This window comes from Cibotium barometz, chromosome 24 (genome assembly GCF_041138505.1).
Source record: "Cibotium barometz isolate CiBa-2024 chromosome 24, ASM4113850v1, whole genome shotgun sequence".
In the NCBI taxonomy this organism is placed as follows: Eukaryota; Viridiplantae; Streptophyta; class Polypodiopsida; order Cyatheales; family Cibotiaceae; genus Cibotium; species Cibotium barometz.
This window is the reverse complement of record NC_141069.1, coordinates 46,239,091-46,311,179: the sequence shown is the minus strand read 5'-3', so window position 1 is coordinate 46,311,179 and position 72,089 is coordinate 46,239,091. Positions and strand designations below refer to the sequence as shown.

The 72,089-nt window shown below is 40.6% G+C and overlaps 1 protein-coding gene across 9 annotated transcripts; it reads right to left on the bottom strand.

Moving 5' to 3' along the window:
* Nucleotides 1-25,112: 25,112 nt before the first annotated feature.
* LOC147625368 (uncharacterized) lies at nt 25,113-42,876 on the bottom strand. Of its 9 annotated transcripts, none has more exons than XM_086818704.1 (13): nt 41,087-42,829; nt 40,767-40,883; nt 30,045-30,332; nt 29,698-29,889; nt 29,254-29,457; nt 28,962-29,126; nt 28,720-28,872; nt 27,322-27,522; nt 26,630-27,184; nt 26,307-26,531; nt 26,048-26,109; nt 25,880-25,930; nt 25,113-25,790 (listed from the first exon to the last, which is right to left on the bottom strand). In XM_086818704.1, exons 1-13 carry the CDS (start codon nt 42,048-42,050, stop codon nt 25,770-25,772), a joined length of 3,198 nt encoding a protein of 1,065 aa, XP_086674830.1. In that variant the 5' UTR covers nt 42,051-42,829; the 3' UTR covers nt 25,113-25,769. The 9 variants fall into 9 exon arrangements, with proteins under 9 accessions (XP_086674830.1, XP_086674825.1, XP_086674822.1 ...); XM_086818703.1 differs by having other exon boundaries at nt 25,643-25,790; nt 26,307-26,549; XM_086818699.1 differs by having other exon boundaries at nt 25,113-25,930; nt 41,087-42,876.
* Between the last annotated feature and the right edge of the window lie 29,213 nt (nt 42,877-72,089).

Genomic DNA, 72,089 nt, shown 5'->3' with positions numbered 1-72,089 from the left:
CCACACACTGCACTCCAAGTAAGCTCCTAAGCTTGTGGAGCTTCTTTGTGCCCAATGACTTCGTGAAGATGTCAGCCACCTGATCCTCTATGCTACCAAATCTATATCACCTGGTTGTTCTAGCATGGTATATTGGATTACTAGCCAACTGTATGCTATTCATGTTGTCACAATAAATGGCAACTGCCCTATCCATGAGCTCACCCATATCACCAAGTAGGTTCTGAATCTAAGCTACTTCACAAGCTGCCCCATAGCAGTACCCCTGTACTCTGCCTCTGTACTCAACAAGGCAACTTTTGGCTGCTTCTTAATGCTCCAACTCATAGAAGCATTCCCAAATGAGAACATAAAACCACTATTAGATCTCCTATCTGCAACACTACCAACCCAATCAGCATCTGTGTACCCATGTAGTTGTATCTCTATACCAGCCTCATAGAAAAGTCCATAATCAACTATGGACTTTATATACTTGAGAATCCATCCAACCGTATCCAAGTGTGGCTTCCTAGGGTTCTTCATAAACTGACTCACAAGTCCAACAACATAGCTCAAGTCTGGCCTGGTAATGGTCATGTAGATCAAGCTACCTACTATGTGCCTGTACGTAGTGGGGTCTTCCAAAATCTCACCTGTATCTGTGGAAAGCTTTGTGTTTTTCTCCAATCACACTAAAATAGACTTACAGCCTATCATACCATACCTAGACAACATGGTAGCGCCATATTTCCTCTGCAACAATAACAAAATGCCATAAGGTGATCTCACCACCTCTATGCCCAAAAAATATCGCAGTGAGCCATATTTATTTGAAACCACTATTTGTACCCACATATTTGTAAATTCACCCTTTCACACACTAGTTTGTACTTTTTCAAAAAAAATCACATTCTTGCACACCCTCTAGATCACTGCTTAGCACCTTCCCTAAAAATCACTTCTTAAAAAATGTTAAAAACCTCACACATTACATGCACTAGTTCATTTACCTTATCCATTCACTTTTTTATTTTTAAAAAGGGCTTGAGAGTAGATACACAACCTATCATAATATATTTCAAACCACTACCGCATTTTTATCATCTTCATGGGAGCACCTCAAGTGTCATTTTGAGGATTTTTAAAAAGGGCTTGAGAGTAGATACACAACCTATCATAATATATTTCAAACCACTACCGCATTTTTATCATCTTCATGGGAGCACCTTGTCATTTATCCAAGGCAATTCTTCTTCACCATTTCTTGGACCCCATCTTGCATTTATTTAATTATATGAGCATTGTTTACATTTAAAAACTATAGCCTATTCCAAATGTAAAAATTCCTATTATTACTTTCTTATATATATATCTTGGTCATATGTAAGGCATGTGGGATTTTTTTTAGATTTCACCATATAAGATGAGTAATAAGCCTAGTAGAATATGTTTGGCAATCCAAATCAAGGAGGGTGGGGATAATGGTTTAAATTATTTTGAATTGGGATAGTATTATAATCCACAAAGAGGGCCCAAAGACTTGGCATTTATTAGAATTTTCCACATGTGCACAAGTCTTACATCACCAAAGGAGAGGGAGTGAGCATTATACCTAAATAATTCAAGATTCCATTTGATATTATATACATATATATATACCTTTTCTTCCCAAGATGGCTTGGCAAAAAAAGTCTTGGAGACATGGGAGACCCACCAAAAGGACTTTTTTCAGGGTATACATTTTTAAATTCGATTTTTGACCATCTTCCAATCAAAATTTGGGGATGAGACTTTTTGGTTCATACTATGTATAAAACCAAAAGTCAAATTTACAGAGCACGTGGCAAACTTCAATTTTGGTTTTGGAAGCTCCTCAATCCGAGCTACACAGAAAACGTTACACCTAAAACAGTGGACTGTAAAAATTCAGACAGTTTACTCAAATCTCTTCCTCACTCATTCTCTTACCCACAATTACATTCACCACTAATGATTTTACCCCAAACCTATTTAAAATAGCCTTTGAAAATCTTGGCTCAAAAGAAAATTGTAATCATATCTTTTGAATTCTTCTCCACCATCTTGGACCTAGTAACAGATGTTGAGACCTAGTCCAATTACAACCTGTGAGACCCCCACCCCCTCCGCGGTGCCCCCCCTCCGAGCGCGTTGGCAGCGAAAGCAGCGTCAACCTCTCGCACGGGGTGTAGGGATCCACACTCAAGGCCTCGTCCATGGATGTCCAGACAAGAGACTAGCCCGGTGGTTCCTTCGAAACCGAACCCGGAGAAACTTCCCTCGCCTCGAAGGCATGGGCGATTCTACGAGGAAAATCATCTAACGAGAGAATTGATCTAACGAGTCAAAGTCTTAACTAACCAAACTGATGTGATCGAACCCGAAAGTCACATGGCCAAATCAAGGAAGAGACATGCACTTGGTCCATAGAATCATCGCTTTTTCCCCCCTTTAGTGGGGCACAACCGCACCGTCGCTGATTCCCTCCCATAGAACAAGGGTCTTCCTAAGACTTATTCTAACTAACGTAATTTAATCGTAGCTATTTGTATCGTAGGAATCCCCCAATCCAGCCTAACCCCAACCGGCCCATGGGTTAGCCAACCACCCAACCACCCATGGGTTAGCACCCATGGGTTAGCCAACCACCCAACCACTGTATTGGTGGAATTCCTTCATAAACATTTGGTTATGTTTTGCTCCGATACCAAAAAAAAGAGTTCCCAGACCCCCTAGCCGGGGCTTCAAGCAAAATTTAAAGTAGTCCATACCACTTACACACCCAATATAAATTTGCCATTTTAACAAATTCGGCTATCTTTAAAACAATCTTTCAATGAAATCATAGTATTACTGATCATAATCCTCCAAAATATTAAGTCTGTTGTTTTACAAAGATTTATCATCTAGACTCTCCGTTGAAGACCAGCTGGTCAACCAACCAGATCTAATATCAAAATTCAGTTCACAAAAGTAATTCCTTCCAAATTATTCATGTCTTCCTCGACATATGCATGGGTGTCCTAGCAACCGTGCAAGCCTGTGGCATCCCCTAGTCAGAACCCTCTAGGATCCTACTTAGGTGTCCTAGCACTTCACTCAGGGACTGCTTCGTCGGTCCTCGCCCATTGTACCGGAAGCGCACCATTTTAACCATGCGAGGTTGGTTAAGACCTCGGCAGGCTTTGCCACAAGCGACGTCCCTCGATGACTCCCCGCCAACTGCTGTTGCTCGAGTCTCCTTAGTTAATCACATACCAAATGCTTCCGCCAGCATTCTGGCATAAAACAGTCCTTTAAAAGAAAACAGAGGTTCTATGCAAGTAGAATTTCCGGTTCGAGTTTGGTTTCACAAAACCCTTTCCCCGTAATCTAGATTCTCTTAATGAGAATCATTAATCTCTCATCTCAGGGTAATCTACCCATCATTTGACTGAACTTCCAACTTGATTCTTGGTGATTTCAGTTAAAGAAAAACTATGCTAATTCAACCGTAGTCTATTCTTTGTGTCAAGATTTGGAATTGGTCACGAGGTTTTTGCTTGATTTAGATTCGAGAGATGGCAAGTAGTTTACTGGCCGCCATTCTCACAGTCGTGGTCTTACCAAAATTATTCGGTTTACTTCTAACTTTGATTCCTAAGGATTTTCTTCAGATAAAAATCTACTGAACTTCTAACCGTAAGAAAAATTCTAACTCTATGAATTTCAATCCTTCCTAACCACAATAGATTAAGAAATAGTTCTATACGAGAATATCACGAATTAAAATACTCTTCTTCCACTATTCCAATTTTGGGTATATAACAATTTGTTGATTTATCCACATAAAAATATCTAAGAATATTATTCCCACCAATTTAATCATTAATATACCCTAATTTTCTAGGTGGATTTATGGTGAAAATTCCTCTTTTGTCATCAAAATTAATTTAAACCTTTTTTATTTAAAATACCATGAAAATTTCTCTTTTTAATTAAATACAAATAGCCATATTTTTTAATATGCCAAAAATTTCTCTTTTTGCATTTAAATGATTGAATTTTGAATATCATGGGAATTCCTCTTTTATCATTTAAAAATTCTTATGCATAAAATAAATTTATCAAAAATTTCTTTTTTTAAATTAAATAAAAATATCCATTATTTTGAATATGCCAAAAATTCCTCTTTTGCATTTAAATGATTGAATTTCGAATGTCATGGGAATTTATCTTTTATCATTTAAAATTTCTTATGCATAATATAAATTTATCAAAAATTTCTCTTTTTAAATTAAATAAAAATATCCATTATTTTGAATATGCCCAAAATTTTACTTTTTGCATTTAAATAATTATGCATAAATACAGAAAGTATTCTTTCATGAATATGGTCAAAATCATTCTTTTTATTTAAAATTTATAAACCTACAATATGGTAGGAGTTCCTCTTTTAGTATTATGCATAAAAATAAGATATGTATTTTTTTCTTAAAAATTTGCCATAGCTTTGCTACTATTACTGATAATTTTTAAATTTCCTAAAAGAATAAAAGCTTGTAATGAAAATATGATAGAAGTTGATTCTTTCTTTAGTAGTAAAGCACCCAACCACCAAGAGGAGAAGAGCAACTTCAAGAGTTGTTGAAGAGAGAGAGAGAGAGAAGCTCCAAGCTCCCCACAAGAAGAGAAAAATTAAGGGATAATAGAAAATATGATTATTTTAATATAATACTAGCATGGTATAGCTCAAAGATGAGAATACAAAGGAATGAGAGTCTATTTATAGGTGAGGGAGGCCTCTAACCAAGTCCTACTGGGTTCTAGAGTTTTCTAGCTTCAGTTTGACTTAATTTGGATAAGATTTGGACCAGTTTGGCTCCCTTTTGATCCAGTTTGGTCTAGAAGAGGAGAGAGAAAAATATCCCATTTTTTGGAATAAAAAACTCAAGTAATCATCATGAAGAAAAAGGTGCCTCCTTAAGGTGGCATTCTTGTTGAAATATACAAGTGAATAGGGTGTGTGCGGGAACAAGCCCTTGGCAAGAGGCTGTAAAAGAGAATCTGTAGTAAATGTGAGAGAACCTGTGAAAAGGTGAGAAGTATCTACTGGGAGAGAATAAAGGGTAGCATGAGGAGATTTAGGAGGTGTGGAGATATTCTGGGGGAGAGGTGGGAGAATCAAGCAAAAGAGGTAGAGTGAATCAAGGAGAAATCAGTGGGATTGGATGATTGGATGTAAACTCTATAAATTGAGGCATTGGCCTAATGAGAATTTGCTGGTTTTTGATTATCCATGCCTACATTAAGCTATCAATTGATTACTCACTAATCATGTCTTAATTATCATCTAATATCTTTATTAATGATGTTGATTCTAGCATTTAATCCACCATAACTCATCACATTGCTACAAATTTAACATGGTATCAGAGCCTAGCCTAGAATCCATCAAGTTTAGGAGCCCATTATCTTGCTAATCACTTGGCTAGCTAGGATTAGTATAGATACTTAGATTTTTTAATCTCTTTTTCAAGTAGCCTATGTACCCCCAGCTGGTGGAGGAGCTCCCTCTCCCTCGAGGCTCAACATTAGCTCAAAAGCTTCAAGTCATAGCTAGCCATACTCCCAAGGCATTCAAACAAATCGCCAAACCGCCGTGTATAGCTATCGTTTTTTGCTAATTTGCAAGCGCTAATTTTTTAAGGAGAATCTGAGATTTTTGCTACTCCATTTGCAATGGGTCTAATTCCTCTTGGCCCTAGGGGTTTTCAAGGGTTCTCTGGTGAAGAGACAGATTTGAATTTGATCAAGTCTACAGTGAGATCCAAACTCTTCATCAAATCTGCAGGTGACTTTGGTAAATCAAAGATTAAGCATTTAATGTTTGGTCAAATCTTGTGTTTCTTGGCTTAATCCTCTACTAGACTAATTGCTATTGATGGCCTTGAAAGGATTTGAGCTCATCTAAACTCTAAGACCTCAGATCTGGACTCCCCGCATACTTTGTTTTCTACACACAAAACAGAGTATTAATTTGCTAATCAATACTAATCACTATATTTTGGTGCAATTTAGGCTTCAAATCAACCATTAGGTATCTGATACAGATCCCTATAACTTTAGATTGCAATTCAAAGATGATTTGATACTCCAACCATTCTGTACAAATTTGTTACCCTTGGTTTAATGTAATTTCTAGTGATTTTATGCTAATAAATCTGTTGTTGTAATCATCTCCTAAACACCAGATTGAGTTGTAAAAGGGTAGACACGGCCATGAAATCTTGAAATTGGATCAAGGGGTAAGACCCCCTTCACTGTCATCATGAGTATGGCACAAGAGATAGCCAAATTTAATGTGGGGAGCGGTTTTACACATGGAAGATAAAAACCATGTATCTGCTCATGAGGAAAAATCTGTGGGGGCTAGTTTAGGGAAGAGATGAATGCCCAGAGGTGAGAGGGGAAAATGAGTGGAAGAGTAGGGATGAGAAAGCATTAGGACTTATCGCACTCAGTTTAAATGATGAAATCATTCATCACATCACAGGGATACAATGGACAAAAGATGCATGGGATGAAAATAAATTATTTGGCACACAAGCAAAAAATTTAAAGATAAATCTGTTAATGCAATTCTACAAATTGGATATGAAGGAAAGTGAACCTTTAATCACACACTTGAACAGATATAAAAGCATTAAGCAAAACTGGCAGCTATTGGCAAAAGGTAGAAGATGATGAGGCACTAGCAGTGCTTCTAAAGAGTGTGGACAAAGGTGAATATTGTAGCAACATTAAAGAATGTACCTAAATTGAAGCTACACGAGATAGAGGGAGCTCTACTAGAGCAAGAGACCAGAGGCAAAGAGAAGAAATGGCTGGACTCAACAGCAGCACAGCAGCAGGTGAAGAAAAAGCATTCTTCACTCGAGGAGGATTCTCTCGAGGATGAGGACGAGGAAGAGGTAGAGTAGGAGGAAGGACCTTCACTTGCCATAACTGTGGAAAGCCAGGACACATGGCAAGAGACTGCTACACCAGTGGAGAAGGAACGACATCGGCAAACTTCATGGAGGCTCCTAATAAGGAAGTGGAGTCAAATCATCTTTTTTGAGATAGAGAGAGAGAGAGAGAGAGAGAGAGAGAGAGAGAGAGAGAGAAACCCCACAACCCAATGTAACCTGCCATGTGGTAGATGTATGTGTGAGCACTTTAGTCAAGGTCATGGGCACTTGTAGTAGCCTTGGACACATAGAGAGAGAGAGTGTCAAGGACTATGAGTTTAGGGACTTGAGGCACTGGTCACGGACTATCAAGTAAGTGGAAAACTTGGTATAGGGTCCAGGTGTGCTAGGAGTATTAACTTGAGGGGAGGTGTTGAAATATACAAGTGAATAGGGTGTGTGCGGGAACAAGCCCTTGGCAAGAGGCTATAAAAGAGAATCTATAAATGTGAGAGAACCTATGAAAAGGTGAGAAGTATCTACTGGGAGAGAATAAAGGGTAGCATGAGGAGATTTAGGAGGTGTGGAGATATTCTGGGAGAGGTGGAGAGAATCAAGCAAAAGAGGTGGAGTGAATCAAGGAGAAATCAGTGGGATTGGATGCTTGGATGTAAACTCTATAAATTGAGGCATTCGCCTAATGAGAATTTGTTGGTTTTTTATTATCCATGCCTACATTAAGCTATCAGTCACACCTTAATTATCATCTAATCTCTTTGTTAATGATATTGATTCTAGCATTTGATCCACCATAGCTCATCACATTGCTGTAAATTTAACAATTCTCTCCTTATTGAGGTGTCAAAAATGTATCATTTCTTCTAAATATCTCATTTTTTACTAATATCTCTTAATTTTTAACTAATAAACCTTGTACTCAATCAACTCTTCATCTTATGTGAGCATTTACTCATTTTTGGGTATTTTCTTTTATTCTTTGGATTTATCTCATCCCAACACTTGGATTAATCCTATTGGCCTGTGGGAACCTTAATTGGACCATAATTCAAAAATTTCTAAAAATCTGGATCCTTAGGCTAAGGCCTTTAATACATATTTTTAATTGATTCCTAATGCACATTGGAGAATTTATTTTTAACTTTTGTTTCAGGGAATTATATTTTAGATATTAGGAGAATTTTTATATCCAAAAATATCTCAATATTGAATTATCTCTCTCTAGAATTTTTCTTCTCTCTAGGCAAAAACAAGGAAAAATAATATTTTCTTGCATTCTGAAATAGGAAATGATTACAGGGGATTGAGGTAAAATCTTATTCATTATTTAGGCTGAGGAGGAATCTTACATCCTCTCCCACTTGAAAAACGCGATATGTCATCTCGCAAAGTGGGGGTAATCTTTTACCAACTCTTCTTCTTTCTCCCAGGTGGTGTCTTCTAAAGGGAAGAACTTCCACTTGACTAAAAACTCTCTGAGGACTCTACTCCTGAGAACCTTCTCCTAAGCATGAAGGATTTCTTCAGGTTGGAGTACCATCTGGCCTTGAGTTGGAGAAATCAATCGTTCATCAAGTACGTGACTCGGGCTGGGTACATATTTTTTGGCTGGGTACATATTTTTTAAGCAAACTGACATGGAATACATTATGTACCTTGAGATGGGGAGATAGAAGAAGTTTATAAGCTAGATCGCCTACTTTCTTTATAACAGCATACGATCCACAGTATCTGGGAGAGAGGAATCTTACACAACCTCTTTATCGAACCATTTTCACACCACTTAAATCCTTGCTAAGTGAGCCCCTCTCCACCTATAAAAGGGTCCATCTATCACCATCAAAGAACACATTTTCTCTTAGTCATCAAGCTCATGCTAGCCTCTTCTTTTCCCATCACCCATACCTTCACCAAAGTCTTTAGTTTTCCTCTCTATGCTCACCGCATCATGTGGCTCTTTCCAACATCACCCTAGGTGTGTGAAATCCATGTGTGATTAAGCCACTCTCTCTCTCTCCATGTACTTTGAGAGCTAATAAGTAATCTTTGGTCTATTCCATATGTTTCAAGCCTCAGTTTCCATTAATGGGTTGTGTATTTTATGACATGGATGCTTCCTTTTTTTTTGTTCTTCCATTGAGTTGGTTTAGGATCAAGAGCTCTCTTCCATTGAGTTAGTTTAGGATCAACAGCTCTCTTCTTTTTTGTCTTTGTGAGTGTATTTCTTCTAGGAGGTGATAGAGGCCACCTTTCAAGAAAATCACCCTCAACAATTCACCCAAATCCTTCATCTCAAACTTTTGCTTCTCAAAAGCTTCCTGACATCATGTATGTCAACATCACTATCACCTATGATAATCAAGTCATCCACATAGATAACTAATAGCATGATCCCTCCATTTGTCTTTTTCACATAAAGTAAAAAATCTACATTGGATATCTGAAATCCAATGGTAACAAGATACTCCCCGATCTTGTTTGACGATTCTCTAGGTGCCTGCTTCAAGGCATACAAGGCTTTGCGTAACCTGCACACAAAATCTAGGTGTACAGCACTCTCATAACTTGGTGCTGGATCATGTATACTTCTTCTTGCAAATCACCATGCAAGAAGGCATTCTTTACATCCATCTGATATAAATACCAACTCTTTATAGCCATAGCAATGGCAACTCTCACGGTTGCCATTCTTGCAACCGGGCTGAATGTCTCTCCATAGTCAATGCCATAAATCTGCGCATAGTCTTTGGCCATCAATCTTGCCTTATTCCTTCTCATTGAACCATCAGCGTTATGCTTGACTTTATACACCCACTTATATCTAATTACCTTCTTTTCCTGAGGCAAAGTCACTAACTCTCATGTTGCATTTGAATCCAATGTTGCCATCTCCTCATTCATGGCATCTTCACATTTCTTATTTCCAAGTGCCTGCTCAAAACAAGTGGGCTCCAATTCCTATATTTCTTTAACCATGTAAGCATGATGATGGGTTGTATATTCATCATATCTTAACCTGTCAATAGGGTACCTAACCCTCGTAGACCTACATACACCTGGATCATTGCCATGTGTCCTCAAAACAACCCTCATTCTCCTTACACTAGGAGTAACCACATATGGAATTCCAAGCTCCTCATCAAGGCTCCTCTCAAAGCTGCTAGAGTCACCATCCACATATGAGTGACATGCTGACAAATCAGGCACAAAAGGTTAATCTATCTTTTCCTTCCCTTTGCGTGTTACATGTGTTCCTACATCTGTCCTCAACCTGCCTTACCATGGGCTAACATTGGACCCACTGCTAGAGGACTCTCTAGGTCCACTAAGCACCTATGATTGCTGCTCTACATGTGGTGCAACATCAGCACTTCTTACATCTGCATCTTATGTTGCCTTCATTTCTGGTGCATACCAGCTACTCATCTTGTCAAATACAACATCTCTACTTACTCGCATCTCATGAGTGGTAGGGTTATAACATCTACAACCTTTCTACTCCATAGCATAACCAATAAAGATTCATTTCTCTACCTTTGGATCCAACTTTGTTCTCACTTCATCATCACGAACATGCACATATGCAATACACCCAAACACTTTCAAGTGAGACAAATCTCCTCTAATGCCTGTAAAATTTTGTTCGTGTCATACCATGAATAACTTTAGTAGGTGTCCTATTCCATAATGTACACATTAGTTACTACTACTTCTACCCAAAAATAATGTGGCATATTCTTTTTAGCCATCAAGGCACATGCCACTTCTACAATGTACCTATTTTTTATTTTCGCAACACCATTCTGTTGTAGAGTGCATGTAAATTATCTCTTGATTCCCTGCTTCCTTAATAAATCATTGAACTCGTTGGAGAAATATTCTACCCCACCATCTGATCTTAGGCATTTTATTTGCATGCCTTTTTCCTTCTTGACCAAGGCTTTCAATCTCTGAAAGTGAGCAACCAGCTCACTTTTCTCCTTCATCAAGTAACTTTTCTAGTGTGGTCATCAATGAATGTAACATAATACCTACAACCCGCAATGGTTGTAGTCTTGGTCGATCCCCGTACATCTTAATGTATGACATAATGGCCTTGCATCATTGACATGCTTTTCATGTGGGAAAGCATGGTTGGCCTGCTTACCAAGCTAGCATCCTTCACATACTTTGTGCATACCATCAACCTTAAACTTTGGCAAAACCTGCAATAATATTTTCGGCCTACATTGTCTTCAGTGAACAGTGTTTTGATAGGTTCAATTCCTACTACATCGAAAAGAATGCAATGGATGGATGCCTGGGCATTGAGAGGGAAGGACGCTTCCAAAGGCCCTGTACATTCACACGCCCAATGCGCTTGTCCCATATATCAAAATCTACAATGATACATGTTCCATGCGTAAACATGGCTTCTTTTACTTCAGGCATGTTCATATCCAAAGTAAACATCCTACCATTTCTATTACCCTTTGCAACCACCAAGAGACACTGATTTTTAAAGTCTTCCATAAAACATCTTTGAGGATTATACCTCACTTGCAAACCCTGCTCAACCATATGTCCGACACAAACCAGGTTCTTTATAATATTTGGAACATGAAGTACATCTACCAAGTACTTTATTTTTCCATCCTGCATAGATAATGGCACTTTACCAAGATGTGCAATGGGATGTGCACTATCATCACCTATTTCTACATAACCTGGTTTTTCCATTTTCTACATGTCTCTAAACCACTCAGCATAACTGGTCATATGCTTAGAGGCGCCAGAATTTGCATACCATGTATCTTGAGATCCTAATAGATCTCCTATTATGGAACTCAACATGTGTTGTATCACAAACAACTACTCACTTCTGTCATCACGTCCATGTTTACTAGACATTACATAGTTGCCTTACTGCAACTTTCCACTTTTAATGTCATTCTACTTTTTATAGCAGTCCTTTGCAATGTGCCCTAGTTTACCACAATAATAGCACTCTATGCTATTTTCATATTGATTTCTTTGCCAACCACCTTGGCCTCATTGGCTCCCCTTGCCTCTAGACTGGCCTCTTCTACCTATGTATGATTGCTGTTGTGCGAATCATTGGACTATTGTTGTCAAGAATTTTGATTTCCTTGTTGGTCCACCACCTTGGCCTCAACCACTACCTCTAACTCTACCTCTACCTGAAGTAGAGTAAAAGGCTTGTTTCGATGTGTTCTTCCTTTTGTGAAGAAAAGAGTCCTAACTTAGTGACTTTTCTTCTATTATCAGCATAAACACCAAGTCCCAAAAGTTAGGAATATTCTCCCTGACTACAATGGAGGTCTTGAATGGTTTGTACTCTTTGCCAAGTGCATTCAAACAACTCACCAAATCATCATCTTCCACCGATACATTCATAGAGCAAAGGGATTCAACAATGCCCTTGATCTTTAAAGCATACTCATTGATAGACATTTTTTTCTTTTCCACAATAATGCAGCTCTTCCTTTAGCTCTAATTTCCTTGCCTTTGTGTTGGTCTAGAACATCTGCACCAGAGTCTGCCACACGTTCCCTCCCACAGAACAAGGGTCTTCTAAGATTTAATCTAACTAACGTAACTTAATCGTAATTGTTTGTTGTATCGCAGGAATCCCCCGATCAACCTAGTGTAGGAATAATGTGGCAAGGAGATTCTAGTTTGGTTATCATTGTTGGAGAACAGGATGAACCCTAATCAAAGAAGGTCCTATGGGATAGATCTGTCTCATCCTCCCTTCTCTCATGACACCTCTTAATGTTGTTGTTCTCGCTACTTGGTTCAAGAATATCTATTTTTGTTATTTCATAATTTTTTTACTATTACTCACAAATCATCACAATGCGATAGTGCTCCTTCAGCATGGGAGAAACGACCTACTTACATTGTGGTGATTTATATAGAACTGCTCTTTTTCTAAGCTTTCTTTGTTTATTTCATCCACTAATGGCTTTTATGAGGTGGTTTCAGATGGTCCAAACAAAAAAGATTGCTAGGAGGGCAACCGATGATCCCAGTCTAGGAAAGAAGATGGGTTCATCCTCAAAGCCCTCCAAATTGCAACAGGAAAGCTCTAGACAAATAAGGCTTTACCAGTACATTGCCATGATGAAGGAGCTTACACAGGGAATGAAATGTATGCAGTAATGCATCACCAAGCTGTCTTTCCAAAGAAGTGTTCATGGCATTTGCGAGAGTAGTATGAACTCCAGTTTCAGTGTGATAGGCCTCAGCCCTCTCCTGCCTTCAAGCAGCAGAGGATTTTATGATTATGTTTTTCCAAGATAGCTACATCATCATGGCGGCACATGCATAAGGTGTGACTGTCATGGACAAAGACATGCACTTGCTTCGACGAGTGCGCTATAGATCGACCATCTCTTGTGTCCAATCCCTGTTCTTGATTCATAAATGAGAAATATTCTAGAGATTCATCCCCTCACAAGAGAGAGGGATGGAGTGCGAGTAGAGAAGTGGTCCATGATCGCGACACTCATTTTGGCTTGAAAGTGAGTGGTAAACTTGCAGAGAGAAAACAAGCGGCTGAACAACAATCCCAGCAAGCAGCTGTTGAACAGGCAGTTGAATAACTCAAAGAATTACATCGTGGGGCTCTAAGACAACAATTTCTAAATGGCCTTGATGCATGGAACACACAGGCGCTACGATTTCTCGGCCCCAATTTTGAAATTCGTTTATATGTTGTATAAGCAACCATAGTTTTTGCATTTTCTCCACATGATGTAACAATTTTACAAAACTATCAAACGGGAGGTCACAAACTCGAGCATGATGCCTATTCTTTCATGAGTGTTTCTTATTTTATTTAGGGGCATTTATTTGTACAATCATGTTTCCCATTCCTTCGTGAGTGAAAGATTGCTATGTTTCTTTTCTTGTATAATGATTGTAGGAAATCTGCCATTTCCAATGCAGTCGTGTGCTTCTGCTAGACCCATTGTTGTTGACACGCCTGCATGATCCAATTGTCACATTTTTTAATATCCTGAATTGGTTCCCTACTCACATGGATCCCCTTGACATGGTTTTGTTGGCTTACCATGAAATGTAAGTACCAATATAATTTTTACACATGGTAAATTCATTAATTATCTTTTTTTAAGCCTTTAAGGTTTTTACAGAAGCCATTAGAGCTTGGTCTTTTTTGGCCTTCACGCCAGAGTCTGTTACACTTAGCCAACTTGACAGCAGGCTACCATGGATATGTCTAACTATAAGTGTTTCTATTAAAAATATTGGCAACTCGAACCTGTTAAAACTTTTAAATATGGAATATTTAATGAGATTATTTTAAGAAAATGTTGAATTAATGGGAGGCTTTGACTCACTGGACAATTTTTTTGATATACAAATAAGTAGAGTAGAAGTTCCAATACAACCTGACTACCACTCTTGTAGATGGAGGGTCTTCCTAAATGTGAAATTGCCTACAAAGGACTTTTTAGCTACAAGACAATGTAGGCTCTAGTAAATTAGTATTTGTTTTCTTATATATTATACATTAAACGCTTATCCCACTTTATATTGTTCCTGTAGAGTCCATTGTTGGGAGCCTATTTAAGTTTAAATGTTAGGCAGTTTTGAGCAGAGGCAATTGATTGCCTTGTTATAAACTACATTGCAGCACGAGGTCCCGGGAATCCCATTCCTCCAAATCCACCACTAGCATAACAATCTAAAGTGGCCCACCAAACTCCTACAGAATATCCCACCCAATCCTCCCAATCTCCTCAGAAAAACCCACCCAAACTCCCACCTCCCAGTCTACCACAACCCCCTCTGAAGATTTTTAAAATGTTCTTAGTAATCTTCAGTTATTTATGAAACCTTGTTGTAGATCATTTTTTAAATATACAAAGATGAGTGAGTTTTTGATATAGATATGAGTTAGTTTTTGTATGAGTTAGTTTTTGTATGATTTTTCAACTTCATAAATGTGATGTTGGAACATTGATTTAAAAAGCATTAAGAATTTGATCAAGATGGGAATTGGTCACAATTTTATAAACAAATTATGAAAGATAGTAGAAAAACAATTTTAAATATACAAAGATGAGTTAGTTTTTGTATGATTTTTCAACTTCATAAATGTGTTGTTGGAACATTGATTTAAAAATCATTAAGAATTTGATCAAGATGGGAATTGGTCACAATTTTATAAACAAATTATGAAAGATAGTAGAAAAACTATAATTTCTTGCGACATTTTAGCTTGGGGACACTAGAACGAGTCAAAAACATTTTTTTGTGCATATTGGGGGGGTGGTTCTATTGAAGCAGATTTTGGATCATCACTGCACTTTTGCTTCTTCATGTCTTGTTTCTTCACATCTCAGGAATTTCAATTTGGTCTTCATTAGGGGGTGTTAAAGCCAATCTAATGGCATAATGTGCGACAACCTCCTATGAAAAATCCACTCCAACATACACTTTGGTCGGTCACTCAAGAACCTGCCCATCCTTGGCTTCTCAATTCCTCAACTTGTTTCCCATTCTTCACTTCATCACACCCATCTAAATCCATGCCACCTTTATTAAACTCCATGCACTTTTGAGAGCTCCCTTGGTACAAGTCCTCTTCCCTTGGAAAGCCATCATCTTGGTCCTTGTTGTTGCCCTTATGGGAGGAGGAGGAGGAGGGATCCTAAAAGTCCGCGACCAGTGCCTCAAGTCCCTAAACTCCATAGTCCTTGACACACTCTCTCTCTATGTGTCCAAGGATACTATAAGTGCCCACGACCTTGACTAAAGTGCTCACACATACATCTACCACGTGGCCTACATCATCGATGGCTCAGAGGTGGTTTTACTTTGTTGGGGCAGGTTACACTGGGTTGTGGGGTCTCTCTCTCTCTCTCTCTCTCTCAGAGATTTTCACATGGCTCCTCACTCTTTGGAGCCTCACATCTTCTCTTGTCTTCAGTCTTCTTATCGTGGCAGCTTCTCTCCACGCGTCCATGTCTTCTTTCAGTCTTCTTGTGGGGCAGCTTCTCTTCTCGTGTCCATGTCTTCCTTTAGATCTTCTTGGTGTGGATCTTCCTCTTGGAAAGAGATATTCTTCTTCTTCCATGGCTGGGGCCATGAGCTCGTCTGTCGAGTCTTTTTGCTCCATGTGAGCAACATGTTTCAATGTTTTGCTGACAGTTTCTTTGGCGTTTGATGTTCATCTTGTGTCATTATGCAATGCAAACCCAAATTTATGCGGGAGGTCTTACCTCTTGCCTTATTCTGGACAAGGGTCGTGTCTGTTCCCATTTTTACACTGATGCAATGTGTCCAATACATAATGCGTATAGCATTCATTCTCATGCACATTCCAAATGCAACTCTGGCTGTGAATAATCTTGAATTTGAGTGAGATTTATAGGCATTAACCAAGGGTTAAATGCAAAATGATGATTATCACAAATTTATCAGCACAATTTTCTAATTTGTACGGGATGGTTGGAGTATCAAACCAACTCCGAATTGAAATCTGAAGTTATAGGGATCTGTATCAGATACCTAATGGTTAATTTGAACCCTCAATTGCACCAAAATACAGTGATTAGCATTGATTAATCATTGATTAGCAAATTAATGCTCTGTTTTATGTGCAAAAAACAGAGTATGCGGGGAGTCCAGATCTAGTGCCTTAGACTTCAAATGAGCTCAAATGATTTCAAAGGCATCAATAGCAATGAGTCTAGTAGAGGATTAAGCCAAGAAACACAAGATTTGACCAAATATTGAAAGCTTAATCTCTGTTTTACCAAAGTCACCTGCAGATTTGATGAAGAGCTTGGATCTCACTGTAGACTTGATGAAACTGAATTCTGTCTTCACCAGCTTGTAGAGCATGCTTGAAAACCCCCGGGGCTAAGAGGAATTAGAGCATTTTGATTTGATGAAGTGGGAATTAGTGATTTGCTACAAAATAACGTAGCCTGCTAAAACAGCGATTTCTCCCAGCTCTGTTGACGATTTGCGGTTCTTTCTTGATGAGCTTAAAGAGCACTGAGATAGCTATCATGTGCTAGAAGGGTTTGGCCTAATTTTATGTGTGCAAGGAGAGGGAGCTCCTCCACTGGCTGGGGGTATAGAGGTGAGTTGAAAAAAGAGGAAAAATTATAATTTTCTACTAATCCTAATTAGCAAAATAATTAGCAAGATAATGGGCTCACAAATTAGCATGGCTCTGATACCATGTTGAAATTTGAGCATTGTGATGAGCTATGGTGAATCAAACACTAGAATCAACATCATTAACAAAGTGATTAGCAAATAATTAAGACCTATTCACTTGTATTTTCAACAGAGAGATCACTAAAAAAAAACAACGCATCAAAATATTTGTTAAGGTCAATGTATAATATATGCATTGTTAGTTTTACCTATGCCATCCATAGAAAAAACTAATAATGTAATATAAAAATCTCAAGATTCCAAAAAAAATGACAAAGTAAGTATGTGCACACAATAATTTAAATAGAGAGTACTACTATCTTCTTTTGTTATGTACTACTTGGAAGATGTGGCAAACACTAACTTCATTTGCAGCATTAGTACTGCACGTTTGTTCTTTTTTTTGGAAGAAAGGGCAAAGAAAAGAGGGTGGTAGATATGTATACAAGGAATCATGTATAGACCCACCACATCATTTTGATCCATTGCAAAACCGCATGCCATGCAGTCACCCATAACAACAAGCGTGCTCTTAGCACTCATTGAGGCTTTAGGTGTGGTGTAAGTGGAAGAGCTAGTAGCTCTTCCTTTAGGTGAATGCATTGAGTTCACTCTTGGAGGTGTGGTAGCCCATAACAAAGATATCATTCATCATCAACACCCCAACTTCAAGCTTTCGGCCTCTTCACCAACATAACCCCTACCCTCTCCATCATGATCACCACACCACTTCAACACCATGAACCTAGCACTTCATGCCAAGCAACCGGCCTCTTCCAACTACATCACATCAAGAAACCCCCAAGTTCTCCAACAACCGCCCAACACTTTGTCATGCGATTGGCATCCCCAACCACATCATTGGCATGCTCTCAAGGCACCTGGCCAAGCTTCATCCCACTAGCATATTTGAGGCACTACTTGCCACCCAGTATAGCTTCCAGTATAGCTTCAAGCCCCCCATAAGAAGACCAAGATGGCATCCCCTCCATCTCAAAGCTATTACAACCACAAGCCATCACTCACCACCACTTGGTGACGCTGACCAACAGTGCAACATCACTGCCGCACAAAGCAAGAAGACAACTACATCCAGCCATGCTATCAACATTTTGTCATGTGATGATCCATGTAATGCCGATGTCCATGTCTTCCTAACAAATCAGTAAGTGTGCATAACCATGTCACCCTCATTTTACTACTTATTTTAGCCTCCAACAACTGAGTGGGTAGAGTACTCCCCACGGAGGAGAGCTAGTATACAACTAGGATTGTTTTGAGGTACATCGTCGGATAGCCCAATTGCCACCCACAAACCCCAAAGGTAATTCCACTACCACCAAAACCAAATCACCTTCCACTTACAACCATACCCTTGTAAGTTTTGAGTTTGCAATCTATCCTCTTCACTTACATCCATTCGCCACACCGACACTTGAGCACATAGCCCTTACAGGTTTTCAATTTGCAATCAATCTTCTTCACTTACATTTGTTCGCCCAATGGCACTTAGGCAAATAGCCCTAAATAGTCTTTCCTGCCTTATAGTCTATTCGACACAAATCCATGCACTTATGCCTTCTGCCAATTTCCCCCGATGATCTTAACCAAACCTTTTCAAGGCACTTTAACATCGAGTCATGTTCTTGCACATATCCTCTATGCCCCATGCCCACACTTTGCATGCTTGCTTCCAGTCCAATTGTCTTGATTCGTCCTCCTCATTCCGTCTTTTTCTTGCTTGGTCCAACCCTCTTTCCATCCATACATACAGCACAATTCTGGCATTCGTATACTCACAAGGTCTATCAGCCTTCCAAATGTCCCCAGCATACTTGGACCATGTGAAGACGAAACTTCCATTTTGCCTAATCTAGGGACCATCTCAATAGTGTTTTATGGAGCCACCCAATCCATGAACCCAAACAATGATCTCCACACAATGCGATGACTTCAGCAAAACATGCTCTATATGTCCCTGTCCTAAGCATGAAAGTGGCCTACATCAGTGCTAATCAAGTAGGGAGAGGTACCCAAAAGATCAAAGCAATGCCACATGCTACGATCAGCAGTGTCCGACATGCTCTATATCTCCCTGTCCTAAGCATGAAAGTGGCCTACATCAGTGCTAATCAAGTAGGGAGAGGTACCCAAAAGATCAAAGCAATGCCACATGCTACGATCAACAGTGTCCGACACTCCAAAATTTCACACCACCCATGATTTGTGGTTTACAAATGTTCTTGACTGACAAGGTGCCCTCAATTCTTCATTTCTCATGGACACCCCACCCTCAATTACACCCACCTTATCAGCCAACCTTGTTACACATCACTACCAATTTGCTATCTCAAACCATGTGTAAGAGTCGAAGAAAGTCAAGGTGCCCTCAATTCTTCATTTCTCATGGATACCCCACCCTCAATTGCACCACCTTATCAGCCAACCTTGTTACACATCACTACCAATTTGCTATCTCAAACCATGTGTAAGAGTCGAAGAAAGTTAAATGAAAACTATTGAAGAAAGCAAAATGTTGGAGTTTTCACCGAAAGCAGTTTTTACACGGGCCCACCCTTTGCTCAATGCCTATGCACACCACCTGAAATATATCCATCGGCCCTATATGTAATAGACACGTAGGCACTGTTCCTTTAGGGACCTACATCATCAGCCAAGGACCTTTTGTGTCTCATTTTCAACCACCCCACCCATTCAATCCACCATGCCTCTAGCCCAAGCGCTCTGACAGCACCAAGTCCTTCAAGCCACAGAGGTCACCCATTGTAGTTATGGGCACAACCATGTATAAATCAACTACCATGCCTCTAACAAGAAATTGATCTTGACTCCCCAAGAAAAGGGATGTCAAGTAAATGTCAAATAAACCATCAAAGAGAGTCAAATAAAGCAATAGTGTTAGAGAATTCCTTGTGTTGGTTGAGATGTGCACCCACACGAGCACACCTTCTACCATTTCCCATGCATGTCACCTATATATTTCACTATGGGCATCATAATGTTTTCACTTCTCACATCTCATGTCACACAAAGACCTTCACTTGCACCACCTAACCTCATTAACACCAACTCTTCAGGTACATCTCTGGATGGGGGGACCATGGCAACACAAACACCTTGTGCCCACGGTATGACCCATCGCCTAGAGAACCCTCGACCTTGCAAGCACCTCCAACAAGATTCCCTGTCTGTTTCCTCTGCTTCGACTCCAATTTGTTATCAACAACACCTTGCCCTGGTTGATGCATTCACCACAAAGAAGCCCAATCTCTAAACATTATGCTATGAGATCTAAGCATACTTCCTTGTGCTAGGACACCATGGACCTCCATCTACACATGCTTATCATTTCATGGTGTCCTGGCTGCGGACTGCTTATCTCTACTACTATCTCATCTTAAAGGGTCCACACCACTTCCCCCAGCCAGCATGAACAACCTTTGCATCACCTCTCACTTTCCATGCTTCCTTGACAAGCTTCTTGCTACCACCATCAGGGCTACCGAAAGCTTCACGTCACCTTACCTTGCATCTAGCTACGGATCGATCCTGAAATAAAATTATAACCTTGGCCAACACTATGGCGCATCCTCGACCATCCACTTCCCAACACCAACTTCACCACCGACTTGTGAAAGCTTCACGTCACCTTACCTTGCATCTAGCTACGGATCGATCCTGAAATAAAATTATAACCTTGGCCAACACTATGGCGCATCCTCGACCATCCACTTCCCAACACCAACTTCACCACCGACTTGTGGTACAAGGACATACTCACCATTAAGAAGGGGGTATTTTAACCAATATGTTGGTTAACATGGTTTCGCTCGCCCGGCCTACCATAAGGCACTTTGCTATCTTCTGAATGAATGGATACTAAGCATTTGTAAGATGGTACTAGAATATATAAAGTAGACTTACCATAGACTTAATGTAGGAAAAGTCTATGAGCTTAGTGTATATAGTTTCTTAAGACTAGTAATAGATATGCCATACCATTTTTAAGTTTAGTCAACTGTTAAAACCCTAAGATCTCTCTAGATAATTGTTATACATAAACATGCATAAACTCATCCACCCAACCACCAGGGTTGCACACATGAATTACAATGAAGTACCTCATATCTTAACCTTGATGTCCCATACCATTAAGAGGTATGACTCCAATCCAGCAGCATGTAGCTGTAGTGTGAAATGGCATGACAGTAGATACAATCCTCTATACAAGAGAACATAACATAACCTAGCCTCCCTTGAGTGGGCCCCATGCTCCTATTATATAGGAGGACCCTCAAGTGACTCTTGACTCTCCATTTCCCATGTGTGGCCCTTGGATGCCTGACCCTAAGCTCAACCCTTAAGGTTAGCCCTAACCCATGCTCCACTAGAGCTTGTTCCTATGCTCACAAGCCTAATGTGTGTTAGCCTCCTGGTATATGCACATATAATGTGCACATAACATACTTCCCCTTTCTCAAAACATTGCACTCTTGCAATGAAAAGAAAGAAATCTGCGCTGAACATTCTCAACCGACTCCCAAGTAGGATCCTCTATTTCCCTGTCTTTCCACCCAATTTTTACAATAAGCAATACTAGTGTGAAAAATAGGCACTTGTAAATGTCATTTTTTACAATAAGCAATACTAGTGTGAAAAATAGGCACTTGTAAATGTCATTTTTTACAATAAGCAATACATATTCATTCCCTTGAAATAGTTTACTCCTTCTTCCCTCTTCTTGTGCTTGTATACTTTGGAATTCGTGCTTGCTAGATGGATGCATGCTTGAATAGGTTTGATTGTAGGCTTCCCTATTCCACTAGCTTCTTCTTCCCCTAGAGAACCATGTGAAGGACCATCTCTTCTTACCTCCATCTAGGCACTAAGAGCTATCCCTTCACTCCATTGCAAGGAGCATTCCGATGTAACAATGGAGTGAGGGCACAACGGATGAGCTAGCGCACCCACATTAGGAAGTTACAGATTGCGGCTCCAACGATGATACATGCTCCGGAAAGGCTAAGGTAGGCTCTTGACTTAAACATTGTATACACTATCTCCTCCCCTAGGGATGATGTAGTCAAGGCCCTTTTCTCTTCCCTTAAAGAGCACCTAGTAAAAGGAGAAAATTTTAAGACAAAAGAAGCTAGACTTTGATCTAAGGTGAGATGGCTAAAAGAAGGTAGCTTCCCTTCCAAGTTTTTCTTTAGAGCAGTCAAAGAAAAGAGAGCAAGAGGCCCCATCACAAAAGTGGTTGCTCCTCACGGTAGGACACTAGGATCCTCTCAATATAGACAATATTGCTTTATCATACACTTATCTATATTAGTGGACATTCACCCCCAGTCAAGGAAGGATATCAAGAAAGAGTGGAATAGATAGTCAGATTCCGAGTGAAAGTGTTTACCTTATTAGGAGGGCTTTCTCATAGGATGAACTTAAATTTGTAGCCAACAAAATGGATAGATAAAAATCTCCAAGGCCTAGTGGCATGTTAGTGGAGTTTTATTAGATCTTCTGGGAGCTCATCAAGAGAGACCCATGAGAAGATCGATGCAGTTGCTTCAAACACAAGAGCCTTTCAACTAAACTAAACAAGGGAGCTATCAAACTAATACTTAAGAGAGCTAATAGACTATACCTAGGAGACTAGAGACCTCAATACCTCATACTAGATATATCTTGAATCCATGGTTCTACGCAATAAGAACATTCTCCCCAAATTTATTGACCCTGACCAAATAAATAAATAAATTTAACGAGCCATCCTTAATGTTCAATGTGGCATTGATCACGCATTGGCTCAGAATGCCCCCTACATCCTTATGAACCTTGGCCTAGACAAAGCATATGATAGGGTGAGATGGGACAGGTTGGGGTTTGGACCCAAATTCTATAGAATAGTCCAATCCTTGTTGGTAATAATGCTCATCCCATTGTGCTCGTGATGAACAATAAAGTAGCAAAATTGAAAGATCAATGAGGCAGGGATGCTTCCTTGCCCCTCTCCCCTTTGCTTTGATAACTAAGCCTCTTCTAGAAAATGTGAGGTACTGTCAGGAGAGGGACCTTGTCAAAGGCATCATACTCCCTGGCACCACTAGGCAAATGATCGCACATTTTTTGTAGATGATAACGGCAGTATTCTAGATGGTATTGAGAGAAATGTTGGCCCCTTGCTCCAACTCAGTCAACTTTCTCGCCAAAGCCGAAGCACTACTACTACATTCAGTCAATCCGTCAACCACCAACCATGGATTCAAATGGGCCAAATATGGAAGTGTCATCAAGCTGCTTGGCTGTGCTGAACTCACAGCTAATCAAAGGTTTGACTAGTCCTTTGAGAAGATGCATGCCAAGCTGACTTATTTTGGAACCCAACATAGCTTTCTATGAAGATCACAATTATTTAGTATGTGCTCTCTTCTTCCATGGCCTTCGTGGCTTCTGTTTGCGCATTTTGGGATAGAGTCAAGAAACTTTCTATAATGGAAAAGATCAATTCTGTGTGCTCTTTTCTTTCATGGTCTTTGTTGCTTCTTTTTGCACATTCAATAAATCAACATGGGTTAGAGTCGAAAATGTTCCAGGATCTTCCTGTGGTGCCCCCCTTCCTGCCCTTCCCTCTCATGGACACAAGAGATGGATCACCATCCCATGGCCCCAAGTATGAACCCCAAAAGACAAGGGAAGACATGGTATCAAGCCACTGGTCACAAAGGCCAAGGGTTTGGTGGCTAAGCTTCTAATACCCATAGAACTTTGAGCAACCATGGTGCCATACTCATTTGGAGAGATCGCCTTTACTGCTTTGCCTCCCCTTGCTATGTACACAAGGATCCCCTATTACACAAGGCATTTGGAGAGATCGGCTTTACCGCTTCCCCCCTTATCGTGTACTTATGTATGGATCACCTTCACCCCAAGGCACTGTTGGAAAGAGGTTTGCAAGGAGCTACATTGGTAGGGCAGAGGGGCATTCAACGAAAGGCCTCAATGGCTGAATCTATATGGTGGACCAAGGGAATAGAGGAATTCAAGGTACCTTTCACCAAACAAAGGCCCAAGCTTGCAAAGAAACTCATCGAGAAAGGCATATGAAATGAAGATGGTCGGATCTACGGGACTAAAGAAAAGCAAACCGGAAGGGATCAACCGACATAGTTGTGACGCATTCCAGCTCGAAGACACATGCATTCTTTGTGCTAAGCCTCTCTAACTACTTTAATAACTGGACATGCAGATCAAGCAAACCTCTAGTAAAGCTCAAGCCTTGTGAACTGATCCTTGACAGCCACACCATTCCATGGATTGAAAAGGTTACCATGAAGTGACGCAGCACCCATGACGCCCCAAGGGCATGGTATCGAAGGGCCAAGTCTGTTTCGACATCTATTAAGATACTGTCCCTCAATTTCTTACTCTCGAGGACCATCTTCCAAAAATTCCCCATACGAGATAGGATGAGAAATTGGATAAACGTTTCCCCCTAATGCCCCTTACGCAGAACTAAGGAGACAGCATACCACTTGTTTTGGGATACCCCCTTCACCCAACGGCTCTGAAAAGAGGTGATTGTGTGGCTACACAAAGTTGACACCCAAGACTTGCTGTCTTACTTACAAACAGTTGCTCTCTTGCTAGGATACCAAATTGCTCTCTTTTGCTAGGAAAGCAAATACCCTTACAAATTGGGTAGGTTAGGGTAGCAACCGTTAAACACTTGGTATCAGAGCACGAGATGCCGTGGAGCGACAGGTCACAACAAGAGGTATTACATGGAAATTCAACCTCCACAGCTTTCAGTTCTTTTATGGCATTTGTTGCCTTCACTTTAAGTACTATATATCTGCATAATTGTCATTGCAAAGGTTTACACCAGCACAAAATAACCTTTTTCTTTTCAATTCCTTTAAGCACGCCATCCAAATCTTCTTGAGAACAATACAATAATTAGCAATTATTGTTACAACCTCCTCTGTGTGGTTTTTAGTCAGGGAAAGTAATCCAACAAGAAAGATGCATGACTTGTTCCTAAATCCCAATATTAATTTAACATCAAAACACATCACCTTGTTTTTAAGCATGAATCCATAAACCTTCAAACTCTAAAGCTAAAGGTACTTAACTTAGTATGAGCACAAGTTGTCATGCATCCTTGATGGTGGAAAACTTAAGAGGACGATTTGTCTACAGGATGGTTAGTCCTGGGGTGAGAAAGGGTGTCGGTTCACAACATCATCACTGCCCCTTCTAGAATTGTCAACACTGGCCGCAGTGTCCCTTCATTAAAAAGGGCAAGAATGGTGCCACCAGCACTAAATACAAGGAAGAAGCTCTATCATCTTTGAGATTAACAGTACCTTGAACCTGCTTTCCGTTTGAAAAGAAGATCCTGCATTTCATATGCCCCATCTTTCAAGGAGTTCCGCGACGTGTTCACCTGTTAAATAACCTATCACAGCTGCCAAAACCCCTCCTGAAAGGTATGCAACCGGCGTCCAGATATAGCTCTTTTTCGACACTTTGGCTTTCCCCAACGAAAGGAGAGTCGCAGTTACTATTGTCACTCCACAGCACAATATGAATTTATCATCCCTGTCGTCTGTTTCTCTGTAAGAAAACGCATAGATCAGTGGTGACAGCACACCAAAGACAAGATATGATATAAGGGCTACTGTTCCATGCAGGAGCAGGCTTACGCCGACTATATCTCTGTAGTGACGTTCATGGTGATGGTAGAGATTCAATACCTGCAAAACACAGCACAAATTTCAGTCTTAACAAATCCATCAGCCCATTTTACAAAGGTTTTATAGGAAATTATAAATCCTTCAAATTTTAGTAGCATCGGGGATGACAGCACTCACAGTATGGTAGAATCCGATGAGTCCAGAGAACAAAGTTGCTAAGCCCATGTATACAACCGTCCCTATGCAAACAAAGAAAGCAAGTCAATGTACGTGAATATTTAGCACCCCTACTTTAATTCAATTGCTACTAACGGGTTTTCATTGATGCCTCCTACACAGACAGGTGATATTTTTCATTGATGCCCACCCAAATCCCAACATCTTTCTAAGACCATGCACGGCATGCAAGATGACAGGATTAGTCATAGGTGCATACGAGTGATAGCATTGCCTCCGGCTGCAGAAGAAGTGACTCCTAAACTGGCAATAGATATGTCCAGTCCACCATAAACAATGCTCTTCAAAATGTCCCACCCATCTGCTTCCGTAATCTTCTTGCCAGGCAAAACTAGGGCGGTCTCGGGAACTGTCCCAACTTCTACGTCTGCTGGATCACCAGCGGGAACAACTTTTTGAGGCATCAGAGGCTCTGAAAGATCACCTGCAAGAAAGCGAAGATCTAGATTTACATCGATTATCGAACTGATCGAAAACAAAAACATGATCAGGTGAAAGGGATCAAAAAGATAAATTAAGCACCTGCATCTACAGGCGGTTGAAAGCTTGGAAAAAACTGCATGCCCCTTGGATGCTTCTGAGGTCTGCTTTTCTCATATTTATAGAACGGTTTTTCTGGAATGATCTGCCCAGTCTCTAGTTGAGATTCTTCTTGTGATACCATATCCTCTTCAATTTCTGTTGTTTTTCGGAATTTTTCTGCTGCATCAGAATCTTGCACATGAGAAGGTTTAGAAGAAGGTAAGCCTTGATCTGCCAAACCTGGTATAGCAAATCCAGTAGAAGGAAGAGATACCAATGTTGTTTTGGGTCCTGCTTTCATTCCTAATACTTCATCCACTTTTATTGATGCATTTAACGTCACTGTCTGATCTAGTGTCATAGATCCTATGGTCTGAGAGGTTTGCTGAGGAGCCATTGACTTGATGTTCTTGGGAGGCCTTTCGCCTGGATAACCCTTTTCCGATGGTGTCACTGCGAACACATTGATTTTGCCTGTAATGTGGGCTTTTATCGTTGTCTCTTGCTCGATGTAGTTTTTTTCCTGTTTTCTTCCAGGTTGGTCCTGTTTAACTTCTGCAGAACAAAGAACCATTTGAGAGCTTGCCAACCACAGTTGGATTGAGGAGAGAAAAAAAATGCCAAAAAAGTGTATAGACATCCAAAAAAATCCAATACAGTGACCCAAATACGAGATGATGAATCTAAAGGACCTGCTAAGAGAGTTTGACCCCAAGGATAGTTGGGAAGTATTGTTGGGCCCAGCCCACTAGTACAGTCCACATCTTCAGGTCGGACAGCATCTCCATCCTCTGCTTTGTCCTCATGCTTTTGTAGTGAAGATGTTGGTTTCTTACTTTCTTTATTTTTTCTGCTTCCTTCAAAAGAAGTGTGCCAGGCACCACCATTTTCCTCTGCAAAAAGCACAGTTAAAAGGTTCAATCTCATTTAGAGAAAGGCTTAAAGATTTTGTGTAACCTTAATCCTCAAGGATCCTGTCACCAAACACACATCAGGAGACCGATAGGGAGAAGTGTATCCTTTCCCATTGTCCCTAATGCTATGAGATAAAGGGTCTTTTGACCGCCTCTTTAGAGTGCAGATCCACGAATTGTGCCAAGACTTAAAGAACAAGACCAGAAATGTGTACCAGTGGCTATTACACAGATGGAACCACACCATGCGGCTTGGCAGTTTTTACCATGGGTCAGCTAGAGGTTGAGGAGCTAGTCATCTGAGCCACCGTGACTCTATGTTAGCAAGAGTATGCACAAATAAGGGCGACTCTAAAAGGCAATATACAGCACCATTGCAGAAGCCAACTCTCCCCTATACATTCTTTGGCTGCTTCATAAATGAACTGGTTTATACCACACACTCACCAGAGGAGCTGTAATGCCATCTAGAAGCCTCATAGAAGTTTCTCCGGGGTAGCTAGTTTTGTTAGACCAAGTCGTTTACATCTAGTAGAGATCTAGTAGAGCCAAATCACAAATGCGAGTGGTTTTACATCACTGGCTCAGATTGAAAGAAAGTGTTTTAACACCCATTTTCAGCAGATCAATACCAACGCAAACCAATCCTCCTCCTGCACCACCACTCACCTGATGCACATTCATGAATCATTCGAAAGATAGACCTGATACAGAGTGCGCCATATGAGAGAGGTGGCAGAGGATATATGGAGATTGCCGCGGCTTCCTTTATATCCGTCTATGCAGGTGGATAATCTGGGTGATACTGATTGTTGCTAAGCTTCAACCACACATCTGATGCCACTTTTTCAAGGTACGAAGATAGTAGAAGCCAAATTAACTGAACACTAGGACACCGTTATCAAGCACGGCAGTTGGCACTGCATGCAAGTCTATACAGAGACCACTTCTTATGTAGGCATGTGCCACACAGTAATATGCTTTCGTCTCTCAGAACGAACACGCATCAGCAACCACATTTCTATAATGTAGTTTAGTTGGAAATTCTAACACATGTTTAATCAACTGACTCGAGTATGTTGGGTATGAATAAGCCTAAAGCAAAGTAGGTTAGGACGATTTGAGAGCAACATGCAAAGCTATTTTCGCATGGAAGAAGCAGGTGTTATTAGTTACCATGTTCGGTTTTCTTTACAGAGCATATGCCCCAAGGATAGGGAGGTAGAACTGCAAAAGCAACTCCTTCAAGATCATGACCATGAGTACCATTTTGATGAGTTCTAATATCCTCATCTCTTAGTCTAAGTATCGGTACCTCTTCAAGGACATCTGCAAGGTAGGAGATAAGATGCACCTATCAGAATCAACTCATCAATCTGACATTTACCATGCAAAAGCTACCAGATAGTGAATAAAACCTTCAGATTGTGTAGCGGCACCCCACGGGTAAGCAGGGAACACAGCAGAGACAAGGTCACAGCTCAATCCATCATCATCAGCCAGTTTCTTCTCTTTTTCCTCTACAACCTTGGCCCCAGGCTCAATCCTGGTCACGACACCTTCATTTTGGTTGGAGTGTGCGCCTGAAAAGACCAAGATGAGAACATGAAGTCCAGTCAGCTTTTACTTCCAACCACCATAGCAAAGAGCTGAAAACGCATATCCAACGAACAGAAGGTTTTCACGTATGTGAGATGGTGCATCCACCACCTTCAGCTTTTGAAAATGATCCCCAAGGGTAGTCAGGTAACAAGGCCGGAACAAGCCCACAAGTACAATGCCGGTCGTCGGTCCAATGCTGTGATGTTTCTGTTTGCAAGACTCCCTGCATGACTGAATCTTCGACCTGGATAGCACTAGTATCCACATCCTCAGGACCATGTTCCAGCTCAGAAGCAGATTGTTGAGCCACCTCTACAGTCAATCAAGCCCAGGGTCATTAGATGCATTAAACAACTGGTAGTGTGGGAGATTTTATGATGCACAAGCAGCAGTTTAGACCCATAAATCTTTGAAACGGCTCTACATCACACCCAGTGTTATCTATGTTTTCTTGCATGTAAAATCCAATCATGACAACCACGATATCTCTGTTCTACGCTATCTGTTTTCCTTAAAAGCTTAAGCAATGTGTAGAGATGATGCATTGAAGACCTTCAAGTTTTGGAGCAGAACGCCAAGGGTAGAAAGGGGACAAGGCAGGGGCAAGCCCACAAGTACAGTGTCTTTCTTCAGATAGCTTTTCTTCGGACTTTTTGCTTCGTGGCATATCCTGTGTGGCATCATTTTGCATCTGCTCAACATCATGGGAAAGAGCCCCAGTTTCTACAGTCAAAAGAACCCCTTCTGCATCCAAAGTATTACCCAAGATTACTATACATATAAACAAGTGCATTGCATCACAAAGTATGATCTCGCTATGGAATGAAGTATCAAATCTTGACTTGAAAATACTTCAAGAGCTCCCACTTGACTGGAGCGAGAGATCGTGCAGTTACAACCTTCGGCTTTGGTACAGAAGCCCCAGGGATAAGGAGGAAGCAAGGCAGGAGCAAGCCCACAAGTACAAGTTCTCTCCTCAGTCAAAGGTTGAGAGTTTTCTTCAGAGAGTTTAGCTTGTGACACATCCTCTTGCACCTGCTCTACATCCTGAGAAACTGCCCCGGTATGAACCACCTTTATGCCAGTTTGTGTCTCGTTAGTAGATTGATTGACAACTTCTGAAACTGCCCCAGTATCGACAACCCCTATGCCAGTTTCTGTCTGGCTTGAAGATTGATAGACTGCTCCTGCGTTCAAAAGTAGCCCAAGATTACCATACATAAAAAAACAGCTGCAGTCCATCACATCTCATGATGTTGATCCTACAGCTAAGTAGTTGAATTTGACTTTGAAGATAAGCCTTGATACACTGCACTTGAATGGAGCAAACTCATGACTATTATAACAGCTACTTGACTTAATGGCATCATGTGCCACACTCGTGTACCAAAAACACATAAAAGCTGCGATTGGAAACCCCATTTCACAAAAACACTCAGATTCAAAGCTAATAAAAGAATACTGGCCAAGCAAGTCAACCTTTCACCAGAGTAGACAAGATTGATTAAAAAATCGAAAGAAAACATGTACTGCACAAATGATCCAAGGCTGTGTTGAGATCTATCACAGCAAAGCAGCATGTAAAAAAGCCACCCAGTCCATTCTTTTTTATTGAAAATAGTAGAGCCTAAACATGTGCTGCCCAGTTTGCCCTAGCTCAAATCCAATGGAAATCACTAGTGACACTTGACCCTGGGACCAATGGACCACCTCACGCCTTGTCCAGCACCACCCACAACACTGCCAATCAGCACTTCAAGATTTGCATTCTAATCAGGGGGTGGGATTATGTATTGGAGAAATGTATAGACCGGATCGGTATATGCATTACCATTTCAGTAATTATTTTGTACTCTATGGTCTAAGGTTTGCAATTTAGATATAATGGACATGATTATTGTTGGCATTTCATTTTATTGTCAAGGGTTCCTTCCCCTTTTCCCTTGGTTTGTTGCTGGGGGTAGCTTGTCTTGGTTGGTGAGATGCTTCTCTTCGCATGGGTAATCATGAGAAATGTGTTTCATCCACTTTGAGGATTTAGGGTCTCGGCAAATGTTTCATCTCCCAAGGAGAAACCAGAAGGTTTTGAGTTGGCATACCCATCCTGTAATATCACACAACCCCATGGAAGTATCAAGTTCTGAAGATCGTAAGTACAGTTTAGAGTTAAAATAACGCTTGCCCATAGCTAAGCACTAGGTTAGCAAATGTGGCTTGCAATTCATGAACAGCAGGCCCTAAGCTCACACATAAAAGAGCTTCTACATGTCTCAAAAATAATAATGAAGATATTTACAAGGATTTGAGTGAATACATTCAATATTGATTTATGTTGATCCATTGAGGCATGAAATGTTGAAATATACAAGTGAATAGGGTGTGTGCGGGAACAAGCCCTTGGTTAGAGGCTATAAAAGAGAATGTGTAAATGTGAGAGAACTTGTGAAAAGGTGAGAAGAATCTACTGGGAGAGAATAAAGGGTAGCATGAGAAGATTTAGGAGGTGTGGAAATATTCTGGGAGAGGTGGAGAGAATCAAGCAAAAGAGGTGGAGTGAATCAAGGAGAAATCAGTGGAATTTGATGCTTGGATATAAACACTATAAATTGAGGCATTGGCCTAATGAGAATTTGCTGGTTTTTTATTATCCATGCCTACATTAAGCTATTAGTTAATTATTCACTAATCACGTCTTAATTATCGTCTAATCTCTTTGTTGATGATGTTGATTCTAGCATTTGATCCACCATAGCTCATCACATTGCTGTAATTTTAACGTGGTATCAGAGCCAAGCCTATAATCCATCAAGTTTATCAGTCCATTATCTAGTTAATTAAAATTAGTAGATAATTAAAAAATAATCAATTTTTTAGTTATTTTCAACTAACCCTCTGTATCCCCAGCCAGTGGAGGAGCTCCCTCTCCTTGCACACATCAAATTAGCCCAAACCCTTCTAGCCATAGATAGCCACTTCAATGGTGCTCCAGCCAATCTAATCAAAAGCGCAAACCGTCGCATAGAACTCCAAAAATTCGCAGATTCGCTGGCGCCTGTTTTTTGAGTGAAAAATAAGATCTCTACTTCATCCGATCAAATGGGTCTAATTCCTCTTAGCCCCGGGGGTTTTCAAGCATGCTCTACAAGCTGGTGAAGTCAGAATTTGATTTAATCAAGTCTACAGTGAGATCCAAGCTCTTCATCAAATCTACAGGTGACTTTGGTGAAACAGAGATTAAGCATTCAATGTTTGGTCAAATCTTGTGTTTCTTGGCTTAATTCTCTACTAGACTAATTGCTATTTTGATGGCCTTGAAAGGATTTGAGCTCATTTGAAGTCTAAGGCCCCAGATCTGGGCTCCCCGCACTCTCTCTTTTGTACATAAAATAGAGGATTAATTTGCTAATCAGTGATTAATCAGTACTAATCACTGTATTTTGGTGTAATTGAGGGTTCAAATTAACCATTAGGTATCTGATACAGATCCCTATAACTTCACATTGCAATCTGGAGATGGTTTGATACTCCAACCATTTCGTACAAATTAGTTATCCTTGATTTAATGTAATTGGTAAAATTATGCTAATAAATTTATGGTAATCATCATTTTACATTTAACCCTTGGTTAATGCCTGCAAATCACACTCAAATTCAAGATTATTCACAGCCAAAGTTGCATTTGGGAATGTGCATAAGAATGAATGCTATATGCATTATGTATTGGGCACATTACATCAGTGTAAAAATGGGATCAGACACTGTCCTTGTCCAGAATAAGGCAAGAGGTAAGACCTCCCACATAGATTTGGGTTTGCATTGCATAAAGATACAAGATAAATATCAAAAGCCCAAAAGAACTGTCAACAAAACATTTAAACATGTTGCTCACATGGAGCAAGAAGAACTAACAGACAAGCTCATGGTCCCAGCCATGAAAGAAGAAGAACATCTCTTTCCAAGAAGAGGATCCACACCGAGAAGAAGATCTAGAGGAAGCATTGAAGGAAGACATGGACACGAGAAGAGAAGCTGCCACAAGAAGACTGAAAGAAGAGGAAGACATGGACGCGTGAAGAGAAGCTGCCACGACAAGAAGACTGAAGACAAGAGAAGATATGAGGCTCCAAAGAGTGAGGAGCCATGTGAAAATCTCAGAGAGAGAGAGAGAGAGAGAGACCCCACAACCCAATGTAAAGGAATGAGAGAATGTGTGGCAGAAATTCGGATTCTAACACTTTTTATTTTCTTTTAAGAAGTATTCTATCGAGTAAAACAGAACATAAAAAAAGGCAGGACTCAGCCAAGGAACAAGCGAGACTCATAGAAACATATATACTGCTGCCGAAGCAAGTCAAGCATGTGATGTTCCTAAGTAATCCCAGTGATGCAAGAGAGAGAGCACGCTCGCACACACATGCATATAAAAATATAGACACAAAGAGAACTTTATTAACATCTTACAAAATTACAAAAGACCACAAGGGTCTATAAGACTAGTCACCATGTAGTAGGCCATTAGGCATGTAACACAACTTGACAAAAGAAGAGTGGAAGCTACATAGCCCAACTATGGGCACACACAGTACACTCAGTATTAGCAGAGCCGGGACCAGTTTTGGTCTGCAACCGGACATAGACAAGTATGGACAGGCAGCGGACAGGTCAGCCAGCAGGCCAACCAACTCTAGGAAGAGGCCCAACGGTCGATCTTTCTGCCTCCTTAATCAACAGTCGAGCACTTCACAAGAGCTCGTAAGTGTGCACTTCACAAGAGCTCGGAAGTGTGCATCCAAGGCAGGAAACATCAGACTGTAGCCAGCATTTGGGAAAGAGATTGCATTTCATCCACTTGGGTGCTGCATTGGTTACCTTTTGCTAAGGTTTACACTCCTAATTGAGAGCAATATTTTGAATTTTGGCACAGATTGATATAGAGATTATTAATAGATTGTTGAAATCAGTGTATCATTGCTTATGGGAATGCAAAGAAGCACAGAAGATCTGGGAGTTACGATACACACCACCTGGGAGATTATTGCTAGTATCACAGCATGGCATATGAGGAAGACCAGCCTTTGAGAGTATTCATGTTTATGACACCCAATGTATATGCCCTTTAGGATTTTATATTACTTAATAATACAAGTCTCTTTTCTTTTAAAAAAAGTTCTTGTGTGTTTAAAGTCTTATGTTGTCATTATTCTTCTGCAATTTTTTCTTTTCCACCAATTTGCTTCTGTTCATTGCGTGATAAGGGGTCAGCCATAGAATCAAAAGAAAACTGGTTTGGAAAAGGAACTCTTTTGTACCCTTGGGTTATTTTCAAATTTAAGCACTGCACTTATGGCCACTGATGAGAACATGAGAACAGATGGCAGCTTTGGCCATTATGCTGGCGGCACAACTCGATAACTAGATACCGGCCCTCAATAATCAGGTGGTAGCCTCGCTCCAGCTCAAGGTGTTGTAATGTGAACACGCTCTAGTGTGTAACACCCACATGCATGCAACGGTTTACAACCGTCATGTTCTTTATATGGATGGAAGCTATGGTGTTCATCTTCAATCTACTACGCCCTCCTGGGCTCTGCTTAAAATCCTACATGGTATCATCGAGTTTATCAAACGCTCCTGTGGCCCTATTCCGTCTGCCCTCCTTCCCGCACCCGACCTTGGCTCTGTTCAATGGCTTCTCTGAGCCTCATATCCCTACAAACCCTAATCTTCAAGTAGCCAAGCCTCATCCCTTCAATGAGAAATCCAATCAAAAAAAGGCGAACTCTAATCTCCTTGCAGCAGGTGTAATCAAAAAAGCACCTCTTGGTGTAGACAAATATCCTGCATCGAATTTCCCAGATGAACAAGCCCAGGCACATCCTATTAATGGGCCAAAAACAACATGAAACAAGTGTTGGCGAGGTTCAGAGGAGCAAGAAGAAATGGCCGTTTCACTGCCGTAGGGCCCGATCAATCAAGCGTTCACCCTGGTGGCTGCTCCTCCCTTTGGTCGGCGCCCCCCCTGAAGCCTTTTCTCTACAAACTCCGGCGAGTCTGCTCTCTGAGGCCTCATCCTGGCTGGTTGCTCAGACGGCCAATATTTTCTCTCAATTAACAGCCACGATAAATTTCTATTTAAGGGTCGATATTCGATCGATATCAATTGTAACATGCGGAAGCTTGGGGGGAGACCGGTAACTTTAATGGCTTCTTGGCTGAGATAGCTCTCTGCCCTTGACCTTCAATCCTTCACCCTTGTGTTAGCTTCTCCCTTGGCTGTCTTGGCCCTTGAGTAGCTGCAGAGATAGCTCTCTGCCCTTGACCTTCAATCCTTCACCCTTGTGTTAGCTTCTCCCTTGGCTGTCCTGGCCCTTGAGAAGCTTCAGCACCTTTTATGAGTTTCAGTATTTATACCCCCTTCTAATCCTGGCCGGCCTGTTCCTTTTTTTCTCCACGACTTGGTCTTATAGCAATTAAATGCTATTAAATTCAGCGTTTCACACTGATGCCTTGGCCGGCCACCCTGCGCATGAACCTGGCTGCTGAGCAGCCTTGCCCAATCTGTATGGGCAGTCCCCATACTTGGCCGACTGGCTGCTGGGGAGCCCCTTGGCCTGGCCGCCTGGCTGGGCTGTCCTGTGGGCCCTATCGGCTGCCTGGTCATGCCCCTTGGGTTGGCCGACAGCTTGCCCAGCCCAGAGCTAGGGCAAGTGGGCACAACATGGGGCCCTCCTGGCCCCTTGGTGTGGTCCATGCCCACTACATGAGCCTTCGGCTTGGCTCTGGGGTAGCCCTATGGGTTGGCCCCTATTTTACATGCAAACCTACATGTCCACACACAAGTCTAGCATCCAGTATCATACCAGATACACAAAACCACTGACATCATTTCAAAAGGAGACTCACAGCGTGGACTGGCAATGCTTCATGTGCAGGACAATGCATACCTGACCTCGGACGCATGGAGTGGGAACCCTGACTGACTTGTCCCGGACTAGGCTCACATGGGACCAGTTTTTCACTTCAGGTCTAGCACCTTCCTGAAAAGATATGTCCACGTGGCATCCAAGTGCGGGATGCACGTGACATCCCCTTTTGCTTAACTTAATGGAAGCTGCATAGCCTCCAAATAGTCCGTCAATAAAGCCGGATAGTCGTCGAAGAACTCTTTGTCAAGCCATACCGCTTCGTGGGTCCCTCGGTCCTAAAACTTTGTGAGGAACTATCTTTGTCTTCGACCTAAGCCATGCTTGAAGCGGTGCAAAAGGATCCCGGACTGGGCTCACGTGGGACCAGTTTTCCACTCCAGGTCCTGCACTTTCTTGTTCAGATATGTCCACGTGGCATCCAGGTGCGGGATGCACGTGACATCAATGGTGGTGATGCTCCTCCAACCGGCAGCCCAAATGTGTAGCCTGTTGGAGATGCAATCCACACTTCTAGAGAGAACCAGCTCATGAGGTGAGACTGGGTTTGAATCTTGGCAAGATGAGGTTTCTACAAATTGGATTATCGGAGGTCACCTAACACCTTAAGGTTTTGGGATCTGGATGGCTAGACCAATTTGTTTAAGCAGGCTTGCACAGGAACACAACTGGTATGGGTGACCTCTCGGGAAGTGGGAGGATCCATATTTCCAACATGGTATCAGAACCCAGGTTGTGATGTTGGAAGCTAAGACCTCAACCAAAGTGTGGCTTGAGAGGGAGTGTTGGAGATGCAATCCACACTTCTAGAGAGAACCAGCTCACGTGGTGAGACTGGGTTTGAATCTTGGCAAGTTGAGGTTTCTACAAATTGGATTACCGGAAGTCACCTAACACCTTAAGGTTTTGGGGTCTGGATGGCTAGACCAATTTGTGGAACACCTCAGTTAAGAGCACTTCCGCAGGAATACAACTGGGATGGGTGACCTCTCGGGAAGTGGGAGTATACATGTTTCCAACATAGCCAAGATAGATAACTCTATACTCAATAATCTCAATGGCCCTGTTTCTGCAACGCATGAAGTAAATGAAATCTTCTCTCTCAACCAAGGTAATCTTGCCCAATTCACAAAAGCGGAAGGTCCATTTGATGGGCACGAAGCAAAAGTGGTAGAACTACCCTGCAGAGGTCTAGATCGTGTTGCCATAAAAGACATTCCATTTTTCCGGCATTCACGATTCAGTTGCAAAACCTGCAAACTGATCATGCTCAATCCCATCCTGTGGATATAGCTGAAGTGCAAAAGTTTGCAGAGTGCCAGTTTACACGTATCATTCAACGAGCTCATGAGTCTCCCATGTTCCAGTCAATATTCTTGCGGTTTCCATAAAAAAAGATACAAATCAAGCACACCCCTCCCGGTTTTATGTCAACAACCGCCTGCTTGTAATTTTCTTTGTGCCAAAGTCTATCCCTTAAGCCCTCTCTGCATCCATCACATCTATGTTTTTCTCCTGAAGCACACCTCGGGACAGCAGCCCATTCTTTGCTCATTCTCCATCGACTTGGGATAGCAGCCCTCTCTGCTCATCATCCTCCATCGACTTGGGACAGCAGCCCTCTCTGCTCATCATCATCTGACGACATCGGGACAGCAGCCCTCTCTGCTCTTCACCACCTACCTCGTGAAGGCAGCACACCATCTGCCTAGGACAGCAGCCCTCTCTGCTCCTCAAATCTGTGTTTCTCCTACAGGCCACTCATCTGCAGGTTTGTGTTGTCTTCATCACCTCACCTTCGAAGAGCCATCGCCTCACATCAACACGTGCCTTTGTTTTGAGGACTACAGGAGCTCTGGATAGGCGAACACGGTGCTGTAAAGCACACTATAGGACCCTTTGAACGATACGCTCGTTTCGAGCTATCACACGCCCTAGTCCAGGTTCGACCATAAGTAAGGGGGTCAAAAACAGGTTAAAAACGATCTAAAAACAAGTAAAAACGGGGTGCGAAATACCCAAAAAACCACTTGTGTGGGCTTCAAGGGTAGTTACCAACGCACGTAGGGTACCCACGTCACATGTATCTACGCTCTGGTCGGGTGCTAGAGTCTGAGCCACTAGAAAGCGTTTCAGTTTACGCAGGCTCACACTATCTCTCCACGTTGGCATCTTGGCCTTCCGCTGGGACCCAAGGAAGTGCAACCCAAGATCCACGAATAGTGGATAGTAACTCGTCCTCTGACTCAGAAGCCATGGAAGGGCACCCTACCAAGAACCCTGAGGAAACAAGCCAAAACATGCCAGTTTGGGTCCCACAATCCGGATCTAGCATGTTTAGTCGTCTAATAGAGACCTTTAGTAGAGCTACACGCTCTGAGCATGTGACAAGCAAAGTAAATGAAGAAGGAGGGGTAGTGGATTCGCCATTCACATCTCCTGTAGACCCTACCCTCCCAAAGAGTATCCATGTGGATATTCTACCCACTTCGTTTAATGAGGGCCCTACTGAGCTACCACCTTCCGATGCTCTTCCTAAAGTAGAGGTCCCTAGAAGCCAATCCATAAGAAGTGACATTGCGTCCACTTCAAGAGAACCGTTTGGCACACCAAGTCTAGATGGGATATTTCTCAATGAAAATTGGGAATATGATCTACACACAGAGACTCTAACTGACCTATACACGGGTTACACATACCATGTAGGTTGGTTAGAAGTCCTACGATCTACATCTAGCGCCACTAATCTAGAGGAGCAACAACAAATGATATGTGAGATTATTCATAGAATTATCAGCACCCTCACCACCAGAGTTCGCAACCCTCAGGTACCGCAGCACCCTTGTCACGAGAGCCTATACCACTACACCTTCCACTGCCCACTACAGACATCTACCACCTCGGAGTGCCTCCGCATCCACCAACGCGAGCCTTCGACACCGACCACCTCTCGGAGTGCCTTCACCTCACATCGATGCGAGCCTTCGCCACCGACTGTGCTTCAGCTCCGACCTCGTCTTTGCTTCTTGGACAGTCTACTACTCATAGTCTCTTCACATCTGAGGGCCTCTTGTATAGGATTACATTCACCTTCATACATACACTCATTCATCCATTTCATGCTGTGTTGATTTGCTCTGATCTCTCGTACATTTGGTTCTTTCGTCCTTTTTCTCTCTCTCACATGGTATCAGAGCTATCGTGAGCAAAGGGGTTGAAGACCTCAAGAGCACACAACATGGATCGTCTACCCATGATTCCGAAGGACCAGCCTTTGTCACCAAATGTTGATTCTCCTTACTCTGATCTGGCCTACACAGGGGGATGGGACTTCTTACTCATTGGGGAGCCCCATTCAAGGTCTTACACTGGGAGACGATCAAGCCTGTCTACACCTACTCACCCTCTACAACTTTGCTATCACTATCTTCCTCTCGAAGCTTATCAAACTTCGCTCCCAAAGGGGGAGACATTCCTTATGCCAGTGTATCAGTGTGGGACCCTGGTATCCTTATCTTCCCTCATCTTCTCTCATGGTCCCCTTTTGGCCTGAAAAGGGGGCTTTTATTTGATTTTTGGTCTTGTGCTGCTGGCTGACAGGGCCGACCAGTAGCCCAACCCCATATATATAAGTATCGCGTCATCAGCATAACACCTCATCATAATTAACATTATCCTGCTGCTGCTGGCCTACCTCTGCAGCAGCCTGGATCTCCATCACATCTGCGTTTTTCTCCTGCAGCACACCTCGGGAGAGCAGCCCTCTCTGCATCCATAACATCTGTATTTTTCTCCTGCAGCACACCTCGGGACAGCAGTCCTCTTTGAATCCATTACATCTGTGTTTTACTCCTGCAGCACACCTCGGGACAGCAGCCCATTCTCTGCTACACACATTCATCCATTTCATGATGTGTTGATTTGCTCTAATCTCTCATACATCTGGTTCTTTCGTCCTTTTGCCCTCTACCAATGTAATCTTAAGAAGCAGTGAAAGAATTATTGTCACCTCCATCCATCCACTGCATGGTGACATGTCAATACCAAAAAGTGCAAGTTTTGGGTTAGTGAGTGCAATGTGCATTTCGTGAGCCCTACCTATGACAAAAAGCCACCCTCAAGATAGAGTCCCCACAATGGTGCCCTAGTCCTAGTCTGCACCCTAAAAGTACGCTAGTCCTATACCATGCACTCCTAGTCTTCACGGTTCACAAATGGGACTAACCAGTGGGTGAACCAATAGCTTGACCCTTGAGGCCTGGCCTGCCCGGACTGGCTGATTTGGGTGTCTTGCTTGCTGGCTGCCTAACTGCATGTCTGACACCTAGACTTTTGCCTAATAAGCTGCCTGGACATTTGTACAAAGGTCCACTTCATGTGGGTTACAAAACTATGGGGAATTTGCACATATGAATCGCTGGACTTACCCTAGGATACCGTGATGGCAATTGGCGACTTGTCCTAAGACTCATGCTAGTGCTGCAAACACATTTCTTCTTCAGGCAAGCCTGCATGGCATCAAAGAGTCCCTTCCCCCTCTCTCTCTCTCTCTCTCTCCATGTTCGGACTGTTAGCTTGTTTATGCACACTTTTGCACCACTGCTTGGTCTCACATACCATTTGGGTCTTTCATAGACATTAATAAAAAATCTTTCTTTCTCTGCATTTTAAAACAGGAATTCAGCAGTGAAATGTTACCTGGACTTCTAGCCTTTGCCTGAGTCATTCCCCATGGGTAAGGTGGGAAGAAAAAAGGCAAGCAATTGAAAGCATCTCTTCCACCATCTGCTTGGAATTGGTTCAATAGCTGATGACCTGAAACAAAACTTGTTACAGTGTTTTACAGATAACGACATACACATTGTGCACAAAAACATCATTACTTTCAATACACCTATCATCCACGCACCCTTTCATGATGCCAATCAAGCACACAAGAAAATATAAATAGAAAGACAATTGTACTACATTAAAAATAGAACAAATTGTAACTACTATTTGTAGTAAAATATACTAACCTTTTCGGAAGAAGAGAGAGAAGCATGCCAAGCAACCAAAGGCCACAGTGTCTTGCAAACTTTCGTCTTCTTGTTTTTCTTGCTCCTCTCCTGTTTCTGTACTTTCGAGTGGATAGCGTTGCTCTGGGACTTCAGCTTCATCTTGTAAAGGGTCCGGATACCATCTGTCAACAGATATCAGGCTTGACCTTTTTCTTTTGCGCAAAATCACTCTCCTTGTTACACAAGAACCGCACACAGGACACAGCAAATCATGTGTCTTCTGATGATGCTTCAACACCTTAACAATCTCTTCGACCATCTCCCCTGTTGATGTACTTGTTTGAAGTGCACGAGTCCAATACTCTCTAAGCTGTTCATCTTCCTCTTCCACATTGTTGTCACTAGTGAAACCCTTCTTAACATAGTCATCAGTTTTCCCTGTAATATCATCAGGAACCTGCTCATCCGATTCCACGACCTCGGGCGTAATTTCCATGGTTTCATCTAGAGCAGTCACTCTAGAAGAAGAGGGTTCACTTTCTCCATCGGCAGGGGCTTCGGGGCTCATCTGTTCATCATGCGCATTGACACTTTCATCTGTCACGGTTTCCTCTTCACAAGTGAAACTCTTCTTGACATACTCAACTGTTGCCCCTGTAGTATCACCAGCAGCCAGCTCCTCTGATTCCACGGCTTCGGAAACAATCTCCATGGATTCATCTAAAGCAGCATTTGTAGAAGAGGTGGATTCACTTTGTTCATCAGCAGGAGCTTCCTGCATATCAACACTTCCATATCTCTCGGTTTCCTTTTCTTCTGTCGCAGTACCAAGAGCTTCCGTGGATGAGTCTCCAGAAGACTCCTCGCTGTAAACTTGGTCTTGTTCAGATTCTGAGTCTCCGGAACTCAGCTCACCTGTTTCAGTTTCTTCGTTCCTTGATGTAGACACAGTATCTCCCCTTTCTTCCAGGGGGGATTCCATAAAGAAATTTTTCTGTTAACTTTCAAACAGGAGCGTATGTTGCCTCAGGATGCAGGCTTCACTCATAAAAGAATTGTCACTTCAGCCACCCGTAAGCAGCCATGAGCGAATACCCTGCTTGCCGAGATGTGCCCCTGTCTGTGAGACAAGCAAGTGGCAAAACAGCAAGGGCAATGGCAGCCGGGCTAGACTGACCAAAATCTGCCCTTCAGCAATAGGGACAATCAACAAGAACAAACTGTTGAAAGTTTAAATGAGCAGAGGGGTGAAGTTATGGTGTGAAAAAGAGTATACATGAAGCATAGAGGAGGATATGGAATGGTTGAGATGTGGAAATCTCTCTCTCCCTCACACACAGCTTGCATAACGCAAGGAGAAGAAGAGGCAATGGTTAGAATCAAAACCTCTCTCTTTCTCTCTCTCTCTCTCTCTCTCTGTGTCTCGATATGCCCTAGTGCATTACACTCCACTCAGCACTATACGGCTTTTAGTCTCACTCTCTCTCCCTCTCTTACCTGGAGGAAAGCGAGCATAAGTGACCGCCAATTGCAGCCTGCACAAGAGAGTACCTCGAGGTGTTTACCTGCGTACGTTGTGAAGTGTGTTCTAGAGAGAGAGAACCTTGTTGACGAGTGGACGTCGAAGGGGGAGATGCTGTTGCGACATGCCCCAGCTCATGTCTACGCAGCGCTTGCAAAATGCAAGCTGGAGGTGAGCGCCAGGGGCGGGGGCTGCGACGCCCACTCGGACTCCCGCAAACGGACAAAGTGGTGAGGGCCAGCCATTAAGTGTGACTCACGTGCACCTGTTGCGCCGAGTCATTGTCTCTCGCGCGCTCTCTCTCTCTCTCTCTCTCTCTCTCTCTAGACTCTCGCTCTCTCTGCCTCACACACGCGTCACAGCCCGCACATGTTTTTGTACCTCAAACGGTAATAATTGATTATATTTTCTAATGGCAGTGGGACCTACCTGCTAAGTTTTGTAACTGCTCTACAGTTAACAGCAGCCCATGGGCTCACGAGTCAGGACTCAGAACGTGTAAAAAGCCGTGTGAGATGAGTGGCAGCCTGGCACCTCCAAAAAAAAATCCTCTAGGCGCTCTCTCTCTCTCTCTCTCTCTCCCTCTCCCTCTTTCTTTCTTTCTTTCTTTTTTTTTTTAGAAATGAAAGTTGACTATCAATTTGTTCCACCCATTGTTGTTCCTTGTCCCTCAACCTTTTTTTTTCTTGGGGATACAAGCACACTCTTTGAAAGGAAAAGCCATATAATTAGTCAAATTTACACCAACTATAATAAGGCACATAATCACTCAAATTAACACTATTTATTATAGTATTAGTAAGTACTAACTACTACTATTTTTTTTGAGACAAGCACACACATTTCCTCTTGAGGTTTAACTTGAAAAGAAAAGGCATCTAATTAGTCAAATTAACACCATTTATAATAGTATTACTTCTAACACCATTTATAATATTATTACTGCTAGCATGTTTAAAAATATAGCAAGGAAGTAATGAGGAGATTGGTAGAGAAAAATGTGGGGAGATGGGCACTTCTTTTTTTGTAGCTCATTAATGCATAAGGTGACTTTTTGATCCATGTTAAGCACATGGGCTCATCAAATCTCATGAGGCTCGCACAAAAATCAAAGGTCAACCAATTCTCAAAATTGAGCCAAGTGTAACCACAAAATGGTTTCCTTGGGTGCCACACCAATGAGGCAACCCCATGCCTCACATGAATAGGACCGAGGTGGCTCTTATTTAAAACCACACGAGCATCCAGTAAGGTTCACATGCTAAAATTTTGATACAACAGTAGAAATTCAAGCATCCACTAGAAGTCCAAACATTCAAAACGTGGATTTTAATATGAGAGAGAAAGATGGGATCTAGTCTATTTTATTTGTACATTGAGCCATCACATGAAAGGTCTAATTGAAAAGTGAAAGGAAAAATCACTAGTCGCACAAATTTGTGAAAAAGATAATTATCAAGTTGGCAACTAGTTGGCAAAATTGAAAAAATAGTCATTAATGCATGGAATACTTTTTGAGGTGCTTGGTTCATAGCTAACTACACATGCCAACCTAACTAGTTAAAAAAGACTCAAAGATGTGAGCTCAAACCTACTTTTTACAAGTCCAACAAACAAATCCTACATTTTTTTAGTCGTGTCACTAAGTGACCAGACAACTATTTGGCATCTCCCAACGTTCAATATAGGTAACACGTCTTGGATGCCATTTAAGGAGAGAGAGTCTACTAGCCTTTCCAACATGTGTCATGGGGATCTCGCTACTAAGCCAAAATCTCGAAATGTGCTCAAAAGCTTCATCCACATGTCTAGTGAGCTCGTTCACTGTTTTCATCAGGACCTTTATGACACTTGGAGAAGAATTCTAATTCTCAAGCATCAAAATTAGAGCAAAGCATATACTTGGAACAAATTAAAAGAATTAATCTTACATAAACAATATAAAATAAAGAAGAGAGCTAGAAAGTAGGAAAGAGATCACCGTCCACACAATTGGGTTGAATCTCCCTTGGATAAGTGTGGGGCCCGTTGTACCACTCATCCATATTTATATGTACTAAAAGCTTGCTTTTCAAAAAGAAAATTCCAAAATCCAAAACATAAAAGTTTTTGAGTTTTTTAGCAGAAAATCTCTCCCATAAATGTAGCAAGCCACAAATATAAAGTCTTGGGCCTACCAAAAGTATAAATACTAATTGGTATGTACAAAAGTTTGAGGCCTTAGCTTTATAAAAATATTACTGCCAAAATATGAAACTATAATAGGTGTTCATGTGTCTTCCAAAATATCTCATAATGGGCAACAAATGTTCCACTTGCGATTAACAAATAATCCACCACTCAATCATCGCCTACATCCAAAATAATATTAGTTAGCGCACATAACTAATTAAACACATTCATCCTGACTATATCATACCAATGCACATAGCTGATTAAACACATTAATTTTGGAAAAATGATATAAATAAAAGGCGCATCCAAAATAAAATATCCCCGAGATATTCTCGATTAAAAAATGGGCATCCCCATAGAGGTTATGACTAGCATTCCCTCTTGGTTGGGTCCTCAATTGCGTGGATGGCATGAGTGGATGAGATTTTGGCAAGAACAAAAGAATTACATAAGTGTTGCATGTGCATGTAGTGGTGGTCTCATGGTCAATGATAGACTCGGGCGGCACAAGATGTTATTCTTCATCTACTAATTCAGGAGATTCTTCTAATATAGGATGAGAAGGTAGAAGTCCTCCAAAAGGTCTCAAAAGACTAATGTGAAAAGAATTATGAGAATATGCCAATTGGAGGGTAGCTCTCCAACTTAAACACATTATCGTTTATCTTGGCAATAATCTTGAAAGGTCCATAAAATCTAAGAGCTAACTTTACCACAAGGTTGGTTTCTATGAACTTAAGTCTCCTTTCTTTATAATAGGTTTAGGCATACCTGGATCATTAGAGATATTCTCTATTCAGAATTACCCTCTTGCTCGAGTGTTATCATCCTCATGATTAACTCATGATTAACTCGTTCAAAAAGTAAACCCTGATGTAAATTCTTTGAAACTCTCCTTAAAGCTCAACTTGCTTGAAGACTCACGCTTTAAATGGATCCTCTTACAAGCTATAAAGCCCCTAAGCTTTCACCAAAGCTAAGCTTTAAAAGCCTTAATAAACTTTTTTTTATGTGCAAGCTTTGCTAGTCGCACATAAAAGCCTTAGAAGACTTTAAAGAGTTTTAATGTAAAGCTTTTAAAGTGTTGTAAAGTTTATAGCTTTGAAGATTTAGGTTTTAAAGTGTTGTAAAGCTTGTAAAGCTTTACAGCTTTGAAGCTTTAGGTGGGGCTTTTCTTCTTCTTCTTCTTCTTCTTCTTCTTCTTCTTCTTTTAGAAAGCTTTAGGAATTTTTGGGCTTAGGTTTAATCCTTGTAAAACATTTGGATAGGCTTATGCTTATAGCGCCTTTTTTTTATGTGTGTGTATATGTAAAAGCTTGCCTAAAGCTAAAGCCTAGCTTATAGGCTAGCTAAGCTAAACAATAGCTTTAGCTATATAGCTAACAAAACAAGGTCGATGGCATGTAAATCAAATGAACCAGCCAATGTGAGGATGGCAACGCAAAAGAAAAGAAAAGAAGTGAATTGCTTACAAAAAGGAAACGGGCGATAAATGCAAACCATATTTTTTTTAAAGATAATCTTGTATAATAGCAGCGCCCCACACCGTTGAATTACCCAAATTTTCAATTCTAAAACTTTTGCAAATTAGATAACAGACGATTGATGCGCTCAAGACTTACTCATTCCATCCATGACCTCTGATTTTGGAGAGGTTGACAAATTTGAAAAGCGGATTTGGAGCTTTGAGTGGTTTTGGAAGATGGCTTTGGGAAAGGTGGTGAAGATAAAGTTTTGTCCAATGGTTATAAAATTCTTTTCCTATTGCCCAATGGTCCCTAAAAACATGTAACTTGACCTAATCAAAAGTATAAAATCTTTTGAGTTTTTGAGCATGAAATCTATCCCATAAATATAGCAAGCTACAAATATATAAGTCTTGGGCCTACCAAAAGTATTAATATTAATTGGTATGTACAAAGATTTGAGGCCTTAGTCTTACAAAAAATTAGTGCCAAAATCTGAATCCATAATAGGTATTCACATGTCTTCCAAAATATCTCATAGTGGCCCAACAAATATTCCACTCGTGATTAACAAATAATCCACCACTCAATCATCGCCTATATCCAAAATAATATTACTGAGCGCACACAATCGATTAAACACATTAATCCCTGACTATATTATACCAGCGTGCACAGCTAATTAAACATATTAATCCATGATAATATAGCTTACACCAACATGTACAACAATATAGAATCTATACACATACTAAAAATCAGACTAACCAATAACAATTAAAAAAGATGATGAGAAAGAGCACATATCAAATAAGAGAATGAAATTACGACTCTGCTGTTACTACAGGCCGTGAGCATGGAATTTTTGTGGATTAATACGAGTGACCTTATCCTGGACCTAGATTGTCTGGATTGTTACTATCAAGGGCAGCTAATCATTCCTCCTTTCCAAACCCACTCATGATATTTTTATGCGTCACTAGGGGAGTAATGTTGTGGAGCCACCTTTGTGGACCTGTTCTACTTATAGTTTCATCCCCTTTCACCATGTCTTAGCTGTTAAGCATCCTATGTTGTCCACAACATCCTACTTATATTGGTACTGTAGAACTTATTAGGCACTACGAGATAGGACTCTTACAGTCCATGGTAGAAGAAACCCCACAAACAACGACATGATGACGTGTGTACTTTACCCAGTGGGAGGACCCTATAAAGTAAGGAATGCACAGGAAGAGCTTGTAGAGCAAGGGAGGAGGGCAAGAGCTTACGCACTTACACCGTCATTCTATGAAATAATATTATCGACTCCTTATCCCTTATAGAGCATGGTGGATTATTTCTTAGACATGTTAGCTAGCGGGAGCTGCTTAGCTCACTTGCTTGTAGTACCATGCCACATCACAGTGAGAATGCACTCAGATCGTTGTCTCATACACCAAAGGAGGCATTTTTATTGGAATCAAACTATGAGGATAACGAGCTTAGTGACACTGGGTCCGACCTAACGTATGAGTTGTGGCCATCTGATGATGACTTGTTGCGATGATTTTGAAGATTTTTTAGGTTCACAAGAAGCAACAATGGAAGTTCTTAACATTACAAGTACAATTCTACAGATCAACTTCCCAACCATACAACTAACCAGGTGTATTCTAAACCCATCCTCAAATAATGCTATTGTTTTCAATTTTAATCTTTTTTATAATTATCCATTCAATGTTTGTTTGAGTTCTTGCTTACATCATTATGTGGATGTAGTTATTACTTAGATAACCATTAAGGATTTCAATCCTTACTTAGATCGACTTTAAAGTATGCCAAAGGAGTATACCAAGTACTCTTCCTTTCTTAGTGTGCTCTCTTTAGTTAGAGTAGAGCCTTCTAGGTGAATTGTCAAAAAAGTAAATAAAAAATTAAAAAAATAAAAAAGAGGGACCCAAGAAGATAACCATCGCAATGGGAGATCTTGGTAGAACTTTTGGTTCTTAATGATAGAGCCTTGAGACCGTAGTGTTGATCTTCATGGAATGGGACATTGTGGCAAAAAACAATAAAAAGGCTAAAAAACCATCATTGTCAAGGTACTTAATGATTCTTATATACTCTTCTATGGGGTCATCGGGCCATTGCTTGGGTCTCCGCAGGGTGGTAATGGAAAACTTACGATATGTGTGGATCCTAAAGAATGTCAAATGCCACAACACACAAAGAATATCATCCCACTGTCCTACATAGAGCGTGTTTTAAAATGAGTGGTCAGAGAAGAAGCCTACAACTTGTTGGATGATTTTGTGGGATATAATCAAGTGCCTATTACCCCATAATAACATAAGACTATATTTACAACAATTGGTTCCAGAACATTTTCTGGGTACTTTTTCTCGACGGATATTTTCATATTCTTTCTCAAATTTCTCAAGTGAAGTATATTCAATATTCTTCTTTTGAGTAAAAGATTCATGGGATTTACAAAAATCAATTCTACCCATATTTTCCAATAAAATTAATAATGAACACTATATTCGTGAGTTTGGGAATTTTCCAACTCCCATTTTTTGAATACTAAAAAGGTGGGACCTGGATAACATGCCTATAAGTTTTTCAAAACCATATCATGTGACCTATTGTTGGAAAGCGCTTGGGAAATGGAATCTAGTGAGCTATAGAGCGCTCAATTTGGAGTAACGGTGTTCAAGTTATGATTAATCTAAAGATTTGACCACATGTCCCAAACTTATGGGAAATTTCCATATTCCCCAATATGGTGTTAATGCTCAAAATTTCACTTTTGATAAATACTCATAATTTGAATTATGCTAAAAATTTCTCTTTTTCCATTTAATTTCTTGGATCTCAAATATCATGGGAATTCCTCTTTTATCATAAAATAAATTTATCTAAAATTTCTCTTTTCTTTAATAAAAATATCTATTATTTTAAATATTTCAAGAATTTCACTTTTACTATTTAAATGATTGAATTCTAAATGTCATGGGAGTTCCTCTTTTATCATTTAAAAATTTCTCATGCATAAAATAAATTTATCTAAAAATTCTCTTTAAATTTAAATAAAAATATCCATTAATTTAAATATACCAAGAATTCCACTTTTACCATTTAAATGATTGAATTCCAAATGTCATGGGAAGTCCTCTTTTATCATTTAAATTTTCCCATACATAAGATAAATTTATCTAAAATTTCTCTTCAAATAAAAATATTCATTATTTTAATATGCCAAAATTTCTCTTTTTCCATTTAATTACATGGATCTCCATTATCATGGGAATTTCTCTTTTTGTATAAAAATAAAATTACCAAACATTCCTCTTTTCTTTTATTTAATTATTTATGCATAAACAATAAAAATTAGTTTTTCATGAATGTGATGAAAATCATTCTTTTAGCATAGGATGACCAATCCTAGAATATGGTAGGAAGTCCTCTTTTAGCATGTTCCATATAAATAAGATATGTATTATTTTCTAAAAATTTTACCATAGCTTCGCTGCTATTACTAATAATTTTTACTTTTTCTAAAAAGATTAAGACTTTGTAATACAATTAGGATAGAAGAACTATCTTTGAACTTAAATCTAATTTATGGAATCAAATCATAAATTTACCATAATTTTATTAACATAAAAGCATAAAAAGCCATTTTCTTAACCTCTAGCTTAACAAGCTTAGAGATTGATTTTGAATTAAGAATTTATAATGAGAAGCATTCATTTGCTTAAGAATTAGTCATAGGAATGACTATTCTTTTGGGAGAGAGAGATATACATAAAAAGCATCCTAATTAAGCATAAAGATTAACTTTTTTGTGATTAATCATTAGAATTGTTATAGAAAGCTTGATTTGCATTGAAAACAATTAATTTGAAACTTCTCAAGCTTGAGAGGGGTTGAGAAGTGAAATGTTTTGAGAATACTAAAGAAAACCATGAAATTACTTCTTACCTCTAGATTTGGCTTGCTTCTTTATCTTAGAGGAAGCCCCCAACCAATCAGTTGGTTTAGTATGTTGAGAAGAAAGCTCCAAGAATTGTTGAAGAGAGAGAGAAACTCCAAGTTCTCCAAAAGTAGAGGATTTTTAAGGGATAATAGACAATATCATTATTTTAATGTAATACTAGCATGGTATAGTTTACAGATTTTTTTACAAAAAACTAAGGATCTATTTATAGGTGAGGGATGCCACTAACCAAGTCCAACTGGGTTCTAGAATTTTTCAGGTTTAGTTTGACTCAATTTGGACAAGAATTGGACCAGTTTGGCTCCCTTTTTGATTTGGTTTGATCCAAGAGAGAGGAGAGATACAAATATCACAATTTTTTTGAATTAAAATCTCATCCACATGTGTGAATTAGGAACCTACCTCAAGAGTCCCCCTCTCCTTACCAAGGTGTCAAAAATGCATCATTATTTCAAAATATCTCATTTTTTAAGTAATATCTCATAGTTTTTAACTAATAAACCTTGTACTCAGTCAACTCTTGATCTTATGTGAGCATTTACTCATTTTCAGGTATTTTCTTTTATTCTTTAGATTTATCTCATCCCAACACTTGGATTAATCCAATTGGCCCATTGGAATCTTAATTAGACCATAATCCAAATTTTTTTGAAAATGTAGACCCTTAGGCTAAGGTCCTTTATACACATTTTCAATTAATTCCAAATGCACATTGGAAATTTCTTTTTGAATTTTTGTTTCAGGGAAATCCATTTCAGACACTAGGAGGATTTTATATCCAAAGATATCTTAATTTAGGATTATCTCTCTTTAGACTTTTTCTCTCTCTAGGCCAAAACAGGGTAAAACAAGATCTTTCTTCTATTTCAGAGAGGGGAATAATTACAAGAACAGAAGGAGAGGTTCTTACACCTTCACACCTCAAAAGCTGGAGGGAGGAATCTTACACCGCATAGTTCGTGGTGGAGACAGGTGGACATGAGAATTGTCATCGCTATTTGCTACAAAGCTGGCGCGTTGATTACGCAAGGGATAATGGCACCAGGTGTATTCAATATTAGTGGGCGACAATGTGTCAATGTGACAAACTGGTAGGTGCATGTACGGTGCATTGACAGCAGTAGAAGGTGCTCACATGCTAGTGTATACAGAGATGGCATATTAGGACTGCACGAGAGTAGGTGCTGAAGTGGATTTCCATCAAATTGCCACTAAGTTGGGCTACAATCTACCAGGCGAGGTTTACCTTTTAAAGCCTTCCTCTTTGTGGTGTCAATCCCATAGTGGCCACTACAACCCTCTTCATGTGACAAGCTTTCATACAATCTACAATCTCCTCTTAAAACAAAAATCTTCTAAGAACATCATCATTCCCCTTATGGTACAATGTGTCTCCAATCAATACATACTTTAAAGCTCTTTTGCCCTTCTCTTTGAAGCATCAAGCTCTCTTCTAGCAAACCCTGTCAGCAGCACATGCTCCTCTTCTCAAAGTGTCTCTCTGCCTTGATACAATGGTTCTTGGACTGCCACAACATGCAAATCCTTTGAGGAGACATGCTCTCAACAAGCTCATGGACTCTCTTGTTACTCTCCCTGGATACATGCCATATTTGGAAAGCCTGGAAACAAATTAAGATCTTCCTCACTTTGAAAAACCAGGACTTTATTTCATCTTTGTTTACTTTACAAGTTCCCTATATCTGTCTTATAACTAGTAAAGAGTCCCCCTTTATAACCAATTTTCTAACCTTCCTCTGACTGCTTTCTTCTAGAACCAAACTAAGGCTTGCATACTCAACTTCATTATTTCTTTTCACTTGAATCTCTTGGCTACCAGTCCACAGATCTTTGCCTTGCTTGCTTATAAAGATAAATCCAACACTCTCTTTACCCAGATTTCTCTTTAAATCTCCACATCAAAAAAGAGAATCCGAGCTATATCATGTATCTCCTCATGTATCCTATGGTCTGGTTCAATGTCCTTCACTGGTTTGGGCTTCCCCTACATCTCCTTGTAGGTTAACATATTAGCCATATGGGCTCTCACACTGCCTTCTTTAAATAAAGTTCATATCATACTCCTGCAATGCCATGATCCACTTCTGAACTTTTGGGTTATCCCCTAGAATACTTCATTACATGTGGAAGAAGCTTACAAGAGATAAGCACAATAAAAGGTCTATATATTAGATAGGATTTCAACCTCTTGGTTGCATAGAAAAGTGTCTAGAACAACAATTCAAATTCATGCCAAGACCCTTTTCCCTGCTGTGCTGATGTAAAAGACTAGCCTCATATATGAATGTTTAGATCCTTTTTGCATCAATACAGCCCCTACTGCATGTTTCCCAACACTAAGACTTAAATAAAATGGCTAGCTCTAATTTGGGGGCATTATGATTAGTAGGGTAGATAGCTTGTCCTTAAGGCTCCCAAAGGCATCCTCTTCAACCTGGCTCCAACTTGCCTTCTACAAGGGGAAGAGAAACGCAGCCAACATGTAGAAAGACATGGACATATATCTAAGGCATGCTCCCAAAGGCATCCTCTCCAACTTGGCTCCAACTGAAAGAATCTTGTTAACTTGCCTTCTACAAGGGGAAGAGAAACGCAGCCAACATGTAGAAAGACATGGACATATATCTAAGTTTTTGTACAAAGCTTATCAATTCTTTAGTGGTCTTGGGATTCTCCATCTTCAACAAACTTTCCACTTTTGATGGGTCTGGTGCAATTCCATTCTCACTTATCTCATGTCCGAGCAATACAACTCTGGCCCTAGAGATTTTACACTTGGTTGGGTTCAACTGGGCTCCATCATTATCTAGATGCTTGAAAACAACATCCTGCTTATGTACATGTAGCAGCCTGTCACTATACTCACAAAAAGCATCCATAAAAATTCTCACAAAATTCACCAGATATGGTGTAAGAATCTTGTGTCTACCCAGCTCTGTAAGCTAGCATAGGCATTAAGAAAACCAAAAGGCATCCCCCTATAGTAGAATAATCCCCATGGAGAAATGAAACTAGTCTTCTTCTGGTCCTCAGGAGCAATTCTTATTTGATAGTAATCACTAGATCCATCACATATAGAGTACCTTTTATGTCTAGCTACTTGATCCAAGATTTCATCTTAAAAGGGAAGTGGATAGTGATGTCTCTTAGTAGTTGCATTCAATGGTTTATAATCTACACAGATCCTCCATTTATTACCTTTTTTAGGAACAATCCCAATGGGAGACACCCACTCAGCATCATCTATAGGATAGATAAAACCTGCTTACAGTGGAGTAGCTTGGTAACCCTTATCTTCAAAAAAATTCTTTGCATTGTTCATAATCTTATTAGCCTTTGAACTACTAGTTTAGCACCTTCTTTTAAATTACTTTCATGTACAACACTGCTTGTTCCTCTCATCTCAGTGTAATCTTTTGGGGTACTTGTCCAACAACTCTTCATACTGATCTTTCTCTTCTTTAGTTAGATCCTTTCTCAACATCTATATCAACTCATCTTTGGGAATTTTTGGCTTTACATTTTGAATACTAGTTGGCTATGTTGGTGGATGGTTAGACACCTGTACACCACATATGCCTGCCTCTAGTTCTAACAGACTCTGGTCTAGCTCTGACTTCCCATCATCTATCTTAGATGAACCTGTATAATAATCTTCATAACTACCAACCAGAGGTTGAATCAGCTTCCCTCTCTATCTCCAGATTCTCCCCAATCTCCAATATTTTACCTATCTTCAAATCATACCTTACTCTTTTCCCCTTGGGTCTATCAACAAGTAGGTCTATACACCCTCTGTACCAGTCTTGTTTGAGCTAGGGCCTACCTAATACCATAAGGTATGCCCCAACCCTAGCTGGCATTATATGCATGTCATTCACAACTTTTGCCCCAATACATTCCTTTCCATAGCCTCAATCACACCCAAGCATTTGAATCTAGAGCTATTAGCCATTTTAATTCTAAAAATGGACTTCCCTGTCACTTTCAAACCTAGGTCATGAACTTCTTCCTCTGTCATTACACAGACTTGAGCTCCACCATCGATATACACACTACTTACCTTTCTGCCCCTTGTATCCAGACATCTACAATTGGCACAATGTCAGACACCCTGCTCAGCTGCACCACATTAGCTTGAGGTGTCTTGACTTTGACTCTTCTGACACTGGTCAGCTTATGCCATTGTCTTCTTATGTTTGAATTCACCTGCAGTAGTAGCTGGCCATAAGTTATATCTGCCTTCTTATTCTTGACATCTTCAGGAGACTATTAGGGGATTCCCCTTCTCCCAATTGAAAGCCATCCATTCCAATTTTTCTCCACTTGGCTTTGACTCTCCCCTTCTTATTACTAGACTTAGGCTTCTCCATGGGTGTCCTCCCTTTCTCGCTATTCTTTTTTGCCCGAGTCTTCTTACCATCTCCCTCTGACTTAGATCTTTGCAACCTAGTTCTCTTGTTTACTAACATGTCTGCCTCATCTTCCTTTACTTCTTCTTCAATGGTCTCCAGCATATGTACATTTTCTAAAGGACCTTATGGTGGCACTTACCGTTGTACTTGCCCTTGAACCCCATTGTTCACCTCTCTATTTCCAACTCCCTTGTTCCCTTCAAGCCTCTGAATTATTGGATAAACACACTCAGGTTCCCTCCTCGGCTGGGTACATTGTGGAGCAATATGCCCCCTTTCCCCATAATTAAAACAATGAAAATTATCCATCCTATTTCTCAATGGTATGTCAGCTTGTGGTATTCTAACCTTATTTTGAATACCCTGCATGGCAAGGTTCAAGTTTCCAATCTGCTCTATAAGCCTCTCGATTTCTCTATGAAGTCCCTCTTGATTTCTATCTTCGACCTCTGCTGCCCTAGGAACCTCAGCACGATGATCTCTCTCTACATGAACCTCAGCACGATGATCTCTCTCTACATGAACCTCAACTGATAATGGCGCAACTACAAGAGCCCTACAGCTCCATGTTCAAACCTGGCTGATAGAGCTCACTCTCTCTCTTTACGTGCCAGCTCTTACATCCTCACTCTCTTCTTCCATTGTTCTGTTACCAGTCTGATTGCTTCAACATAAGTATTTGGGTCCTTCAGCTCCTTTGTGACTCCATACAACAACCCTATGAACCTATCTTTCTTTAGAAAATCAGGGGGTAACTGATTTTCTCTTAATACCATTACTATTTTCTCCAAAATCCCTCAAATCTATTAACACAAGCAGTAATATCCTCTTCCTCCCTTGGTATAACCTTTTGAGCACCTTCCAGATCTCCTCTGGACTCTCATACTTCCTACTTAGTGCATTCCTCAAATAATCCCAATTACCCCTTTACTCCTCTAGCAGCAGCACGTCTTCATACCACTCCATGGCTGTCCCTTTTAGAAGCAACTCCATCATCCTAGCCTTTTACACATCATCATCTATGTTATTCCTTAAGGTTGTCAACTCTACCCTTCTCAAGAACAGAGAGACATCTTCCCCTCTCTCACCTTTAAAAACATCATATGTAGAATCAACCATTTGTTCTGAAATGGTCTACAAGTGATCTCCAACCTGCAAATTAAAGCTTTAAACAAGAACTTTTTGGTCCTTTTAGTGGGGGCACCAAAGCATGTGTGGTGGCTGGGTGATGGCCTCTATAACATCACCAGCATACACACAAGAAGAAAATGTGTAAGGATCAAAACTTGGAGACTCTAGGATCGTAGCTCAAATGATAGCTATTAGCTCAAGCTCAATCCCCTAACCTCTTGCTGACACAAATGGGTGCCTCTACACCTTTCCATCCAACCTGACCACTACCTCCAATTGTCCTCCACCATCACACCTTACCTTAAAGACGTCAAATCTTCTACCCAAAAGCCCCAACCAATCATGGCTAATAATTAGCTAACCTAAATCTCTCTCAGCTCCCCTAGAGAGATCAAATATTGACTGATACCCGAAACAAACACAAGCTAATGGCCGCCCCAGACCAAAACAACATCCACCAACATCAGAACACCTCAAAGGCTTGCTTCAAAACTCCATAGCACCACCCATTAGCATCCTATAGCTGACCAAAATGCATTTTGTGATAGACATAGAAATGGCAGAAAGCCGCCTACTTTTGTCAGCAAACCTATTAGTCACTATCCTAGAACCTTACCCATCCCTTGGCCAACCCCCCTTTACCTCCATGCTCTGATAGAAAAACTGATAGAAATCTACCTTAGATGACAGTCTCATAGAAATGAACAAATTCTGACAAAAGTTTAGTACAGGTGTTTGTAAACATAATCACGTCCATCTATCCTCGAGAGTGTCCTCTAGTGGTAGATAACTACAAACACTTGATCCTAATCTACTTAGAACAATCTACTTAGAACATGTCAACTCCCTTTTGTTGATGTCCTGTGTCGACTCTATTCTACCTTATTGTTAATCCCATTTTGGATTAACAAGTATGCTCCTCCATTTTAGGACATTAATAAGTGTCATGCAAAGGCACTATAAAAGTTGTACATTATGAGATATTGGCCACCCAAGGCCTTAGTTAAGTAAATTTTGGGCGCCCAAGTGTGAATAAGGGCCAAATGTATATAAGACATTTTCTAATGAATAGACACAATCCTCCTCTGTGCTATTGAGAGCTCTTTTTTGTCTCTTGAGAGAGATTGAGAGAGACAATTCTAGCACTTGTGCCTCTTCTATGCTTGTATGTTGCATGCTTGGGTTGGAGAGTGAGAGAGAGTGATTGCCTTATATGCGATGATGGTGCGAGCGACTCTTCGGTGACAGCTTGGAGGATTGGAGCATAACAAGTGAGCTTGGAGGCCTCAAGGGACTCAAGTTTGAAGCATTGGTAAGTGCCCTACGACAGTTGTGTTCTTGGGTTGGAGAGTGAGAGAGAGTGATTGCCTTATATGCGATGATGGTGCGAGCGACTCTTCGGTGACAGCTTGGAGGATTGGAGCATAACAAGTGAGCTTGGAGGCCTCAAGGGACTCAAGTTTGAAGCATTGGTAAGTGCCCTACGACAGTTGTGTTCTATTGCTCTTCTCTTAGGTGAATGCATTGAGTTTCCTCTCGGAGGTGTGGTAGCCCATAACATTTTTGGCACGCCACTGTGTTGGGGAAACACCTTTGTTTCTTCCATCCGCTTAGAGTTTCAGCTCCCATTACATAAGTTTCATGATTGCCTTTGCCTTCTGGTAGTGTATTGTGTAGAAAATGAATGGACAAGATTTGTGTGGAAGTGAAAAACCACACGGGACGGTTGTTGAGAGATGTAATCGCGGTGTTGTGTGTATGTGGGAAAGCACCCTAGAGGTGCAAGATATTGTGGTGAGATAGGAATGCCACATGTAATATTGCATGGTGTGTGAGAGTTGACCAAAAGAGTGGAAAAGGGAGTTGCCACATGGATGATGACATGTAAAGTGGGATAAGGCTAGAAAGCCTATATCATTGTATGGTTCATTGTGATATGAAATACAAGGGAATAGTGTTGAGTGTGCAATCTCTCTCTCTCTCTAGTCATGGAGTTTTTAGTGTGGTTTAATCCACCTTAATCTTATGCTTAATCTATGTCCTTCACCATGATCAATCCCATTTTAGGATTGTTAACATGGTATCAGAGCCAAATGGGCTCTTGGTCATGGGTGATTATTATGTATATTAGCTTGGTTGTGTGTTTCTTTGATTAAGCATTATTTTCAGCTTATTATGAAAAAAAAATATGCACACTCATAGTATCATTTGGATTTGCATTTGTGAGGATTTGAGAGAGATTTGGAGCTACCATTCTCAAGTTTGAGAGGAGATTTGCAACAAGGAGGTTGCATACAAGCTGTCCAAGAGAGTTGCAAATGGAGTTTTGCAACATGGAGAGCTTGCTCATCATCAAGGAAGCTGAAAATGAAGATTTCAGCATTATGAAGGCTATGGAGTCTTCATCATCATCAAGGAGAAGCTACCAAGAGAAGATATGCTGCTAATTATGCCTCAAGAAGGTTGGTTTTGTGAAGTTTTGCCTCAAAGTTTTGTGTTTGAGCATGGAAAAATGCTCAATGTATAAGGGTTGCTTGATGGGATGAAAGAATCCCAAGGTTCTTTGCTTCCAAGCAAAGAGTGGAGGAGGTGCATGCTTGTCAAGATAATGGCAAGTGAGATGGTGAACTCAATGGAGTTCACATGTGTGTGCATCAAGAAGAGGATGCACTTGTGAATGTTTGCTCAATGAAGGAGAGCAAAGAAGGGGATGGAAACCTTGGCAGTTTCCACATGTTTATACACCTATGGTTTCATTTGAGAGACCATGTGAAGAAGCACCCTTGAAGTTTGTATGCAAGAAAAAGCATAGAGAGTGCAAGTTCATTTGGGAACTTGCAAGGCCATGTTGATGGCTATGGGAGAAACCTCAATGAGAGAGGTTTAGAAGAGGCAAAGAGATTGAAACAAGAAGGAGATGCATGTTAGAGCTTAAATTTGGGGAGCTCTTGAAGGCCATTTGGATGGCTGTGTGTAAGCCTCAAATGGGAGGTTTGTTGAGGCAAATTAAAGACATGATTGTAGCATGGAGAGCTGCATCTTTCAAAAGTGGAGATTATTCAGCAATGGAAGAGCGAATGAAGAGAGAGTACAGATGGAAAAAGAAAGGGCAAAGCATGAGTCTGAAGTGAACTCTCTGAAAGAGGAAGCTGCTCTCGCATCTCTGCAGAGGCATTAGCCGTAGAAGAGCATTTGCAAAGCAGCAACTCTAGCGCTGATTCTCTCAGAGTGCAGATAGAAGAAGAGATAAGCAAGCATGAGCTCGAAATGAACTCTATGATAGAGACAACTTCCTGCATGGCTTCTGAGCGCGAGAGATAAGCGAGCAGCTTGCAAGGGAGCGAGCAACGACAATCGAGCACCATGATGGCAGCAAGAACACAGTAGAAGGGTTATGCTGAAGAAGAAGAAGGCGAAGAAGGCCCACTTACTTGTGGAGCCCGGTTTGTAGCAGGGCGGCGTGTGGAGCGACCAGTAAGAGTTACGACTTATATAAAGAAAGGAGCTAGCGTAACTTAGAAGCCAACGGTAACTTGCCACTGAAGTTTTACCGTCTTTCCATGATTTGGGTTTGGCACATTTTTCTATAGAAGGCATTAAGAATTTTGAGATGAGGAGATAAAAGAAGTTCGTAAGCTAAATCACCTACTTTCTTTAGTCCACAATATCTGGGAGATAACTTCTTATACTCCCCTAGAGATAAAGATTTTTTTTTTTTGATCCGTATTCAATGAAGACTATAACTGCTTCTTTGAATTCTCTGACTGTCCTCTTCTTATCTGTATATTGTCTCTGTCGATCCCGGGCAGCGTTCATATCTTTATGAATTGCCTGCATCTGTTGCTCTAAGTCGCCAAGCATTTGACTGGTCATCTCGACCCTAATCAATGGGTCGGACCTAATTAATGGAGTTAAGCAATCTTGTCCGAGACGGACCCTGATTAGATTGGTATGAAGGAATTGGTCTCTGAATTTGGGTTCTAGACTTCCCTATGCCCTTTTCATGGTAGGAGTCGGGCAGTCTTTTAACTGATGGTCAAAACCTTGGCATCCAAAACACTGGTTCTCACTTCTGAACTCATCGTTCTAAATCTTTAAAACAGGTGGGACTCTTAAGAAGTATTCTGGAGAAAGGTTCTTCCTTTTTTAAACAGAATCTTTCTTTTATTTTAGAGAGAGAATAATTATAAGATCAGAAAGGGAGATTCTTACTCCTGCATACCTTGAAGGCTGGGGGGAGGAAACTTACATTCGGTTGGATAAGTTTGGTCAGTAATAATGACCCTGACTACGTTAGAGTAAAATTTTATCCTGGAGGAATCGCCTATGCTTTTCGGGCAAGGAAAGTTTTTCTAAGTCCGATTTTGGAAGAACCGAGGAATTAGTCACCTGTCCCGATATCCGTGGGTGGGCGAGGCCCCGAGTGTAGGACCTTGCCTCGCACAAGATGTGCTACTTCCACTCTGCTAGCACCCAGAATCTGTTGCGTGGTGGGGACGGGGATCTTATAGTTGGTATCAGAGCTAATTGGCTAATGAGGATCAACCGAGAAGCCAAATATGTCAAAAACTTATCAAGAAGCACAAAAAGGTTGTAATTGTGATAAAATTCATACAATTTGATATTCAAACTGAAATTTATAAATTAGTAATTGGGTCTTCAAATGGAAGTACTGCAATTGTATGGAATCCTTGACTTGCTTGAGGCCTAGACATGATGGTATTTACCTTATAGTTCCAAGAACCATGACTATCCATATATACCGAGGGTATAACTGCAGCTCTTTACTAGTAGTATATACAAGTAAATCTAAGACTTGGAATTATAAGCATTAATGCTATCCAGATGATGAATTCGAATGTGGTTGATATGATTTTTAAATTCTGGTTGAGAACTGATGAGTTGATTTGGATTCTGATTGAAAAATGATGATTCCTGAAAAATGATGATTCTTGAAATTTGGTTGAAATGCAATAAGCTGAGCGAAACCGCAATGAGGATGAATGGGACGAGTCCTTGTGATAATGTTCATAACTGGAATGACGTTAATAATTTCAGCAAATCACTATGAGATTAGTGGATTGTGCTAGCAGATTACTACTGTTAACTTTTGATCAGTGGATCAAGTTAAGGGTTGATAAATTAAAAATATGAAAAATTGAAATCCCCATGGAGGATTGTTCAGATAGAAAAATTCAGTCTGATGGACCATTATTGTGTTAAAGATATGAATGAGATATTCTGAATGAATTGTCAACTGATAATGCGTTCTATATGAGTATCTTTATCCCTTGATTCTGTGAGGAGACGACCTATTTAGAGAACCCCAGAATCAGTTGAATCAAAATTCGGATTGAATCATAAATAAAGAGACTTAACAAGAATTTTCGTATTGATAGGAACATGGACCGAGGTCGTCGTGGTAGAAATGTTAACCCCCAACTCGATGAAGAAGAGCTCAACTTGGATGTTCATAAAACTCTTCATAGTTCGCAGCCTGGACCTTTCAAGGGTGAAGGTGAAAACTTGGGCGAGGCTGTGGAGAAGTGGATCGAATCAATGGAAGAATACTTCGATGTCACTGGGTACAATGAGAAGAGCAAAATGGCTCTTGCAAGGCTGAAGATAGTGGAGACAGCTAGAGTGGTATGGAGAAACCACTGCGAGACAAACCTGTTAAAAATATGGCAAACACCTTCACTAAAATGATGTGTAGGGCACATACCTTGTAACTAGCACTATGCACTAAAGTCATAGATTATGGGAAAATGGATACAAAGGTTATTATGCAATCTTACCATGATGTAAAAGAGTCATTTAGGAGCTCAACATCAGCCAAAGGGGTCGTGATCCCTTGATTAGGTAGCATTGGTGTGATTAGCAAGATTCTAGGGTTGGTGGTCACTTTTAGGTGCTTGAATCTAGGAGGGAAGGTGGAGATGATTTAGATGATGATTAACACCTAATCTTGAGCTTAATCCTCATGTACTTCAGCCTATATAAAGAGGCTCTCATCTATTGAAATCAACACATATTTGCCCCTCACTTATGTTGTCATTATGCTCATCATTATGCTAATTACTTCTTGATTAGTAGCTTAACTTCATCTTCTTCATTTCTATTCAACTATGCAATGGAGCTAGTGTTTGATCCTCCTTAGGATGGTTTTTTAACATGGTATCAGAGCTAGTACTAGCCCATTCATCTAGAATCAAGCCCCATCTTATTTGCTTAGCAAGAGATTAGTGAGAATTAGGGTTTCATTAGCTTTTATGGGTTTCCTAGAAAATAGGATCTAGAATAGCAGCTGAGTGGAGGCCTTGGTGCTCACAAACCACGTAACCATTGCAAAAATCCTTCTATGGGCACTTCACCAGCAATATTGCTAAGGGGCATGGCACCTCAATTGCACCATTCATAGCTCCACGTCGCCGGCAACTTCGTTTTTCCCAAAACAGGCACGTTTTTGATAGGCGACCACCAAAAGTATTGCTGCAGCTCACACACATCAAATTGGTCTAATTCCTCTGAGGCGTGGCTTCATTGGAACCTAAACTTACTCCTCCTAAGAGGGTTTTGCAAATGATTGAGTGTGCTTCACACACCAAGCAAAAAACCAGGGTGCTGTCCAGAACTGCCATAGCCAGAAAAGGTACTTTGGTAAATTTGAGATTACTCATTGATTAAGTTGCTTAAGCAAGTGTTTGTGGGCTCTAAAATCATCTAGACATACTGCTATTCAATGCCCTTGAAGATTTTTAGCTCATTCTTTGTGCAACTCCTTCAAATATTGACTCCAAGTGAGCTCATTTCTCTGCATAGTGAGCAGAATATTCAACTCCACTAATCAATGATTAATCTATCCTAATCCTTATCATTTGGTGCAATAAGTGGTTCATACATGTCATTAGGGACTTGCTACATTCCCTTATTACTTCACACTTAATTTGCCCCTTGATTAGGTGTCTCCCTTGCTTCCCACAAATCAATATATTTTCTGTTTTTATCTTTTGGAAAGCATATGCTAAATAACTTGATTTAGCACTATTCCTTGGTCTTAATCTCTCTTGTAAAAGGGTAGACACTGCCTCAATCATCAGAGGTAAGACCCCCTTCATTCCATATCATAATGGCTACCAAGGATTCTCCATCAATGCGCTTTAAAGGTCATGGTTTTCACACATGGCAAACCCGCATCAAGTTAATGCTCATGAAGAAGGGGCTCTTCAACATAGTAAATGGGAATGAGAAGAAGCCAAGGACTCTTGCTGATGTTCCTTGTTGGGAAGTAAGAGATGACAAAGCTCGTGCCATCATCACATTGGAGCTTGATGACACTTACATTCATCATGTGGATGGATGCGAAACTTCCAAGGAAGTTTGGGACCAACTCACAACTCTATTTGGGGCTCGATCTAAAAGTTCAAAGTTTGGTTTGCTCATTGAATTTTTTAAGCTAGAAATGAAGTCTGGCACATCCCTAGCCTCACATTTGAACTACATGAAAGGCCTATTAACACAACTTGCAGGAATAGGTCTTAAGATGGATGAAGATGTCTCCATTGGTGTATTACTTAAATCTTTACCTGAAGAATATGACCATGTGGTCACAACCTTGACCAATATGCCAATATCAAAGCTTGTGGACATTGAAGCATCTCTTCTTGAGGAGGAGAGAAAACTAAAGACCAAGCAAATGGAGTCTCCATCGTCATCAACCTTGTCTACTGAAAATGCTTATTATGCAGGATCTAGTAGGTATGGCAAGAACAAAGGCAACTACAACAAGGGCTACAACAAAGGCAACTACAACAAGGGCTACAACAACAACAATCTCATTTGTGACTTTTGTCACAAACCTGGTCATGTAGAGAAGAATTGTTTTGCCAAGAAGAAGATGCAACGAGTCTACATCATGGAAGAAGTGCAGCAGGAAGAAGACCAAGAAGAAGAAAAAGATGAAGACAAGGGCCACCATCATGAGGCCCTATCTATGATTAGATCAAATCATTTATTCTAAAGTGCTAAAAGCAAGGGCATGCCCTATACACATGGGTGTCCTCTTCACTCATACATGTAGCCACGTCTTGTCACACTCTTCTAAAGTCGTCCCATACCTCTTTTGTACGCATGACTAAAGCCTCTGAGTTCACATTGGCATAACCTATGTATGGCATTGCTAGTCAGACCACGCTCATGCATGCTATCACTGAGCATTGGGTGGTTAATTAGGCTCATGAGAGTCAGCATGACCAACTGCATCATTGAGTGGATTCAGTGTTTGAGGAGGGGTGTTAAAAATATGGCAAACACCTTCACTAAAATGATGTGTAGGGCACATACCTTGTAACTAGCACTATGCACTAAAGTCATAGATTATGGGAAAATGGATACAAAGGTTATTATGCAATCTTACCATGATGTAAAAGAGTCATTTAGGAGCTCAACATCAGCCAAAGGGGTCGTGATCCCTTGATTAGGTAGCATTGGTGTGATTAGCAAGATTCTAGGGTTGGTGGTCACTTTTAGGTGCTTGAATCTAGGAGGGAAGGTGGAGATGATTTAGATGATGATTAACACCTAATCTTGAGCTTAATCCTCATGTACTTCAGCCTATATAAAGAGGCTCTCATCTATTGAAATCAACACATATTTGCCCCTCACTTATGTTGTCATTATGCTCATCATTATGCTAATTACTTCTTGATTAGTAGCTTAACTTCATCTTCTTCATTTCTATTCAACTATGCAATGGAGCTAGTGTTTGATCCTCCTTAGGATGGTTTTTTAACAAAACCGTCTCGACCGAAATACCCAAACCTGGACCAATCTCAAGGCTTACCTCAGAAAGAGGTTTTGTCCCCCAGGCTTTCTTGAAACTAAGATGAATGAGTTCTTGGAACTAAAGCAGGAAAGCCGGACAATTGAACAATACCATCAAGCTTTTTCCCTTATCCTTAAATATTCCCCTCAATTGGATGAAGAGCAGCTGGCCAGGTTCATTCGGGAAATGAATGAGCCATTGGATACTTTAGTCAAGAATGCCAAACCTATTTCCATGGCCGAAACAATTCGGATGGCGAAGGATTTTGCCAAAGCCTTTGATGTCAAAGTCCCGCCAAAGCCAGCAGCATCACCTTTCAAAAGGTTTTTATTCCTAGAAGATGATTCCAACCTTCCTCCGCCTAAGAGATATCAGGCAAACCCAGGATATGGGAAGTTCCAGAATGGAAGAAATGCCCTTTTTTCGAAACTCGATCCCCTAGATTTCAACTTCAAAAGTTTCACCCTTGAACAAGAGAGTGAAATGCTATAATTGTGAAGGATTTGGACATCGCAGTATGGATTGCCCAACTCCTTTTGGATCGAGGCTTTCAGGGCAGAAAAATCAGGGATCAAGATTCTAGACTCCCGCCCCTTCCGTCCAGAGTAATCAGGGTTTTATCTGCCAAAATCAGGGAAATCCCATAGGTAGACCCTCTATCCAACTTGCAGTTTCAATCCAAAGTAATACAAGACCTCCACCTCAGAATAGGGGAAGTCAAAGATAGTTTTCCCAAATCGGCCGTCCACTTCCAAGGCAGTAACGCTGGAAGTGATTGAAGAAGAAGAAGAAGATGAAAGAGATTATACTCCACCTGCGAGATGAGGACATCTCACGTTTTTTAAGTGGGGTAGAATGTAAGATTTCTCCCCAGCCTCTCAAGATGTCCAGTATCTTCCCTTGTAGTCAAATCCCTCTTCAGAAATATAAAAGATCTTGTTTCTACTAGTTTTGACCTAGAGAGAGAAAATCTTCTAGAGAGTGGTAATTCAATTTTTAAATATTTTTGGATGGAAAAATATCTCTTCTTATTAAAATAAGTTCCCCCAAAACAGAAGTTCAAAAAGATTTTCAGAAGGTGCATTAGAAATCAAGTATAATCTGTTCAAGAGGCCTTATCCTGAGGGTCAAGATTTTTTCGAAATTTTAAATTAAGGTTCTTATGGGCCAATAAGATCAATCCATGTGTGGGGAGGAGATAAATCCAATTTGTAAAAGAAGAATACCCAAAAATGAATAAATGCTCACATAAGATGAAGAGTTGACTATGTACAAGGGTTATTAGTAAAAAACTATGAGTATTACTAAAAAAATGAGATATTATGGATATAATGATTCCATTTTGACACATGTGTAAGGAAGGGGAGTCCCTTCAAGGAGGCTCCTACTTCACATGCTTGAATGAGTTTTAAACTCAAAAATAATGTGATATTTTTATCTCTCCTCTCTCTTGGATCAAACCGAATCAAAACCGAATAAAAAAGGAACCAAACTAGGTCCAAATCTAGTCCAAATTCAACCAAACTAAATTTGGAAAATTCTAGAAATTAGTTGGTCTTGGTTAGAGCCTCCCTCTCCTATAAATAGAACCTGAGCCCTTTTTAAAAAAATGGGAGAATTATACTATGCCAGAATTATGCTGAAATAATGATAATTTTTACTATTCTCTAAAATTCTCTCCAAATTGAAGAAATTGGAGCTTCCCTCCTTCAATCTCCATTGGTGGCTCCATCAACACACCAAACCAATCGATTAGTAGGGGGCCTCTACCGTGATCAAAGAATCAAGCAATTTGTAAGGTAAAGTGTGAATTTTGATCTTTTTCCTAATTTCTCAATGTTTCTCTCTTCTCAACCCCTCTCAAGCTTTAGAAGCTTAATTGGAATGGCTTTTTAATGCTATTGAAGTTAATTGATGAATAGTAGTAAGGAAATACATAAATTTCCATTTATGCTTAATTTTAATGGTTTTTATGATTTTTGTCTTCTCTAAAATGATTATGATGTTATGCCTCATTGAAAAAAGGCATTCCCCTCTCTTCTTTAGTAAATCCAACCATTCTTTATCCTAGATGAATGATTAATGGATAGAATCAAGTTTTTTATAATGTTTTTCTTAAATAAGTAGAAATTGTTTACATTAGAATGATTTAAATACTCTTGGTGAAATTCTAGTTGATTTTAGAGAGTTAAAAATTGAAAGTCAACCATACAAAGGAGGTTATGGATGTCTGTCAAACTATAAACGGTCAAACCAATAGCTTTCCTTGTGTTCAAAATGTTGGAAATCATGGATCTAGGACTAGGCTAGCCTATGGAGGCTCAAACATAATGCTAAACATGATTATAAACAAATGACAAAAGCAATACAAAGCAACACAAGATGCACTTACTTGACCAAGAGATTGTGTACTTGAGAATGAGTTGTTGTGTCACATTACATTGAAATGACCCTTTATATAGATCCAAGTACCATATGGGCTTTGCCTTTGCATGTGGGATAACTCCTAGCCTTTACCACATTCATCCACATCCCTTTGACCTTGTCTATGATATGACATAGATCACTTTTTCTAACACCCTTCCTTGATCATGGCATATCATAATGCCCTTCCTTGCTTCTAACATTACATGAAAGAAAAAGCTTAACTCATAAGGAGTATAGCTCTACAGTACATAAAAGAAATTAGCATCGCTCATAGGGAGCATAGCTTCTACATTGCGAAAAGAAAATGACATGACATGAAAAACATTCCTACATGAAAACATTCCTCTCCCATACCCCATCATCATCATAGCATCATCATCATCATATCCATGAACATTGTGCCTCATGTGCACCATTATGTGTCTCTCCAATACTCCATATCCATGAACATTGTGCCTCATGTGCACCATCATGTGTTGAGCATGGAAACCCAACTCCCATCAATCCCCCCTTGTGGGTTACATGGCCAACGTAGGAGAACTGTGAGCATACATCATATCACATGACCTACATCATCGGTGGTCAGAGGTGAACATACATCTTGAGTAAAGGAGTGCATCATCATGGCTTTAGAAAGCCCATTCATCATCAGGTACCTGTTCATCATCATAAGAGGTGATTATATGATTACATTGTTCGGTGGTAGTAGTGTCCATACATAAACATTTGGGTAAGAGAGGGCATAAATCATTCGTCATTATGACATGATAATCAACATAGACAGCATCTTGTTCATCTTCATCGATATCTTCGTCTTTATCTTCATCCATTTTTGCATCTTTGTCTGCATCTTCATCTGCTTCTTCATTTTGCATAGCATCTTCTTCGTCTTGACATTGCACATAGATTGTGCGTGCATTCCCATCCTTGAGGCATCTTCATAATGCATGGAATTTTCCAAAAAAGAGTAAAAGAACACTCTTTCCTTAAGTGCCATAGGAACAACCTCGTAAAGGGTTTTTTTTTTTTTAAACCTTAGTCTCAAAAAATAATAAAGAGAGCTTTTATTTCAAATGCAAAAAACGGCCAGATTCGCTGCGCTGATTTCGGATCTGTCAGCTGCGCTGATTTCGGATTTGTCAGCTGCGAGAAGCCCTTCGTGTTCGCGGTTAATGGCCCGTAATCTTCAAGTGCCTGACCGGACTACAAGAACTGCGAAGGTCGCCAAGGTTATGGCCAAAATCTCCCTGTTTTGCCTCGTTTCTTGGTTTTGTGCAGGTCCTGGTGCTCTCGGAGACGTCTGGAGGCGCTGAGAGACACAGATGGTGGGAGAGGTGGCAAGCATGCGTGCGTCACCTCAGCTTGTGCCTCAGGGCATGTTTGAGAAGGAGCATGTACTACGAAGCGCAGATTTGCTTCTGAGCATGTGCCTGAATGCACTGGTGGAACCCGTAGCAGCTCTCTACCTTTCAGTTTTGCCAAGCTTAGCTTATGCCAGGTTTGAACATGGGGACACTAGTACCTCTGATGCTGGATAAGGATCTGGTCAACTGCCTTCTTCTACTGCTTCACGAAACTCTCAAACTCTTCTCTTGATGAGATGAATGAAGGCTACTCTACTATCTCTCTCTCAAAAAGAAAACTCTGTCTCAATGCCCTAATGAAGACTAAGGATCTCCTAGACCAAATCTATAGCTCCTAAAATGAGATCCTAATAAAACATGTAAAGGAGGAGAGAAACCCTAATGCAATGCTAACTCCTAATGAAACCCTAATGATGCAAAGACTAATGCAATAATTTTGCTATTCCTTCTTCTCAATGGCACTTCCTTTTGTGGGCACTATATTGAAGAGAAATGGCAAAACAACTAAACTAAGCTAAGCCATAGCCTGCCAGGCTCTGATACCATGTTGGAAATCATGGATCTAGGACTAGGCTAGCCTATGGAGGCTCAAACATAATGCTAAACATGATTATAAACAAATGACAAAAGCAATACAAAGCAACACAAGATGCACTTACTTGACCAAGAGATTGTGTACTTGAGAATGAGTTGTTGTGTCACATTACATTGAAATGACCCTTTATATAGATCCAAGTACCATATGGGCTTTGCCTTTGCATGTGGGATAACTCCTAGCCTTTACCACATTCATCCACATCCCTTTGACCTTGTCTATGATATGACATAGATCACTTTTTCTAACACAAAATGATCAAAATGACCATTTTACCTCATCTGCTAACCCATTAGACATATGACTGCTGTCTATAGAAACTAACACTCTTATGTCCCATTGTGATAGAACAGTGTCTATAGGAGCTGACACTCTTATGTCCCATTGTGATAGAACAGTGTCTATAGGAGCTGACACTCTTCTGCCCCATTGTGATTGTCCGTAGGACCTAACACTCTTCTTTCACAATGGGATAGAAGACTCTCAACAGGAATAGACAGTTTCAAATATAAAGCAGCTCAAACCTCCTAAATCAGACACTTCTTCGTAGGTGTTCTATCTCATCTAAATCAAACAAAAAAATTTAAACCAAGCTCCAAAACACAATTTCTCATTAACCAAGAAACACTTACAAACTCCAAACCCAATGTTTTCTCCTCAAAGTAAAGAAATACTATCTCAACAACCCTGAGACAATGGGTTAAAAACTATTAGACGAACACACTCAAAACTTGCAATTTCTCCCTCTCTAGCTTCTATTCCAGCTACAGTGAACTCTCTATCACAAACTGCACGCTTTTCTAAGATAAACCCAACTTAGCACCCAGCTGACTTATGATAACAACAATTGAACACGTTTCTAGATAAAACCATGTCTCTGACAGAGAAGCCTCACAGAAATCATTGAGTACAACACTCCTAAATGATTCTCTGGATCCTAACACCTTCTTGTTAGAATCTAGGTGATCTAGCATTCATTGTGTACATGTGTGCACATTGGGGACAACTTAGTTGAGCCTAAGGATAGAATAATAGACATGAAGTCTAAGGTTATTCTCTTATGTAAGTGGCCAATTGCTAAAGGGAATAGTAGAGCCTAGATGGATCTAGATAAGGGATAGGTGGCAAGCCCTTGACATCATTGCTTAGGTCATTGGGAGGGCTCTTGGAACCTATATAAGTTGTATCTTTCTTTGTGAATTATGAGCAAGCTTGATAGGTCTTTGTGACCTTCCTTTGTGGAAACACTTGTCCCAAGCTTATCTCTTTGCTTGTCACTATGTGTTAATCTCTTGCTTCACTTCTAGCTTTGTGCTAGAAGTGTTTATCTTAATCTTCTTTGATTATGTTGATTAGAGTAGCATTAATATTTGAGGTTAGGATTAAGCTTTGTGCTTGTGGTTAGGGTTTCACTCTCTAGTGCAATCCCTAATATTCCAATATTGTATCAGAGCCATCTTCCTTGGGAGCTCTCTCTATGTGAGGAGTTGTTTAGCTCGTTATTAAGCTCTTTGTGATGCTTGTTTTATGGAGGAGTTAACTTTGTGTTAATGTCCTTATTATCATCTTCTTTGTGAGGAGTTGTGTTTGTATGGGAGTTAGTTATGTGTTAATTAACACCCTAATAATTTTAATTGTCAAGGTTTTAGGTGGTGCTAATTGTGTGTTAATGTCCTCATGATTACCAAGATTACCTTCTTTGTGAAGAATATTATGTGTGGAGCTAACTGTGTGTTGGAGTCCATATTATGCTTCTTGTCTCTCTAATCATGGTCTTTAATCCTATGTGGATTGTATAATTAAAGGGGATAATCTTCTCCTATGCATTCTCTAAGATCTATTCTTTCTACTTATCATATATAAGTGTAGTGTCTCATTAACCCTGGGGAGGTCGAGGGAGATGTTGCTACAATAGACTATAAGTATATCAACAAGAGGGAGAATAGTGTGAGAGAAGTTGAGAAAAAGAGGGATTATTCCTTTCCTTATTCTCTTCCTTCTGAAATTCTCTGGTGAGGGTCAAGCCCGTGACCAAGGACAAGAGACCTGAAAACCCTAGAGAAGTAGAAGGCGGTGGGGACACACTACGCCTAGTAGACATCTTTAATTCTTGCACAAAAGAATAATGCGAGAACTCAAAAATTACAAAAAAAAAGCTAATAAAATGAGCAGTGGTGGAGAGAGAATAGTCACCCCCCTTACGGTCACCTGTCGATTTGTGTTGCGCTGCGAGCCTCTACAAGCGTCGCTACTCCGGGATGCTCCGATCCGAGAGAAAAATGCCTGCAGATTCGCTTTGGTGTGTGGGACGGAGAGAGAGAGAGAGAGAGAGAGAGAGAGAGAGAGAGAGAGAGAGAGAGAGAGAGAGAGAGAGAGAGAGAGAGAATTCTTTCTTTCAATTCTGGCCGCCTCCCTCCACACACTCCATTGTGGAGATAAGGATGAGATTTTGAATGGTTGAAAACTATTGAGTGGGCTCTGGTCCCCCGAACACGCACAGACCCTGATCGAACCGACGCTCTGATACCAATGTTAGATCGCTGTAACACCACTACGGGCGTTACCACAATAGGGGATGGCCTCTGGCTCACCACCCAGCCATAGAGGAAGAATGAGGATTGCCCCTCATCCCCCAGGCTATAAAGTGTGTGGCCTACCGTCCACACTAGCCTGGCCGCCCATGACTCCGCATGGACGTCCTCTCCCATTGAACCCCGGATGGCCACGTCCTTGGCCATCCGGTCTGCCGTCGATCACAGGCAATACAGCCTACGTGACACAATATCTTCCACGACGCACGTGTGGGTATCTTCAGCGACCCAGAGCCCGAGCACCGTATGGTCAGCACCCTCTAGGATCCTTCGCAGGTCACCTAGCGCTTCACTCATAGGCCGCTTCCTTGGTCCCTCATCCACCATACCGAAAGCTCACCATTTAAATCAAACCGAGGCTGGTCAAGGCCTCAGTCGACCTTGCTACGCGAGACATCCTCCATTAACTCTCTATCATCAGCAGTTGCAACTTTATCAGTTAGGTCTCCACAACCTTAATCACAAGACGGTCAAAATGCTTCCCCAACATTCTTGACATAAAACAGTC

What these genes read in the sequence shown, in the direction of transcription:
- LOC147625368 (XM_086818696.1), bottom strand. Translation starts at nt 42,050, where the DNA reads ATGGAATCCCCCCTGGAAGAAAGGGGAGATACTGTGTCTACATCAAGG. An exon ending in GGCAAAGGCTAGAAGTCCAG is followed by an intron (nt 30,333 to 40,766) that starts GTAACATTTCAC and finishes TTTTGAACGCAG; the next exon opens with GAGCAGTCTATCAATCTTCA. An exon ending in GGGTCAAACTCTCTTAGCAG is followed by an intron (nt 27,185 to 27,321) that starts GTCCTTTAGATT and finishes TTTGTTCTGCAG; the next exon opens with AAGTTAAACAGGACCAACCT.